We start from the raw sequence: 72,089 nt of genomic DNA, 5'->3' as shown, positions 1-72,089 counted from the left end.
TATAATTTCAGCAGATCTATCCATTGATATCAGAGAGCAGACAGTCCTGTCTTATTCCTGATTTTAAGAGTCATGCTTTTAGTTTCTGCCCTTTGAGTATGATGTTGGCTGTGAGTTTGCCATAGATGATCTTTATTATTTTGAGGCACAGTCCCATTATTCCAACCTTGCTGGAGCTTTATCATAAATGGGTGCTCTATTGTATATATTTTTCTACATCTATTGATATAATCACGTAATTTTTATCCTTGATTTTATTTATGTGAGGTATCACATGTACTAATTTGTGAATTTTGCATTCCTGGAATAAATCCCATTAGATCATGGTCTACAATCTTTTTTAATGTATTGCTAGGTTCAGTTTGCTAATATTTTGTTGGGAATTTTAGCACTAACATCATTGGGGATATTGGTTAATCTATATATTTTTTCATTGTAGTGTCTTTACTTGGTTTTTGAATTAGGATAATGCTGGCCTCATTCAAGCTTGGAAGTCTTCTCTTGAGTTTTTTGGAATAGTTTGAAAGGGTAAATGATAGTTCTTCCTTGAATGTTTGATAAAATTTGCCTGTAAAGACATCTGGTTCACAACTTTTGTTTCCTGAGAGTTTTTTAATTACTGCTTTGATTTAATTTGTTGTAATTGATCGTTCAGGTGTCTGATTCTTTCTGGAAGATTGTATGCTTTTAAGAACTTACTCATTTCTCCCAGGTTGTCCAATTTGTTGGCATATAGTTTCCATGGTGTTTTCTTACAACCCTTTGTATTTCTGGGGCATCAATTACTTCTCTTCTTTCTGATTTTATTTATTTGGGTCCTCTCTCTTTTTTTCCCTGATGTATCTGGTTAAAGCTTCATCAATTTTGTTTATTTTTTCAAAGAATTGGTTCTTACTTTCATTAATCTTTTGTATTGTTTTAGACCCTGTGCTATTTATTTATGCTCTAAACTTCATTATTTCCCTTTTCTACTTACTCTGGTCTAAACAGTAATTTGTTTGTTTGTTTTTCTTTCCCTAGTTCTTTTAGGAGTAGGGTTAGATTTTCTTTTGCGATTTTCTCCCTGCTTGAGGTGGGCCTCTAATGCTTTGAACTTCCCTGTTGAAACCATTTGCACAGTGTCCCATAGATTTGGGGTTGTTGTGTGTTTATTTTCATTTTTTTCAGGGAGCTTATGATTTCTTCCTGGATCTCATTATTAGCCCATTTATTTTTTAGTTTATTATTTAGCCTCCATGTGTTTGACTTTTAAAATTTTTTATAATATAGTTGATTTCTAATTTCATACCACTATGGTCAGAGAAGATAATTGATATGATTTGAATCTTCTTGAATTTATTAAGATTTTGCATCCTAATATGTGGTCAATCTTTGAGAATAGTCCATGTGCACTTGAGGAGAATGTACATTTTGCTGCTTTGGAGTAAAACGTCTGCAATTATCAATTAAATCCATTCTATCCAGTGTGTTTTTTAAAGTCACTGTTTCCTTGTTGCTTTTTTACCTGGAAAAATCTCTCCATTGATATCAGTGGACTGTTAAAATCCCCTACTATGACTTTATTACTATTGATCTTTCCATTAATGTTTGTCAAGATTTTTTATATATTTAATTGTTCTTATATTGGGTGCATATATATTTTCAAGTATATATCCAATTGCTGGATCAATCCATTAGTATTATGTAGTAATTTTCCTTCTCTCTTGTTATGGCCTTTGTTTTGAAATCTATTTTGTCTAAGTATTGCTACCACAACTTTTTCTTGTTGTTGTTTCCATTTGTATGAAACATTTTCCCTTTTTTTTTTACTTTTGGTCTCTGTAGGTCTTTTGTTCTGAGGTGGGTCAATTCAGCTACCCTATGTCTTTTGCTTTGATAATTTAATCTATTTACATTTATGGTTATTATTAATAGGCACTTGTTAATCGCCACTTTATTTTTTATACCTATGCTCTTTTTTCTCTCGATTTCCTTTTTTTTTTGTCTCCTTCTTAAAGCAGGACTTCTCTTATTGTTGTTGTTCAACTAAAGTTGTTCCCATTTTCCTCCACCATGCTCCCTGCCCCTTTTCTTGCAATACTGAATTGGTGGTAATGAATGTGGCCAGCAGAGTCCTCCTGTTGCAGCTGACAACAAGAATGAATGCACAGGCAACAATCCTGTGTAGAAAAAAGGAATGGCACAGCTATTCTCTCAAGGGGAGAGTGCCTATGGATGCCTCACCCACTCTCTCAAGGGGAAAGTGTGTTGTCCTTGCCTAGACAGGCTTTTATTGTTTTCCTGGGATCTTACATCAGAGAAAGATTTATTATCTATTACATAGAATATTATTGTCTACATTTTAGGTACAATCAATGAAATGAAAATAACATGCAGAGGGGAATGGTAATGAGCTGATTAGCTCTGTCCTTGGGAAAATTCAGACAGGCTTTGGAAATTAACTCGAAGATAGACAATACATATTTATTGTTGACCAGGGTGATGAAGTTTTAGCAAGAGCAAGCCATAAAAGTCTGTATGCATTTTCTAGGCCTGATTCCCATGGGAAAACTAGGTTTCAAGGTCTGACTCCTGCCCATTACTTCGCTTCTGGAGGTTTTCTGCACAGAGCTGAGTCACATTTGCCAGACTAAAACAAACCAGTTCCCTACAAATGAACTTCTTTATTTTTTAAATCTGGGAATCTCTTTATTTTGCCTTCAGTTTTGAATGCTAACCTCACTAGATAGAGTAGTCTTGTTTGTAGGTCCTTGCTTTTCATCATTTTGAATATTTCATGCCAATCTCTTCTGGTCTAAAATGTTTCTGTTGAGAAATCGACTGACAGCCTCATGGGATCTCATTTGCAGGTAACTAATTGCTTTTCTCTTACTGCTTTTAAGATTCTCTCACTGTTTTTAACCTTTGTCATTTTTGAAGATTTTATTTATTTATTTTTAAAGAGAAGGGAAAGGTGGGAAAAAGAGAAAGAGAAACATCAATGTGTGGTTGCTTCTCACGTGCTCCCTATTGGGACCTGGACTGCAGCCCAGGCATGTGCCCTCACTGGGAATCAAACCAGTGACCCTTTAGTTCTCAAGCCTGCACTCAATCCATGGAGCTAGACCAGCCAGGGCTTACCTTTGTCATTTTAATTATGATGTTTTTTGGTGTGATTATCTTTTGGTTCATTTTGATTGAGACTCTCTGTGCTTCCTGAATTTGTGTGACTTTTTCTTCACCAGTTTCTGGAAGCTTTCAGTCAATATTTCTTCAAACAAGTTTTCTATCCCTTGTTCATTCTCTTCTTCTGGTATCCATATGATGCAGATGTTGAAATGATTGATGTTGCTCCAGAGGTCCCTTAGACTTTCTTACTTTTTAAAAATTTCCTCTTTTGCTGATGCTCTGCTTGGGTGCTTGTGTTATCCTGGCCTTTAAATTGCTATTTGATTCTCTGCTTCATCTAACCTGCTGTTGATTGCTTCTAGTGTATTCTTCATTTTGGGTATTGTATTTTCATCTCTGACTGGATCTTATGTATAATTTCTATGTTTTTTAAACACTTACAATCTCTTTGTTTAAATTCTTACTGAGATCATTAATTTTTCTTCCCTAAGGTCCTTGAGCATCCTTATAACCATTGTTTTAAACTCTGCATTTGTATCTAGGTTGCTTCTATTTCATTTAATTCTTTTTCTGTTGATTTCTCTTATTATTTCATTTGGGACTTTTTGTATTTCCCTATTTTTTTTCTCTTTGTATTAGGTAGATCTCCTATGTAGGTGTCTTGTGGAGCTCAGTGGCACAGTCTTTCAGATCATCTCAGTTCAGTGCTCTACAAACGTTTCTCCACTACAACAGGAGGTGCACCCTCCTGTTGTGGTTGTGTCTTGAATGCTGTTGGCCCTTTCATGGGTAGAGTTAACATTTCAGGCTGGCTGACTATACATGTAAACCTTGATCATCCTGTATAAGTCACTTTTCAGGGGCTTTCCCCTGAGGTAGAGTTGTTCCCAGCAGGGTCTGGTGCCTTTTGGAGTCCTCCTTTGGATGTTCCACTTTTGTTGCTAGTTGAGTCGAGATCTTGTGTTCCCTGAAACCCACCACAAGTTGTGCTGGTTCAGATTTCACTTGAGTGGAGTTCAGGTACAAGCCAATGTGTATAACTGGCCTGAGCTACCTGTCCGGAGATACCACATTATTCACTCTTTGTGGCTGTGTCTACTGGCCTGAAAATTCATGGGAGGGGCCAATCTGTGTTCAAGGGTTGGCCTTCCCCAGCTTAGAGATGGAGGCAGTTCTATAAGTGTTTGAAGCTCCCCGAGGTCTGCTTCCACCTGAGAGCTACTCCACCTCCCCCAGAGATTGCCTGGTCTTCCTTGAGGGCCTTCTGAAAAAAGACTAGAAAGTGAATCCAGGCCAGCCAAAATGCACAGACCCTTCCACAAGTCATATGTTCAATACAGCAGGGTGACTGGGGTCAGGAGGATGGGGCTAGTCAGTTTCCGACTTGGGGGCTGCTCAATCAGGTACTCAATGAGGGGAGAGTAGCCCCTAATCCAGAGACATCCCCCTCAGTCTCTGCCAGAATCTCCAACTCTATCTCCTTCAGGAGGAGCATGCTGCAAATTCAGGTTAGGCAAAACCAACTGTCATCTCTGTTATAGCAAGCTCATGACATAAGCCAGAGCCTTCGGGGTTCAGGAGGACAGATCAAAGAGTCTCACATTGGATGCCAAACACTTTGTTCTAGTCTCAGACAATAGCTTTCAAAGAAGACATACTCTGAATTCCCCAGCTCTGATCAGCACACTCTTTGTCCCCCAGAACTGAGCTCAGTGGGGCTGGGTCATCAGGACTTAGAAGGGCTGATTCAAACAGTTTTCCATTGTGGATATTGCCAGCAAGCCTGTATGAAAGGATTGGGTACTTCTTCCCCTTCCTGAGATAGCATGGGCTAAGCTCACAGGAGAAATGGGGCTGGCTGTCCTGTGATGTAACCATAAAACCCAATACCTGCCTGTCTCACTCCTGGACAAAATCCTCCATAGAAGATACTTTGAAAGTCTCAGCTCTGTGCTAGACTTTCTACAGAATCTCTCTACATGATTGAACTCAGCAGGGTGGGACCACAGAGTGGCAGGACAGGCCCAGTGATTCAACAGCTTGGGGATGCTGGCTGTGCATTCAGGATGGGAAAGAATAGTCCCTTTTAAGTTACAGTTCAATCTCTGTCTCTGCCAAGAACCTCTCCAGAAAAAGAGACCACCAAAAGTCCTGCTGGATGCAGGGCTTGAGCACAACAGAGTAATGTCACCAGAAGCTGGAGGACTGGGGAGCAGTGTATCCCTAGGCTGATGCTTTATTTTATTTTATTATTTTCCTCATTCATGGATGTTTTTTCATTGCTTTGAGAGAGAGAGAGAGAGAGAGAGAGAGAGAGAGAGAGAAAGGAAGAGACAAAACCATTGATGTGAGAAACATCAATAGGTTGCCTCCCACACATGCCTGGACTGGGTATTGCACCTGCCACCCAGGTATGTACCCTGACCAGGAGTTGAACTTGCAATTCTTCAGTTACAAGATGATGCTCAAACCAGCTGAGCCACACTGGCCAGGGCCCTAGGCTGATGCTTTATATACTTTATAAATAGCAGTTCTCAACCCTGGGAAGATGGTATCTGGGTCTCTAGCAGACTTCCTTTTCTCCCTGATGAAGCAAATCCTCACTGATTCTCACTGCCAGATGTTACATGGGCTCCTATTCCCATTTCTGTTGCTCTGTATTAGGGATCCCTGAATGCGGTTGAGGTACTTCTTAGAGTGGGGAGTTTTGCAACCAAGATATCCCTCTGGCTTCTCAGCTACCACATGTGGGTATGAGAATCAGAACTTTCTGTGTCTCTGCACTTCTTACCAGTCTCAATGTGGCTGCTTCTGTGAATCCTTGCTGATAAAATTTCAGTTCAGCTAGCTTTTAGTTGGTCATTCAGGTCGATTGCTCTATAATTTAGCTGTAAATACAATTTGGTACTGGGAGTAAGTGAGCATAGCTTTTACCTACTTCGAACACATCTTGGAATCCCTAGCTTATTGTTTTTCAGTCTATTACCTTGGATATAACTTTATATTTAAGAATGTGCTCTTTCACATAGATTCCTCCTTGTAAAATAGATGAATAAATGTATTAATATAAATGCATTATGTATCACAACAGTTTGCAATAGGTCAGATGACTCAATAAAAAATGAAATTCTTTTTTTAACCTTTATTAGAAAGTCCTCCAAAACACCTGTCTTTTATCTTTTGCATATATTTTTCACTCTTTCTTAGCATCCATCTCCCTCTTAATTCTTTTTTGTGCCTCTTCCTGTGCAGACTAATTTTGCTTGGGTTGTTTATGTGTGACTGTACAAGAAATTAAAATCCTTTCATATCCCATACTCATGGCTTAAGTCAGCTAAATTTGACAGCTTTCAAATAACTTTTAAACTATTTTTACTCAAGTTCTACTAGAATAAAGAAAGGTTTCAAATATGAGTTAAAGTAGTCTTTCTTTTATTGAGCACCACTTATGTATCTAATTTCATTCAGGTGCTTTAGACAAAGTGATAAATACATCATTTTTTAGCTATTTTAGAATTAGAATGAAGGATTTGGACTATATATAACCATGGAAATTATGCAAATGTTGTTGTTCTTGATTATATGCATCTATAGGTGTAGAAAGACATATAAATTCAGTGCATATATTCTTGAGAAAGAAGTATAAAAAATGGATCACAGGTTCTAATTTGGTAATAATAAATGCATCACCAGTATATGAAAAATAAATGTAAAATCAAAGAACTGGAAGGATCTTGAATTTCTCAAAACATACAACATAAAAAATTAAAGGTGTTAATCTGTTATAAAAACTTAATGTAAAAAGATAGGAACTTGGGGATCCTGTTGTAATTTTATATATTTTTGTGTTTATTTACAGTGTAATAACCTACTTGGAAAACTAATGACAATACATTTTAATAATTTTGAAGTTTTTACTTAATAATATTATTCTTTGATATATTTAACAGAATAATTTAAAAGAAAATAATGTTTGTGAATAAAAATGTTGCATATTTGTCTCTAATAAAACATAATTTGGTAATGTTATAAATTATTTTCCAATGTAGCAAAATGGTAAAGTTATTTTTATACCTCCTTTCTTAAATTATATTACTAATCACTTCTGCAAAGGTCAAAACCTTATCATATTCTATTCCTCTATAATCATAGACACTCAAATTAAATGATTATCTATAACTTCTCTCAGTTGTGAACGTTAGCAGTTCCCATTCCCATTTACATCTGAGTTTCTTCCTATGAAAAATGCAATAAAATATTCTCTTTACAGATTATAATGAGTAGAGATTTTAATTGAATACAATATTTAGAAGAATTAGCAGGGCAAGTATTAAATGGTTTCATACTGCAAAGCCCCAGCAGTGTGAACTCTGAACCAAAGGATATTTTGAAGTTTCATTTTAATCAGTATGTTTAGTTATTATGATGTCTAAAATACAAAAAAAAGAAGTAATGAAATTCAATTTTACTTACTCACTCAAAAGCAAAATTCATTCTAACTCAGGACATTGGTTGAATCTGAGAATAGATGGTGTATAATGGGATGAACACCAATTCCTTTTGCATTTTATGCTTTGTGATTTTTCTTCTAAAGATTACACACAAGGAAAGCTGATTCTACTCTCTGCTAATAAGCTGCTTCAACAAAACCTCTACATAAAATGCAGTTTAAAGTCTCTATAGTATTTGCAGCAATTTAGCAAGATTGAAACAATTATATTTTTAATAGGATTTGAAAATAATAGTTCTGGTGCTTACAGCAATGTTTCACAATCAGCTTTTGTGTACCAAATGACTTTGATATTTGAGGCAGGAGATATGAAACAAATTTACCTTTGTAAAAACTTTACATTACTTAAGTGTACCTAAGTGACAAACTTAAGTACCTTAAGTGACAAACTGTCAGATGAAAAAGAGTGATTCACTTTTGTGAACAAAAATTTAGCTCTGCTTTCATGATATCTGTGGAGCTTATTAGAAAATCACAATGATTGTTAAGTAGAGTAGAAAACTGATGTGGATGCATTAAGTGCTTGATTTTTGTTGTGTTATTTAGCCTGTGGATTTATGTGTGTAGAATTTGCTGCTATCTGGTAGGTAATACACTTCACTCTTTTTCTAAATAATTCACCAAAGCATGACAACCCTTTATAGTCTTTGAGATCATTTTACTACATAATTAAAACTATAATGTGCATCAAATTTGTACAGATTTTATTAATGTTTAAACATAGTGATGATAATTCACATATTTAGAAGTCTAGTAATGTAAAGGATACAATGATACTCACACTAGGATATTATGCTAAATAAAATATAGAATAGAAATAACCCAACTCTGTATTTGACTCATAAAAGTACTCAATAAGCATTACTGTCTTTATCTTTGTCTTGGGCATTGTACAGCTACAACCACTTAAAGAAAAAGGAAACAAGACATGAAATAAAGATATGACATAATGAAAATTATGATCTCAGATTTTATTTCATCCACTTTCATAGCTTTTCACAATAAGAATACATTTTAATTATTATGTTAATGTACAGAATTCCTAAGATATGAATGAATATATTTTGCTGTGCTTGTTCTGTTAATTAAGCATTATCCCATCTTTTATTTTTTCTGGACAAACTGTGTAAATCAGAAGTTTGCTTTGTTTTCTTAAATGTTTGATAAGAATCTCTGATTAAGCTGCAAGGCTTTATATTTGTATTTTAGGGGGTGTGTTTGTATGTAGGCATTGTGCTTGAAATCCTAATTAAAAGTTTTTAATGCACAATGAACTATTCCTAATTTAGCTTAAGTAAGCTATATGTTTCTAGATATTTCTTCAGTGTAATTCATATAAATTTCAGACTGGAATTGCCATCCCCCAATCTGTGAGTTGGGAAGTATTTACATCATAAATTCTTTAAAGATGATTATTAAATTAGTTCATATAAATATAGTAAAGATTCAAAAAATATTGGCTCCAATAGGATAATGAAGATGATAGACTTTTAAACCCTTTTATTAAACAAAACTACATGGGATTTCATTTATCACTGAGCAAGGTAAAAATATTACATTGAAGACAAATGTACTGAAAAACAAAGAAAATTAGCAGTCATTGACTGTATATTTTATGTCAATCACTTTACAAACTATCTCATGTCATTCTTTTAAGATTCTTGAAAAATATCTACTTTTGAAAAGTGGAGACTTTTTTGAAATCCCATTACTAGTAACTGTTCAGCCCCTATGGGAACCACATCTGCTGGTTTATAAGTCCACTGTTCTTTCTACTCCCTGGGTGTAATTTCCACATCTCTACATCATCCAAATATTGTACTTGATTTAAAAGACTAGACAATTAATGGTAAGTGATCAATAAGAATAGTATACTAAAGCCATATTGCATAAAAAGTGAATATCTTTTTCCCCCACTGAAGAATCAAGTCAGAAGCCAATGCAGGCTGGATCTAGAGAAGTTCAGTAACCAGGGATATATTTAAATGAGCACGAATGAGTAGATTGTTTTGTCTGAATGGTATGCATTACATTATGTACTATGTCTCAGTTATTGGTTCCCAGACCTAGAGTGTGGTTTCTGATTTCTCTTTTTTTCTTTCTTCCCCTCTTCTTTCCTTCCTTCCTTCTTTTCTTCCTTCCTTCCTTCTTTCCTCCCTTCCTTCCCCCTTCCTCTTTCTTCTCTCTCTCTCTCTCACACACACACACACACACACACACGCACAGATAGAGTTTAAAGAGGAAAAAGCAATAGTTTGAATATTAGAAGACCTGAGTGCTGGTCTCTACCTCCCATATTTGATTGGATTAATCTGAACATGTCATTTCTTCATTTTGAGCCATTAGATCTTCAATTGTTAATTTAGGGAGTTGACCAAAATGACTTTTAATACCCCTTTAAATTCACCATTTTGTTTGACCTGATGATGTTAAATCTTTCTGTATTATTATTTTTGTCATTGACTCATAATATGCCAATTAACAGATTGCTTTGATGACCAAAGAAGAAAAAATATATATAAATATGGGAAAACAATATATTATGATAAACACAATGGAATATAAGCTCTCTTCCTTGTATTTGGAAGTCAGAGGTCATGTTCTCCAAAGTAACAGGGGCACAGAATAGAACACAGAAAAAAGCTCATAGAAACAAAATAGGAACAGCAAAAAACATTACCTTTGCTCTTATGATCTCTCCATTAAGAGGGGGTTTCAGCAACATTTCAAACCTGTCAACTCAGTTTGGATATTTAGTAGTCATTGTTTGAAACATCATTACATTTAAGTATAATAGAAATGTAATTTTAAGTGTTTAAAGTGCTTTAATGTGTAACTGTATAAGAAACTGAAGAGTGGTCTAATGATGAAATTTTAGTGAAAATAATTAAACTTCATTTCTGGGAAAAATGTCTGTACTAAAGCCTCTTTATTCTCTTTATTGATAGAATGAAACAATATCATAAGTGGAATGTTAAGAATAAATATTAATTAAAAGAAATGCCTGTTCCTTTTTTTGTTACTGAAAACAAAGGAGATAAGTTGTGTCAGACTGACCACATTAAAAGGTATAAAAATCAGTTACTTCTCTCCAAGTTCAGTGAGCTTAAAAACCATAATTTTTAATATTTTAGGGGTATATCTCTTTTCTATTTTTATCTATTTATTTAAGGATGTGTGATATGAAAGAAATTATGTATCAATTACCCACTGATTTATTTATCTTCTAGCTTCTGTATTTTGAATAGTTTCTATTATATCATTGAAAGCTCATCAGAAAAATTTCTATTTTGTTACATTTTTATAATAACTAATTATTTCACCTAGATTCTTATAACTATGTTTTATTTTTCTGTATTTGTCTTCTTTTTTATTAATCAACATTTTCATTAAAATGAGAGAGTTTACATAAACTACTGTAAATCAAATATTTAACCAGAATATTTGCATTTTATTGAGACTAAATTTTCAAATGTTATCAATATCATTTAAGTAATCAAACACTAAATAAAACATTCCATAGTATCATTTTAATGGTAAAATAAAAGCAATCTTAATTTAAGAGTAAGAAAAGCTGTATTGTATAATAGCATTCTAGAAGGTTTAACCTATTGGCTTTGCTAGTGGAGCATCTTGGGTGTCATATCAGACAGAACTAATGGATGAGAATCTCTGAGGTTAAGGTCTTTATATTTCCATCATTTTTAAACATCCAAGAGAAATTTTATGTATTCATAGGTTTTAGAACTCGTATTTTACATAAAAATTATAAAATTTAAATATAGTAAATCAATATTAATTAAAAGTAATATTAATTACATAAGAGATGTAATGGTATATATTACATTATATATTTTATATATGAGATCATTTTTCTGGAGCATCCAATAAAATAAATTGAGACCCTTTTAAAAATTGTTAGGCAAGGCAATTTTATTTATTTATTTTTAAGGTCTTACCCATTTATTTTTAGAGAGAGGGGAAGGGAGTGAGGAAGAGAGGGAGAGAAACATTAATGTGGTTGCCTCTCACATGCCCCCTACTGGTACCTGGCCTGCAACTCAAGTATGTGCCCTCACTGGGAATCAAACCAGTGACGCTTTAGTTCTCAGGCCTGCACTCAATCCACAGAGCTAGACCAGACAGGACTAACCCTTGTCATTTTACTTACGTTGTTTCTTGGTGTGATTATCTTTTGCTTCATCTTGATTGAAACTCTCTGTGCTTCCTAAGTTTGTGTGACTTTTTCCTTCACCAGTTTAGGGAAGGTTTAAGTCAATATTTCTTCAAACAAGTTCTCTATCCACATGTCCCATATTGGGGACCTGGGTTGCAACCTCGGGGATGTACCCTGTCTGGGAATCAGACTGGCAACCCTTTGGTTCACTGAGCAACACCAGACAGGGAGGGCAATTTTAAATGCAGGTATTTTTAAAAAGTATATTTTTAAGAAAGTCAATTTTTAATTAGTCTAGTAATTTTTAACTAAGTCAATCTTTAAGCCCTGGCTGGTGTAGCTCAGTGGGTTGAGTGCAGGCCTGTGAACCACATGATCCCGGTTCAATTCCTAGTCAGGGCACATGCCTGAGTTGTAGGCCAGTTCCCAGCAGGGGACACACGAGAGGCAACCATACATTGATATTTCTCTCTTTCTCTCCTTTTCCCTTCCCCTCTAAAAATAAATAAATAAAATCTTTAAAAAAAAAAAAGAAAGTCAATCTTTATATAATCTGGTAAAATCACTTAATATTCTGGAAGATACTTCCATTAAAGCAAGATTACTTTATTAAAACAAAAATATAAAGTAGAAACATAATATATGCACGGAAAGTGTAAGAACACAATTATTTTAAAGACATTTTTTAAGTCTTTCAAAAATGGAATGGAATATACTTAAATCACATTACAACAAACATTTCTAAATACACATTAGATAAAAAAGATATTATTAAGACAATATTGATAAATCTCACTACATTCATTTTAAAAATATGTAAAGGGGAAGGATTGACAGGAACAAGTATAAAGGACACATGGACAACAACTACGAGGGGTGGCAATGGGAAGGAGGTGGGGATCACTGGGGGGGGGATGGCCTGGGATGGGAATAAAAGACAGAAAATTGTACTTGAACAATAATTAAATAAAAACCAAAATAAAACAACCAAAATCGTCATAGATAAATTTTAAAATGAAAAAGAAACAGCATGTTCAGAAATGAACCATTTCTGACAGATGATGGAAATTTCATAAAGCACTGTTAAAATGACTAATCAGAAGACAAAACCACAACTGGAATTACTAACAAAGCCTATAATAAGTAATTTACTAAAATAAATGCAAATGGCAAATGGACACAGGCATAAATATTTAAATTCACTAGCAATCAAAAATGGAATTTTAGCAAGAATACAAATCAGTTGTTTTATTCACTGATTTTGAAAAAAAATTTAAAACTCTAATTCACCAGGTGGAAGGTGAGAAGAAACGAACACTTTCAATCACTGCTGAGAGGCATATTAATTGCTAGAAACTTATTTTACTTCAATTTAGAAATATTTATCAGAAGCTCTGAAAATGTTCCTGTAATTTTACTTTGCAGTTCTACTCAGGGAAATGTACCCTGAGGTACTAATCATAAATATGTGTAAAAATTTGGTATAATGACAAGTGGCATATAAGGTTTTTAAAAATTAGAATGAAAATCCTAAATACCTACCAGGAATAGAAAGACTAAATGATACATGAGTGTATCAAAAACAAATATTTATAAAAACATACATAAATACAAGAAAACAATATATGAGTCAACAGTAAAGACCCAAAGATTTTGAATAATTCAATTATCTAATTCTGTGAACAACTAATAAATTTATTTTTGCAGCTTGTGTTATCAAGAAAGTAGATTATTTGAATGAATACTTTTGAATGTTCTAAAAACTGATTTACATTGGATCATAGTAATATATTTCAGAATAAGAAATAATAATACCTGCAGATGTTTACCATGGACTTAATTACTCCCCATACCAATTATTATTATCTCTGCTTATAAATGATATCCATTATTATTTAAAAGAGTCCAAAAGGGTCCAAAACTTGGTACATTTTCTCCTGAATATAAGTATAACTATAAGACAAGAAGTATCAACCACACTGACAGAATAATTTATCTAAACAGAGAAATAAAACATATTGTTTAGAAGCACATACACAATAACTACAGAATTCTGTGACGTTCTAGCCAACAAAAGATGCCTGAATAAATTCAAAGAAATTAATATTATAAGAATATGTTCTAAGTTTATAATAAAATACCTTACATTTATTTAATAATTTTTCATATTCTCTATTTTGATATATTTGGAATACAAAAATTAGGCTACTAAATCATACTTAAAATAATTAAGAATAATAATTAAGAATAAAAAATTAAGAATAATTAAATCATACTTAAGAATAATTAAGAATAATTAAGTAAAATAATCAGACATGAAGAAAAATTATATATGTACATATACAAACTTTATATATAAAATATGTAAGAAAAAATAATATTCAGAGAGAAAATGAAATACATTCACTAAGAAATGTGGGGCAGGTGGTTGTGGGGGGAGTGAAAATGGAGACAACTACACTTGAACAACAATAAAAAAAGAAATGTGAAGGATTAATTGCCAACATGGAGATTTACATCTATAACAGGAAAGTAAATTTAAGCAGATTAAAAGAAATAAAAAGTAATGATATAAGAAAAAAGCAAAATAGAAAATTTTAATTAAGAGATATTTCTTGGAAATTTTAGTAACTCTAGCAGAAGAAATTAATAAAACAAAACAAAAAAAGGAAAAAATAAGAAAGATTATACTATTAAAAAGAATACTACTGATAAAGGAATATTATAATGAGTAAGATATATAGTGCAAATTTTAAGATTTGAATACAATTATTATATTTCTATAAAACTACATAAATTTCCAAATATTTTTAAAATTTAAATTGAAAACTTATATTGGCTCTTAAGTTCTAAAAATATTTTAGTAATAAAAATATCCCTCTAATGTTTCAGACATTGATGATTCTATAGATGAGGTACTTTTAACTTGTTCTGAAAAGTATACACCATAATACAACCATGTGCATTAATCAAGATTAATGTAACCCTAATTTCAAAATCAGGGAAAAATATAAAAAAGAAAATTAACTTTCATTCATTGCTGGTATAACTGAAAAATGATATAGACACTTTAAAAGATAGTTTGGCGGTGCCTTACAAAAGTAAACACACTATTACCATATCATCCAACCATTGCACTCCTTGGGATATACCCAGATGAGTTGAAAACTTATGTCTGCACACAGCTGTTTACAGCAGCTTTATTCTAAATAACCAAAGCTTAGAAATACCAATATATTCTTCTTTAGATGAATGAATAAATTAACTGATACATCCAGACAATGGAATGTTATTCAGTGCTAGAAAGTGCTATAAAGCCAGGAGAAGACACAAGGAACCTTAAATGCATGCATATTACTAAGTGGAAGAAGCCAGTCTAAAAAGGTTACATTCTATATAGTTCCAACTACATTACAGTCTGGAAAAGGCAAAATTATGGAGACATGAAAAAGATCAGTGGTTGCCAGAGGTTAGGGTAAGAGGTGAGAATGAATAGGTGGAGCACACAGTTAAACTGCTTTGTATGATACTATAATGGTAGATACATGTCACTATATGTTTGTCCTAACCCACAGAAGGTATGATAATACCAAGGGTGAACAGTAATGTAAAGTATAGACTGGATAATAACAATGTATTAATGCAGGTTCATCATTTATTACAAATGAACCAGCCTGATGGGGGAATGCTGATAGCCAGAGAGGTTGTGCACGTGTGCATGTAGGTTATATGAAAAATCTGTGTACCTTTCTCTCAAGTTTGCTATGAACCTAAAACTGTTATAAAACAAAATTTATCCTAAAAAAATAAAAGTTTTCCAAAATGTAAATATTTCCAAAATGTAAATATCTTATTTTATGAAATAAATATTTATTTCTTATGTGTGGAGAAATGTTCTGGGCTCTGATATAAAGCACTGCATAAAAATTGGTCAAATTCTGGTCAACCTGAACCTTAAAATCTAATAAAAGGAAACAGATAATAAACCACCATAAAATATGCATCTGTTGGAATTAAAATTTGATAGAGAAAAAGATATCACAGAAAACATATCAAGGTAACAGTAATTTTTCCATTTAATTATGGATTAATTAGACGATGAAATTGACACTATTTATTAGTGCCATTAATCCTCACTTTAGCGAATAGGCAGGGGTGAAAGTAAATGATGAGTGTCATTTGCAGCTTTAGGAAATTAGTGTGATTTAACCCACTAATTTGTCCCCTGGTCTTGTGTATTTTTCCAGAAGATGTGACCATCCAGATCAGTTCACAATATTCCCTTTACTAACTGAAGCACACATTCCCCAGTTGCTGTCAGTGTTGTCTAATAACAGCTGACAAATTTCTTCTTTTCCAGAAAATTTCTCTTGGATAAATGTGAACTGCCTACTCTAAGGTAACATTTAGAAAATGTTGTTCTGCATACAGGTCTTTTACCTCCTTGGTCAGATTTATTCCCAGATATTTTATTTTTGTTTTTGCAATATTGAATGAGATTTTTTCCCTTGATTTCTACTTCTGCTGATTCATTGTTAGTATACAAAAATGCCTTTGACTTCTGGATATTGACTTTGTAAACTGCTGTTTTGCCAAATTCATTTATTAGTTTGAGCAGTTTTTTGGTAGTCTATAGGATTTTTCATGTACACTATCATGTCATCTGCAAACAATGACAGTTTTGTTTCCTCCTTTCCAACTTGAATGCCTTTTATTTCTTTTTCTTGCCTGATCACTGAGGTTAAACTTCCAATACTATATTAAATAGAATTAGTGAAAGTGGACAACCTTGTCTTGTTCCTGATCTTAGTGGAAAAGATTTTAGTTTTTGCCCATTGAGTATGATGTTGGCTGTAGGTCTCTCATATATGGCCTTTATTATATTGAGGAATGCTCCCTCTATTCCCACTTTGCTGAGTACCTTTATCATAAATGGGTGTTGTACCTTATCAAAAGCTTTTTCCGCATCTACTGATATGACCATGTGGTTTTTGTCTTTGTTTTTGTTTATGTGATGTATTACATTTACTGATTTGCAGATATTGAACCATCCTTGCATCCCTGGGATGAATCCCACTTGGTCGTGGTGTATGATCTTTTTGATGTATTGTTGGATACGATTTGCCAATATTTTGTTGAGGATTTTAGCATCTATGTTCATCAGTGATATTGGCCTGAAGTTTTTTCTTTGTTGTGTCTCTATCTGGTTTTGGAATTAGGATGATGCTGGCTTCATAAAAAGAGTTTGGGAGTTTCCCACCACCGGTGAGAATGGCTATCATAAACAAAGCAATAAACAACAAATGTTGGAGAGGGTGTGGGGAAAAGGGGACTCTGGTCTACCATTGGTAAGATTGCAGACTGGTACAGTATGGAAAACAGTATGGAATTTTCTCAGAAAACTAAAATTGGACCTGCCTTTTGACCCAGCAATTCCACTACTGGGATTGTATCCTAAGAACCCTAAAACACCAATCCCAAAGAACCTATGCACCCCAATGTTCATAGCAGCACAATTTACAATAGCCAAGAGTTGGAAGCAACCTAGGTGCCCATCAGTAAATGAATGGATCAAAAAACTATGGTACATATACACAGTGGAATTCTATGCTGCAGAAAGAAGGAGCTCCTACCTTTTGCAACAGCATGGATGGAACTGGAAAGTATTATGCTAAGTGAAATAAGCCAGGTGTTGAAGGACAAATACCATATGATTTCACCTTTAACAGGAAGCTAAACAATAAAACAAACAAGCAAGCAAAATATAACCAAAGACACTGAAATAGAGAACAGGCTGACAGTGACCAGATGGGAGAGGGGAGGAAATTTCAGGGGAAATAGGGGAGGGATTTAGAGGAACCTATATAAAGGATACATGGTCAACAAATGAGAAGGGTGGAAATGGGAGGGACGGGGAAGCACAGGGGGTGGGATGGGATGGGAGTAATAAACAGAAAACTGTACTTGGAAAATAATTAAATAATTTTTTAAAAAAGAAAATGTTGTTCTAAGGGAAAGATTTTACTTAAATAAATGAATAACTGAGGTGGGTTTGAAAAATCAGATGCCCTCCTCCCAAGATGAGATTAATCTGCAAAATAATTTGTACTATAGGATTTCCTAGTTTGAACTGGGTACTACAGTGTTCTGTCTCAATTTGGGACAAGTACCAGCCTAGCTTCAGAGCTTCTCTTAAGACTGGCTGAGGGGCTAGTGGTAATCGTAATGTGGATCTCCTTTTCCCTCTCTGCCCAAATCTGAATCTTTCACTTTTTTAGAAGTGTGTTCAAGTATAAGCAATAAATGTTCTGCAACCTTCCATCTCAAAGTCTGTTTTCAGGAAACCGAAATACTCTGGAACCAAACTGAAGTTGATCATTATTAAGCTTTTTCCATATCTTTGTTTAGCATTTCCCACGCATTATGATTTCCTTCACTCCCTTCTGAAAGCAATCCTCAATAAGCAATTCAGACATGCCAGTCTCAAGCTGTAATTCTAGGAAACCAACATAAAAGAGATGATATTTGATTCATGTCCTAAACAAACAAAAACAATCCAGAGAGTCAAGCACAGAATGAATGACACATAAACCAGGTGAAAGAACTTGTGTTCAAAGAACAACTGGATGGACAGTGTGACTAGAGCAGAGTCTGTGAGGTGGGAAGTGAGAGAGTACAACAAGCGCCCTTGAAGGACTTTGGAAAGACTTAGCCAAACAATAATGGCAAAACATCAAAAGAACTGCAAGTATGGAGTTTGCTGGTATGTTTCATATTTTTAAAGAGGTATCCTGATTATACCTACATAGCTAGACTATAGAAGGGCAAAGGTACAACACCCTTGTCTGTGTGTATGTAAATTCATTACTGATAGAACTATTCCCTGAATGCAAAAATTGTTGGTCACCATCAGAAAATCTATAAATCCAATTCACAATTTCAATAAATCTAAGAAGAAACAATACTATGCCTATCTCATCAGATTAAAAACATGGCAAATTTCATATACTATTTATGATAATAATTTTAGCTAACAAATATTAAAAGATGATTTATCAAATTTCATTTGCATTAAATCTTCAAGATATGTAACATAAATATAAAGGGCTGTAAATCACGATATTTTAGTGCATTTGGTAATCAAATACTCCCAAATCTCAGGGGTTTAACACAACAAAATTGTGTTTCTTGTTCACATCCCATACTACTGTGAGTTAGATCAATTTCCTTAGGTGTTACTCTTCATGCTGAGATCCTACCAGAGACACTGCTTCCTCCCACTTTTTGACTCCTGGATCCCAAGGGATTTCTCAGAGGTTTTCTCCCAGATTCTCTACATAGAGACACTTATTGGGATAGAGACAGTAAAAGATTCAAAGAAACATTTTATAGTTAGTTCAGGAAATGATAAATATAGCTTGTAATAATTTTATTTTGGCCACAACAGTAGTATAGGTTGGAAAATATAATCTATAATTTCCATGCATACCTAGGAAAGAGGAATAGATTGATGAGTATCTGTTAAATTTCTTCTGGGAATGATGAAACTATAAACATAGTTCGTTTTTTTTAAAAACAGAAAGTACTGTTGCCCTTAACATTATAATAGAGGTTTGGGCCAAAGTGGTAAGAAAATGAACAAAAATATATAAAGATAGGAGGCAAGAAATAAACATTTATTTTTCCCCAATTAGAATAAAAGCAATAGAATATATTGATAAAATTAGTGACTATTAAGAGAGTACCAGATGGGTGATGGCACAAACTTATTGTGGTGATCACCTTGTAAGGTTTATAAATGACTAATCATTTATTGTACACCTGAAACTAACATAATATTGTATATCAACTACTATAAACAATAAACATAAAAAAGAATTCTATACATTTGCAGTTGTAGTATTTACTTCTTAGAATCAGTAATACTTTTTAAATAACATGTGATTAACTGGAAAATTATGTAGATATGTGATTCCATATATAATAATAACTAAACATGTGAACTATCTTGGAACTAACAAGAAACATACAAGATCGCTGTGGCTAAAACGCCCAATACTATATTAAATAGAAGTGGTGTTAGTGAACAACCTGTCTTGTTCCTGATCTTAGTGGAAAAGATTTTAGTTTTTGACCACTGAGTATGTTAGCTGTAGGTCTCTCATATATGGCCTTTATTATATTGAGGAATGCTCCCTCTATTCCCACTTTGCTGAGTGTTTTTTTTATCATAAATGGGTGTTGTACCTTATCAAAAACTTTTTCTGCATCTATTGATATGATCATGTGATTTTTGTCTTTGCTTTTGTTTATGTGCTGTATTACATTTAGTGATTTGTGACTATTGAACTATCCTTGCATCCCTGGGATGAATCCCACTTGGTCGTGGTGTATGATCTTTTTAATATACTGTTGGATGTGATTTGCCAATATTTTGTTGAGGATTCTAGCGTCTAGGTTCATCAGCAATATTGGCCTGACGTTTTCTTTCTTTGTTGTGTCTCTATCTGGTTATGGAATTAGGATGATGCTGGCTTCTTAAAAAGAGTTTGAGAGTTTTCCAGCATCTTAGATTTTGGGGAATAGTCTGTGAAGAATAGGGGTTAGCTCTTCCTTAAATGCTTTGTAGAATTCTTCTGTGAAACCATCTGGTCCAGGGCTTTTGTGTAACAGGGGTTTTTTTTTTTATTACTGCTTCAATTTCATGTGCTGTTATTGGTCTGTTCAGGCTTTCTACTTCTTCTTCATTGAGTTTTGGAAGATTATATTTTTCTAGAAATTTGTCCATTTCACCTAGATTTTAAAATTTCTAGGCATACAGTTCTTCCTAGTTCACTGTTGGTGGGATTGCAGACTGGTACAACCATTATGAAAAACAGTATGAAATTTTCTAAGAAAACTAAAAATGAATATACCTTTTGACCCAGCAATTCCATTGCTAGGATTATATCCTAAGAACCTTGAAACACCAATCCAAAAGAACCTATGCACCCCAATGTTTATTGCAGCACAATTTACAATAGCCAAGTGTTGGAAGCAACCTAAGTGCCCATCAGTAAATAAGAAGGGTGGAAATGGGAAAATGGGAGGGAGTGTGGAGCATGGGGCGGGGTTGGGTTGGGAGTAATAGACAGAAAACTGTACTTGAAAAAAATTAAATTAATTTTAAAAAACTATGGTACATTTACACAATGGAATTCTATAGAGCAGAAAGAAAGATGGAGCTCCTACTCTTTGCAACATCAAGGATGGTACTGGAAAGCATTATGCTGAGTGAAATAAGCCAGACAGTGAAAGACATATACCATATGATCTTACCTTTAACAGGAACCTAAACAACAAAACAAACAAGCAAGCAAAATATAAGCAAAGACACTGAAATAGAGAACAGGCAGACAGGGACCAGAGGGGAGAGGGGAGGGTATTTCAGGGGAAAGGGGGAACAGTTTACATGAACTAGTATAAAGGACACATGGACAAAAACTAAGGGGGGTGGAAATGGGAGGGAGGTGGGCAGCACTGGGGAGTGGGCTGGGAAGGAAATAAAAGAAAACTGCACTTGAACAATAATTAAATTTTAACATATTTAAAAAAGAAACATGCAAGAGTTTAAGATGGACCTCGTTTACCCCGGAGACTTTCCCACCAACCCAGTCTGCTTTTTAAGTAGGCCCACTCCAAATGTGGCCGGTTTTTCGATCCTGTCCAAAAAAGGAAATACTCAAAAGTCAACATGCTTAAAATGCAAAAGCTACAGAGGAGCTAACTCACCACCTGTGGAGGCCATGAAAAAGCCTCCAGCTCAAAGGGCTCAAAAGGAGTGGAAACCTTGAATCAGAAGATAAAAGATGTGTATCACCTCCAAAGCCTAAGACAATATGAATTTTTCTTTCTAAAGAAAAAGGAGGAGGAGAAGATGGCGATGGAGTGGGACAAAGGATTTCGCTTCCCTCCTCGCTCCAGAGAAAAACCGGGCTGATCTGCGGAGGAGTGCAGTGGATAGCCAACAGGGACCCAGCATATAGGTAGGCAAGACTCCAGAAAGTGTAGCGGACACTGAATGACCAGAGGTTGAGGAGAGGAGACGGCCACAGATCAACAAGGTACAAGGGAATAGTGCAGAGAGGCGGCAGGCCCTCCACCAGGCCGCCTAGGTCTCCAGCAACAACAACCCTGGGAGAGAACTAGTCACCAGCATCCTCCCTATCCAGCATGGCACAGATTGGAAAACACCAGGAGAGATCAGTTTGCCTGTACTGGCAGAGAGAGGACTGGGCACTGGGAAGCAAACCAGAGAGCTCTGATAACTTGTGGAGTCAGGCTGTGGTTGCCAGCTTGGAAGAATTGAGAGTCGCCCGCGCATTCCCTATAGCATGGGGCCTGAGCCAAGTCTGCCACAGACTCTGGGAGCCTTGGGCTGCCAGCAAGGCCCCTGGAAGAGAGCCTGTCATCAGCTACCTCGCTACCCAGACGGGTGCAGACTGAAAAACGCCAGGAGTCAGGCCATGATTGCCCGCTTGGGAGAATTGTGAATTGCCGTTTGTGTTCTGCCACAGCACTGGGAAAGCTCCATGCCCCAGCCTGCGAGACCAGGAAAGCCTGGCTGGGAACTCACACTCTCACGCTAGGCAAGGGCTGGGAAGCCTGGGAAAAAATCTGCTCTCTGTGAGGAGCTGGAAAGCAGCGCCAGTCTGGAACTTGGGAGGGCACTGGGGAGACCAGTTGAGTTCACGGAGAAGCGAGAAAGGCCACACTAATAGCCCCTCAGGCTGCTGCAGCTAGTAGACCAAAAGAAAAGGTTTGACCAGCTAGAAACCAACAAGAGGAGTAGGTGGAAGTGGAGAACACCAAGATGCCTGCAGGAGACTGCACCACTGAATTTCACAGGTATCCTACCACAGAAGTTCATACCATAAACCCAGGGAAGCAGAACTGATCAATTCAAGAAGCTGAGGCCAAAAAGAAGAGCATCACAAACAATGGGAAGACAAAGAAACAATCCCCATATGAAAGAAAAGGAGGAAGTCTCAGAAAGAATGTTAGATGAAATAGAGGCAAGTCAACTATCAGATATTGAATTCAAAGCACTGTTAAAAGGAAATTCAAAGAGCTTACAACAACAAGCTACCAGAAACTACAGGGGAGCTACAATGAGCTCTCTGCAAAATATATCAACATGAAAAAGGAAATAGAAACCATCAGCAAAGGCCAAGAGGAAATGAGGAATACAATTTCTGAACTGAAAAACACTGTAGAAGGTATGAAGAGTAAGATCAATGAGGCGGAAGACCACATAAGCGAGCTAGAGGACAGGGTAGAAAGAATCTCCCAGACGGAGCAAGTAATGGAAAAGAGAATCAGAAAGAATGAGGAGAGTTTAAGAGAAATGCAAGACAATATGAAATGTAATAATATCCGAATAATAGGAATACCAGAAGGAAAAGAAGAACAAGGGATAGAAAACCTACTTGAAAGAGTGATAACGGAAAATTTTTCTACGTTGATGAGAGATGAAGTAACATGAATCCAGGAATCACAGAGACTCCCAATCAGAGAGAGGCCTACTGCAAGACACACCATCATTAAAATGGCAAAACTCCAAGACAAAGAGAGAATCCTAAAGGCAGCAAGGGAGAAAAAGGAAGTAACATACAAGAGAGTCCCAATAAGGTTGGCTACTGACTTCTCAATGGAGACATTCCAAGGAAGAAGACAATGGCAAGAAATATTCCAAGTAATGAGAAACAGAGGCCTACAACCAAGGCTACTTTACCCAGCAAGGCTCTCAATCAAGATAGAAGGCCAAATGAAGAGCTTCCAAGACAAAAGAAGTCTAAAAGAATAGGCCTCCACCAAACCAGCTCCACAAGAATTACTAAAAGGGCTGCTTTAAGGAAAGGAAGGAAAAGAGAGAGACAGAGAGGAACACAGGTACATAAATGGCAATTAATAAGCACCTTTCAATAATAACCTTAAATGTAAATGGATTAAACGCACCAATTAAAAGACATAGAGTAGCTGAATGGATAAGAAAGCATGACTCACACATATCCTGCCTACAGGAGACCCACCTCAGGTCAAAAGACCATCACAAACTAAAAGTAAAAGGATGGAAACAAATTTTCTAAGCAAATGGACAAAAAAAAGTCGGGGTAGCAATTCTCGTATCAGACAAAATAGACTTCAAAAAAAGGGCTATAAAGAGGGATCCCGAAGGTTAGTTTATAATACTCAAGGGAAGAATCCACCAAGAAGACATTAACATCATAAATATATATGTACCCAACATAGGAGCACCCAAATACATAGGAAAAATCCTAGAAGACTTCAAGAAAGATATTGACAGCAACACAATTATAGTAGGGGATTTTAACACCCCACTGTCAAAAATGGACAGATCTTCCAAACAAAATATCAACAAAGATATTGCAGCATTAAACGACACCCTAGATGAAATGGACTTAATTGATATATATAGAGCTCTCCATCTCAAAGAAGTTAAATACACATTCTTTTCAAATGCACATGGAACATTTTCAAAGACAGACCACATGATAGGACACAAAACGAGTCTCAACAAATTCAGGAAAATAGAACTAATACCAAGCATTTTCTCTGATCACAAGGGACTGAAACTGGAAACCAACCCCACAGGAAAAAACCCAAAACACCCAAAATCATGGAGACTGAATGGTATGCTATTAAACAAGAAATGGGTCAAGATTGAAATTAGGGGAGAAATCAAAAAGTTTCTGGAAACAAATGAACATGATCTCACAACAACCCAAAACTTATGGGGCATGGTGAAGGCAGCCCTGAGAGGGAAGTTCATAGCAATACAGGCTTACCTAAAAAAGATAGGAACATTTCAGACAAACAACCTAACCCAATGCCTGCAAGAACTCAAGGAACAACAACAAAGACAGCCCAGAGCAAGTAGAAAGAAGGAAATAACCAAGATCAGAGCAGAATTAAATGATATAGAAAGTAAAAGCACAATTCTAAGGATCAGTGAATCCAGGAGTTGTTTTTTTGAAAAGATAAACAAAATAGACAAACCTTTAAGTAGGCTCATCAAGAAAAGAAGAGAGAGGACCCAAATAAACACAATCAGAAATGAAAGAGGAGAGAATACAACTGATAACACAGAAATAGAAGGGATTGTAAGAAATTACTATGAAGAACTGTATGCCAAGAACTTTGAAAACCTAGGTGAAGTGGATAAATTTCTAGAAAAATATAATCTTCCAAAACTCAATGCAAAAGAAGCAGAAAACCTGAACAGGCCAATAACAGTAGATGAAATTGAAGCAGTAATCAAAAAACTCCCATCACACAAAAGCCCTGGACCAGGAGAATTCTACAAAGCTTTTAAGGAAGAGCTAACCCCTATTCTTCACAGATTATTCCAAAAAATCCAAAAGGAGGGAAAACTCCCCGACTCTTTTTATGAAGCCAGCATCATCCTAATTCCAAAACCAGATAGAGACACAACAAAGAAAGAAAACATCAGGCGAATATCACTGGTGAACATAGATGCTAAAACCCTCCATAAAATATTGGCAAATGGCATCCAACAATATATCAAAAAGATCATTCACCACGACCAAGTGGGATTCATCCCAGGATTGCAAGGATGGTTCAATATTCGTAAATCAGTAAATGTAATACATCACATAAAGAAAAGCAAAGACAAAAATCACATGATCATAACAATAGACGCAGAAAAGGCTTTTGATAAGGTACAACACCCATTTATGATAAAGGCACTCAGCAAAGTGGGAATAGAGGGAGCATTCCTCAATATAATAAAGGAGGGAACATCATACATACTCAACATCATACTCAGTGGGCAAAAACTAAAATCTTTTCCACTAAGATCAGGAACAAGACAATGTTGTCCACTTTCACTACTTCTATTTAATATAGTATTGGAAGTTTTAGCCTCAGCGATTAGGCAAGAAAAGGAAATAAAAGGCATTCAAATTGGAAAGCAGGAAACAAAACTGTCATTGTTTGCAGATTACATGATAGTGTACATGGAAAATCCTATAGACTCTACCAAAAAACGGCTCAAACTAATAAATGAATTTGGCAAAACACTGGGATATAAAGTCAATATCCAGAAATGAAAGTCATTTTTGTATACCAACAATGAAACAGCAGAAGCAGAAATCAAGAAAAAATCCCATTCAATATAGCAAAAACAAAAATAAAATATCTGGGAATAAACCTAACCAAGGAGGTAAAAGACCTGTATGCAGAAAACTGCACAACAATGAAGAAAGAAATCAAGGAAGACACAAACAAATGGAAACATATACCGTGTTCATGGATTGGAAGAATTAACATCCTCAAAATGTCCATACTACCCAAAGCAATTTACAGATTAAATGCAATACCTATTAAAGTACCAATGATATATTTCACAGACATAGAACAAACACTTCAAAATTTATATGGAACCATAAAAGACCCTGAATAGAAGCCGCAATTTTGAGAAAGAAGAACAAAGCAGGAGGGGTCACAATACCTGATATCAAACTGTATTACAAGGCCACTGTAATCAAAACAGCCTGGTACTAGCACAAAAACAGGCACATAGACCAATGGAATAGAACAGAGAGCCCAGAAATAAACCCAAATCTCTATAGTCAATTAATATTTGACAAAGGGGGCAGTAACATAAAATGGGGTAAAGATAGCCTCTTCAACAAATGGTGTTCGGAGAACTAGACAGCTACATGCAAAAAAAATGAAAGTCAAGTACCAACTTACATCATACACCAAAAGAAATTCAAGGTGGGTAAAAGACTTAAATATAAGCCATGTAACAATTAAAGCCCTAGAGGAGAGCATTGGCAGAAAAATCTCAAATATTCCAAGCAGCAATATTTTTACCGATACGTCTCCTAGAGCAAGGGACATAAAGGACAGAATAAAGAAATGGGATCTCATCAAAATTAAAAGCATCTTCATTGCTAAGGAAAATGGTATCAAGATAAAAAGAGAAGCAACAGCTTGGGAAAACATATTTGCCAATAATACCCCAGACAGGTTTAATCTCCAAAATATACAAAGAACACACTCTACTCCACTCAAAGATGACGAGCAACCCAATTAAAAAATGCACAAAAGACTTGAACAGACACTTCTCTAAGGAGGACATACAGAGGATCCAGAGACACATGGAAAGATGCTCAATATCACTAGCTATCAGAGAGATGCAAATTAAAACCACAATGAGATACCACTTTACACCAGTCAGAATGGCTACCATAAACAAAGAAACAAACAAGAAGTGCTGGAGAGGTTGTGGGGAAACGGGGACCCTAGTTCACTGTTGGTGGGATTGCAGGCAATAGTTGGTACAAGCACTATGGAAAAAGAGTATGGAATTTTCTAAGAAATCTAAAAATGAATGTGCCCTTTGACCCAGCAATTCCACTGTTAGGAGTATATCCTAAGAACCCTGAAGCACCAATCCAAAAGAAACTATGCATCCCGGTGTTCATAGCAGCACAATTTATGATAGCCAAGAGTTGGAAGCAACCTAGATGCCCGTCAGTAAATGACTGGATCAAAAAGCTATGGTACATTTACACAATGGAATTCTATGGAAAGGAAGAAGGAGCTCCTACCCTTTGCAATATCATGGATGGAACTGGAAAGCATTATGCTGAGTGAAATAAGCCAGGCGGTGAAAGACAAATACCATATGATATCACCATTAACAGGAATCTAAACAACAAGACAAACAAGCAAGCTAAATATGACCAATGACACTCAAATACGGAGCAGGCTTACAAGGTCCAGAGGGGAGAGAATCACAGGGGAAAAGGGGATGGACTCACATGAAGAAGTATAAAGGACACATGGACAATAACTAAGATGGGGTTGGAAATGGGAGGGAGGTGGGTTGCATGGGGGGGGGCAGGGCTCGGAATATAAGACAGAAAACTGTACTTGAACAAGAATTAAATAAGATACATACAAGATACAGTATATGTAAACAAACCTGAAACTGTTTAAAAGAGTTTAAAAATCTATACATATGTTAAAATAATTGTATGTCAACACTATAAATGGCATACTTAATAGTCTGAGTATATTATCTTATATAATGTGGTATAACAGTGTAAAATGCCAATTTTGCTCTAAACAGTTTATTCATTTTTTGCAACTAAAATTAGCTTTTTTGGTCACTAATTGTATGAGGAGGACACCCCCAAAATGGGAATTATCTTCTGGATGATGGGCCACTTGTAGTGCCCCCCATTAGCTGAGTGTCCCAGAAACCTATCTGGGTTAGTGTACCAGCTGGCATTGTTGTGAGAGGCTGCCCTTAGCTTCAGTGAATTTTTTTGGAAAATTCAACGTATTTGCTCATTTCTTGGTGGGTGATTTATGGATGCACCTGCTCACACTGTGTTGTGTTCAGCATTTTTTTACAAAAAGAAATGGCAAGAGCACCATTCTCCATCTTCCTTATTCACCAGATCTTGTTCTAAGAGACTCATTTTATTTACTGGGATGATAAAAGTCTCAAAGAGGAATGTTTTGATGATGTGGAAAAGGTGAAACAAAAAATGACAGAAGCACTGAAAGTCATTAAAATTAATGAGTTTAAAAACTGAGTGGTGGAAAAATGTCTCAATAGGTTTATTGCATCAAATGGAGAGAACTTTGAAGGTGACTAAAGTTTTAAAATGTAAGAACAACAAACACATTTTTAATAAGTAAATTGCACTTTGGGGGGCCCTCATATATGAATGTTTATGTATACACATAAGCATTCATATGGAGGATTAGAGGCCTGTGAGTAAATAAATTTTGGAAAAAATGAAGGAAATAATGTGGGATAAGTCTAGGATATATTAAGACATAGTATCAAGCCTTAATAGTTAAACTCCAGATGAATAATGCAATAATGGAAACCTTCACCCAAGGAAAAGGAGGAAATCTCAGAAAAAGTTTAATATGTGTTGGAAAATGATATAGAAGTATGTAATATCACAAATTAAATGATGAAGTGCTACTTGAAAGGTAGTTGTCAATAAATTAACTCACGTGAATATAAACTGAATTCTAGCTATACCACATACAAAGATGGATTAAAAATCAAAACATAAAATCTGTATATATAAATTGAATATAACACTTGTAATATACTGTTTTTATTACTTCATAGTGGGAAAATTCTTTTTATTTTTTCCATTTCCTTTTTTACTGTTGTTTAAACATAGTTGTTTTCATTTTCACCCCACCCACCCTCACCCCCACCTCCCACCCTCAAACTTACCCCCTTAGCTTTGTCCATGTTTCTTGATGAACTGGAAAGCATTATGCTAAGTGAAATAAACCAGGCAGTACAAAAGAAATACCATATGATCTTAATACCATAAGTGGAACCTAATCAGCAAGACAAACAAGCAAGCAAAATACAAGCAGAGACATTGAAATAAGGAACAGACAGCAACCAGAGAGGAGGGAAGAGAGGAATAATAGGGGAAAATCTTTTTAAAGAAAATCTCCTTTTAAATATCTTATTGCATCAAAATTAGCTATTGCTGTTCAAGCAAGGGCAATGTTGACACAGTTAATTAGGAATAGAAGAAAAATATTTAGAATATAAAAAATAGAAAAACACTAAGAAAAATTCAAACAAACAAAACAGGAAAAACCAACAAGAAACAGCCCAAAAGGGAGGAAACTCTTGTCTCTAAGCATTTGAAGAGATATATACACTTATAGCAAAAAAAAAAAGCAAATTAAAATAAGAATGGAATATCATTTTAGAACAACTTAACTAGCAAAATTGTAAAGATCTAATAATGCTATGTTACTCCTACTAGGCAAAACTCTACAGGTTAATGTGGAACAATCCTCACAGGACTGTTCAGACAACCCCATGCTCAGGAGTCCCTAGGCTCATCCTCACTTCTGGACAACTGGCTACAAATCCAAAAGTCTCACAGACTCCTTCAGATTCAGTAGTTTATTAGAACAGGTTACAGAATCTGGAAAACTTCTATACTTACAAATACAGTTTTATTATGGAAAAATATTATAAATCAGAACTAGCCAAAGGGAGAGAGGAGCAGCCTTAGGTCTGGGAGTTTTCCAAACATGAAGCTTCCAATGTCTTCAGAGACATACTACCTTTTAGCACATTGACATGTGCCAATATGCAGATTACTCCCAACCAGGGAACCTCACCCAAACTCTAGAGTCCATAGTTTTTATTGAGGTTTCATTACATAGACACATGTAATTCAATCATTGGCCATGTGTCTGAATGCAACCTCCAGCCCCCCTTTCTCTCCTGGAGTTTGGGCTGATACCACACGGCTAAAAATTTGAACTTTCTAATCAAGTGTATGGTTTTTCTGGCATGGCCAGTCCTCACACTCAGTCCTCTTGTTGGCATAAGTCAGATGTGATCTCAGGTGCTCCCCATGAATAACAGACATTCTTATCACCAGAGGAAAATTAAAAAACTTGGAAGTTAGCTCCCAGGAATGCAGAACAAAGGCCAGACAAATTCTTTATTGTGAAAAACTTTGTCAGGGACATGGGCAAACAGGAAATCTTATAAACTGATGATGGGAATGCAGACTGAGACCCCATTTAAGAAGCAAATCTAAAGTACTTTAGCTAACTGGATATAAGCAAAAAACTTATTTACAAATATTACTCTTGGATATATATTCCATGGAAATTCTCAGACAGCTTTACAAGGCAATATGTGTTCAGTGTTTCCCAGTAGTGTTGTTTCAGGTGACTGGATTTGGAGACAACCTTAGAGTCCATGTGAAGCAATAGATTGATAATGTGCATGCAGCAGTTGTGGCAATGACTTTGACGCATACTAAGCAACACCAATTTATATTTAAAACATAGGGTAGTGTGAAAAAAAGAAAGAACCAAAATAACATCTACAGTAATTGTATATTTTAAAAAGACACTGGCAACAACAATAACAACACTTCACATTTGATAAAAAGTAGCTTAAAATTAAAGAATGTATGCTAAACACATAGCACCCCCTATATTTAGGGGTGTGTGACAAATCATGTGGAAATGGATATAAAAAAGAGATTATAAACCAACCAAGAGTAGCTATTGATAAGCCAATGATACTCAGATGAACTCAGAAATGTAATTAGCATTCTTGATTTTATGGTTAAAAAGGGAAGGGTGGACATTCTTGTTTCTGTTTTTTTTTTTTAGGCTAAAATGTTGCTTTAATAAAATTTAAAGTATGACTATGTATGTGAAAAAAGTCAGTTTATTATTTAACAAATTTAGAATGTCTATATGGCCAGACATTCCACCACTCATTGAAGATAAATTAGACAGCTCATTTTCAGCCGTTGCTGACCCTGGGTTCTTTGTGTACACAGACATGTGCACTAACTTTTACAATACAATGAGACACCCTGCAAGAAATCAAAGTAAGGAGGTATATAAATGTAGTGTATTCTATTTCCAAACCACACATGATTTCATTACATACACTCTGTATTTCCATAGTCATAATACTAAATTGCACATTTTGTTGGATGCCCCCCTTTTTTTATTGCTTGAGGATAAGCACCTGGTCTATTTGCTTGCTGTAATATCATGAGTGTGTTACACAAAAATGTTGGGTATAGTCAGTGCTCCATAAATATTTATAAAATTAGTAAACACACAAATGTGTCCTGGTTAAAATTTCAGAACTATAATCCTGCCTTTTTAAGAATATTTTTTCATTTTCATGAATTTGAACAGAAGAGCAATGGTTGATGGTACAGGAAAATGCTGATTTTTCCAATTTTCAGTAAACTAGTAATGGCTATGAACTTACAAGTAATTTTTTTGTTTTTATCACTCCAGTGTGTTAATGCTGTTATTCATTATTGACAAATTACCATAGCAGGACATGATATTATTCCATAATTTATGTTATTTTCTTTGAATGTCTTGGAATCAGGCATGGAATTAGTTACTGAGGATCAAGAGATGGGTTAACTATACATTCTGTTCTTGTCCTGGCTGGTGTGGCTCAGTTGGTTGGAGTGTCCCATAAATCATAAGGTTGCAGGTTCAATTCTGGGTCAAGGTACATGACAGGGTTGTGGGTTCAGTTCATTCTTTGGACATGTATGAGGCAAATGATCTCTGTTTCTCTCTCATCTATGTCTCTTTTGTCTCTCTCTCTCTCTCTCTCTCCCTTCCCCTGTCCCTTTCTCTCTCTCTGTCTCTCTCTCTCTCTGAAATCAATAAGCATTTTCTCAAGTAAGGATTATATATATATATATATATATATATATATATATATATATATATATGTGTGTGTGTGTGTGTGTGTGTGTGTGTGTGTTATGTACATATATACTCACACACATACACACACATATAGGTGTGTATATATGTGTATGTGTACATATATATACATTCTGCTCTTAAGGAGCTCACAATCTACCTGCTGTGGCATATATATGAATTCAGTGTTCAGGTATGCAGAAAATGGAGCAAGAACATAGATAGTGAAGAACATTTGCAATGAAGCTGAAGAAGGCAAGGGAAACCCACAGGGAAGATAATATTTAAGCTAGATCTTTGAAGGAAAACAGGAGTTCAACAACTGGATAATTAGAAAAAAGCATCTAGAAAGTTTAAATGACATTTTTGGAGGATAAAATTAAGGAAAAGAACAGTGCTCCTTAGAAGCTGGGAGGAATCAGGTGTTCTTGTGGGACAGACTCAGGATTAGTCTACATAGGCAATCCGGGCTTCAGTTATGAAGAGCAGAGTTTATTCAGAGAGCAATGGGAAGTGATTAGTAACCTTAAAGTTCTTTCATTTTTTTTTTGTAGTTGTAGTTTTCTGACTCACTAAGTTTCTGGTTCAAGGAAAAGCATCATTCAAAACTGAATGTGAAAGAGGATCAGAGATCATACACTAACTATAATATTTTCAATGACATATTAGCACTTGGATTTGTCTTATAAATCTAATTAATTCCGGAACAGTATTTTGAGGTTCATATTCTTGTGTGGGATGCTGAATCAGAAACATAACTAAACTATTAATATCTCAACTTGACAAATTCATATTTACCCAGATGTATCCTGCTGAAGATATTAAAATTCTCTATGGAGAGTAGAAATTTTTTGCACATATATATAGTAGGGTAAATTAAATATAGAAGAGTTCACACTCACCATAAATGGTATGTAAATCAAAATATTAAATTAAATATTTCACTGGCAATGATGAAGTGTTATACATTTGCTTTCTTTTGATGTATAAGAAATTGATTTGCTAAATTTCAAATTTACAAGGTAATTGATACTCATTTTGCATAATTTCTGAAAGGTGCTTAAGGTACATGACAAAAATTAACCATGATTCTAACTCAAAAAATAATTTTTTTCTTACTTGTATATTTTACATGTGAGCTATGAGAATGCAAGAGTTATGGGAAAGGAGTACGAGCATTTTAAAAGCAGTAACTGTCCTAATAATAATTGCTTATTTTAATTAATTTGCTTACTCTGTTAATAGTCATATTATAGGCAACATGGATAAAGGATGCCAGCATTTTGGGGTATGATGTTATATTACAAAAATATATGATAACTATCAGGTGTACAGTATCTGTCCCTGTAAATCTCAAGAAATTTTCATGAGTAAGATGCTCACTGTGCAATCATTTCTACAGAACAACTAACTTGGAGACATTGGTGGAGGATCTCTTTGCTTTTCTAACAGCCAGTGGCATAAAATTTGGGTGTAAATAAGGCATTCACTTACTTTCATTAAGGGAATTGGGACTCATTAATTTTACTCTGTTTTTCCCAAGGTTTTCAAGAAATTAGTAAAAAAGTATGCAGTAAATGTGGAGACATATGCACTACTGTTAATGAAGGGTTTCAGACATTAAAAAATAGATTCTAAATTCAGGAAGTGAGTGTAAGTGGTAACCCATTACAATAAATAATGCAGTACAAGACCTACAGGACCATGTTGAAAGCAAATTAATAGCTTTCCCTGTGGATCTGGATTTATAGAAACAAACACAGACAAATTGGAAGCAGCAGGGGCTGATAATCACGGGAAACTCTGGGGTGTTGAACTGAGGGTAACATGAATAACTTGAATAGTACCACCTCAACAAAAAGCCAATTTGCCCTGGCATACACAATAATTATTCTTTTAGCACAAATAGAAAGCTAAGTAAACCTTGAAAATGGCTACAACTAACTCCTAAAGGCTTAAAGAGAAAGGAGTATTTCCTCAGCTAACTCAGGTATGATTAGTGAGGCAATGAGCCCCTTGTTATGTACCTCCCTCTGTGTCCTTCATAGCCATACAGATTAACTACAGACTAGTCAATTAAAACTACAGTAAACAGCAGATTTTCCATTTTCCATTTAAAAACACCAAACATGTGATGCAGTTCAGAAGTAAAAGGAGGAATCTTATGGGAATTCAAAGGAAATATGCCCATATAAAATTGTTTTAGTCTAAGAAACAATAAGACAAGAAAAAACCTGCTTCCTATTTTTATTAAGTTTGAAGAATACTTCGCATTTTTAAGGTAAAAATGACAAAATCAGCAAAGAAAAGTCTTTGCTGATGAAAATGTGATTAAAATTTTAAACTTTAAAATTATAAACAGAGAGAAACTAAAAGCATAGAGCAGTTCCTTAGCTCATTTTCTCATGTCTTCACTTCCTTCAGGTGTCAGCTCCAAGATCACTTCACCTGTGTGACCTTCTTGAACTTTCTTTCATACACCTGGAGACCCATCTTATACTGTTCTGTGTTTTCTTCTTACTACTTGCAGTTATGTCCAACCTGCAGCTTGAAGTCCATGTGCATTCCAGAATGGCTATGAATGTGGCCCAAGACAAATCATACATTTAATTAAAGTACTATGAGACTTGTTCTGATTATGTGTCACAGTGTATTTAATGTGTGGCCCAAGAGAGCTCTTCTTCCAGTGTGGCCCAGAGACATCAAGAATTGGACAGTCCTGCATGCGAACTATATTCACTTGTTTACTTGTGTATAGCTTGTTGTCGCCAAAGGAAGACAGGGCCCCTTCTGGTTTATCACTTGTTCTTTCACTTCCTTATCAGAACCATCTATCTCACAATGCAGCTGCTCAAATACTGTCTGTAAGATGAAGAAACGAGAGCTAGCGAGACAGGACCTCTGACCACAGTGGCAGTCCTAACTAAAAACATTGCATTAGCAAAGATGTTAACCTGTCCTTTCAGGAATAAAATAACTGCTTGTTTTAAGAAGTTTATTTAAGGAAGACTGCACTATAAACAGTGCTTATTTCTAATAAGCTAGTTCTTTAAAAATTTAATTCACTAATTCATTATTTATACATTTAGAAATTATTTTATTAGGTACAAATTCAGAATTTTATAATTTTAATGGGTATTGATTTTTTATTATGAAATATCTCTTTTTACCTCCCTATTTATCTCTGTTAGTGATTTGCTGCATTATACGCCAGGCACTATTTTTATGCAAAATGTTTTTCATTATTCTACTTTACATCTCTTAAGTAGATACATATATGCATATTATAAGCATTCTGGCAGTGTTTTGTCCTACAGTTTTAATTATGTAAAAATAATATATAATTTGTTATAATATATTAAGCTGAAAATTTCTTAATTGAAATGTTTAGTCTATTTATGGATACATCATCTTCTTTATATTTGTGATGATTGCTGGGGGAGGAGGGTATAAATCTATCTATATTTAATGTTTTCAAAGTATGTTTGGTTTAAAATCTGTTATAATTTGTTCTATATTTCCCTGACATGTTTTATGTTTCTTTTTGTCTTCTCTTGACTTTTATTGATCAAGTAGGTATAATTACTTCCATTTATCACTTCTATTGGCTTGCTAATTTACTGATTATATTTTTACATTCTATTCTGCATCAAATTTTATGGCAGTTAAGGATAAATAGCCACAGTATAATGGACCAAAATTTTTTCTTTCTTTTTTTAAAAGTAATTAATTTATTTGTTTTTGTTTAGTTATAGTTGTCCCTTCTTTTTTCCCATTGTTCTCCGCTACCCTGTCCCCGACTCCAACAGTCAATCCCCCCATTGTCCATGCACGTGAATCCTCTATTCCTTTGTTGCCCTTTCCCCTATTATCCCCTCCCTCCTGCCCAGTCATTCCAGGTTTGTTCTTTATTTATTTATTTTTATTTTTAAAAGGATTTTATTTGCTTTTAGAGAGAAGCGAAGAGAGAGAGAAAGAGAGGGAGAGAAACATCAATGTGTGGTTGCTTCTCATGTGGCCCCCACTGGGGGCCCACTACCCAGGGCCATACCCTGGCCCACTACCTAGGTATGTGCCCTGACCAAGAATTGAACTAGCAATACTTTGATTCAAAGGCAGGCACTCATTCTGATGAGTTAAACCAGCCAGGGCCTTTTTTTATTTTTAAAGTATATTTTATTGATTATGTTATTACAGTTTTTCCAATTTTTCCCACTTCATCCCCACCCCACCCTGCACCTCCAAACCCTCCAACATCCCCTACCTTGGTTCATGTCCATGGGTTGTACATATAAGTTCTTTGAGTTCTCTGTTTCCTATACCATTTTTTACCTCTCCCCATGTGTTTAAGGCCTACCAATTATGTTTCTTCTTCCCCATACATCTTCCCCCATTTCTTTCTTCCATCTTCTCACTGAAATTTTCAAGTTTCTGATTCTATTTTGCTCATTTGTTTATTTTTGTTGATTATGTTCCACTTATAAGTAAGATCATATGGCATTTGACTTTTGCCACTTGGCTATTTTACTTTGCATAATGTTCTCCAGATCCATCCATGCTGCCACAAAGGACAGGAGCTCCTTTTTTCTTTCTATTGTGTTGTATAAATGTAACACAGTTCTGTTATCCAATCATTTATTGGTGGGTACTTGGACTGTCTCTAGCACTTGGCTGTTGTAAATAATGTTGCTGTGAACATTGGGGTGCATAGGTTCTTTTGAAATAGTGATACAGTATATTTAGGGTATAATCTCAGTGGTGGGATCACTGGTTCAAAAGGCAGTTCCATCTTTAGGTTTTTGAGGAAATTCCATACTGTTTTTCACAGTGATGGAATGGGTCTGCATTCCCACTGACACTATACTAGGGTTCTTTTTTCTCCACAACCTCTCTAGCACCTGTTTGTTGATTTGGTTAGGATGGCCATTCTGACCGGTGTGAAGTGGCACCTCATTGTGGTTTTAGTTTGCATGTCTCTAATGGCTAGTGATGCTGAGCATCCTTTCATATGTGTCTAGGACCTCAGTATGTCCTCCTTGGAGAAGTGTCTGTTCATGTCCTTTGCCCCTTTTTTAATTGGGTTGTTGGTTTTCCTGGAGTGGAGCCATGTGTGTGTGTGAGTTCTTTATGTATTTTAGAGATCAAACCCTTGTCTGAGGTATAATTTCCAAATACATTTTCCCACACAGTTGGTTCCCTTTTCACTTTGTTGATGTTTTCTTTAGCCATGCAGAAGCTTTTTTATTTTGATGAAGTTCCATTTGCTTATTCTTTTCTTTATGTCCCTTGCTTTAGGGGACATATTGTTGAAAATACTGCTGCATGGAATCTGAGATTTTCCTGCCTATGTTCTCCTCCAGGACTTTTATGGTGTTGTGACTCATATTTAAGTCTTTTAAACATCTTGAGTTAATTTTTGTATACAGTGTAACTTGGTGGTCGAATTTTATTTTTTTCCATAAGCTGTCCAGATGTCCCAACACCATTTGTTGAAGGGGCTATTTCTACTCCATTTATGCTTCTGCCCACTTTGTTGAATATTAATTGATTATAGACAGGTTTATTTCTGGTCTCTCTATTCTGTTCCATTGGTCTATGTATCTGTTTTTATGCCAGTCTCAGACTGTTTTGGTTACTGTGGCCTTGTTATACAGTTTGATATCAGGTATTGTGATCCCTCCTACTTTGTTCTTCTTTCTCAAAATTGCTGAGGCTATTTGGAGTACTTTATGGTTCCATATAAATTTTTGAAATGTTTGTTCTATATCTGTGAAATGTATCTTTTGTATTTTAATAAGGATTGTGTTGAATCTATAAATTGCTTTGGGTAGTGTGGATATTTGGTAGTGTTAATTCTTCCATTCCATGAACACAGTATATGCTTCCATTTATTTGTATCTTTCTTAATTTCTTTCTTTAGGGTTGTGTAGTTTTCTGAATATAATGCTTTTACCTCCTTGGTTAGGTTTATTCCTAGATACATTATTTTTCTTGTTGCAATATCAAATGGAATTTTTTCCTGAATTCTGTTTCTGATATTTCATTGTTGATATACAAAAATACCTCTGATTTCTGAATATTAACTTTGTATCCTGCTGTTTTGCCAAATTTACTATTAGGTCCAGTAGTTTTTTGGTGGTGTCTATAAGATTTTCTATGTACACTCTCATTTCATTTGTAATCATTGACAGCTTTACTTCCTGTTTTTCAATTTGGAAGACTTTTATTTCTTTTTCTTATCTGATCACTGTGGCTAGAACATCCAACACTATGTTCAATAGAAATGGTGAAAGCAGACAGCTTTGTGTTGTGCCTGATCTTAGTGGGAAAGCTTTTAGCTTTTGCCCATTGAGTATGATACTGGCTGTAGGTTTCTCGTACATGGCTTTTATTATGTTGAGGTATACTCCCTCAATTCTCACTCTGCTGAGTGTTTTTTATTGTAAATGGGTGCTGTAATTTATCAAATGTTTTTTCAACCTTTATTGAAATAATCATGTGATTTTTGTATTTTGTATTGGTTATGAGGTATATTATATTTATTGATTTGCATATATTACATCATCCTTGCATCCCTTAAATTAATCCCTCTTGTTCATGGTGTATGATCTTTTTTAGTGTATCGCTGAACCCAATTTGCCAATATTTTTAAGAGAATTTTAACATCTATGTTCATCAGCAATATTGGCCTATAGTTTCTTTCTTATGTCTTTATGTGGTTTTGGAATTAGCATAATACTGGCCTCATAAAAAGAGTTTGGGGATTTTCTCTCTTCATTGATTTTTTTGGAATAGTTTGAGAAAAATCAGGGTTAGCTCTTCTCTAAATGATTGGTCAAGTTCTGCTGTGAATCCATCCATGCTTGGGCTTTTGTGTATAGGGAGTTTTTTTATTACTGCGTCAATTTCACCAGATGACATTGGTCTATTTAGACTTTCTGCTTCTTCTTGAATCTGTTTTGGAAGATTATGGTTCTAGAATTTTTTTCATTTTGCCCAGGTTTTTTAACTTCTTGGCACATAGTTTTTCATAGTAATTTCTTATGATCCATTGTATTTTTGTGGTATTGTTTGTAATTTCTCCTCTTTCATTTCTTATTTTATCATTTGGGTTCTCTATCTTTTTTTCTTGATGAGTCTGTCTAAAGATTTGTCAATTTTGTTTATCTCTTCAAAGAACCATCTCCTGAATTTACTGATCCCTTAATGGTTCTCTTAGTCTTTATGTCATTTAATTCTGCTCTGATCTAGATTATTTCCTTCCTTCTATTCTCTCTGGTCTTTGCTTGTTGTTGTTCCCCTAATTCTTGTAGATGTAGGTTAGGGTTAGGTCATTTATTTGAAATGTTCATATCTCTTTAGGTAGTATTGCATTGGATGAACTTCCCTCTAGGGCTGCCTTCATTGTGTCCCATGAGTTTTGGGTTGTTGTGAATTTATTTTCATTTGTTTTCAGAAACTTTTTTGATTTCTTCCTTGATCTTATTGTTTACTTATTCGTTGTTTAATAACATGTAATTCAGTCTCCATGTATTTTAGTGCTTTTGAGTTTTTTCTTTGAGGTTGGTTTCTAATTTGAAGCCATTGTGATTTGAGAAAGTGCTTGATATAATTTCAATTTTCTTGAATTTTTTGAGGCTTGTTTTATGGTCATATGATCTATCTTTGAAAATGTTCCATGTGCATTTGAAAAGAATGTATATTTTGCTTCTTTGGTGTGGAAGGTTCTGTATATATCAGTTAAGCCCATCTGACCTAGAGTGCCACTCAGTGCTCCAGTGTCCTGGTTGATTCTTCATTTGGAAGATCTGCCCATTGTTGATGGTGGGGAGTTAAAATCCCCTACTATGCAAGTGTTGCTCTCTCTATCTTTCTTGAAATCCTCCAAGATTTTCCTTATATATTTGGGCGCTCCTATGTTTGGTGCATATATGCTTACAATGTTTATAGCTTCCTGTTGGATTCTTCCCTTTAGAATTATGAAATGGCTTTCTTTGTCTCTTTTTATGACCTTTGTTTTGAAATCTATTTTGTCTAATATAACTATTGCTACCCCAGCTTTTTTTTCCTGTCCATTTGCTTGGAATATTTTTTTTAGCCCTTCATTTTCAGTCTGTGTAGGCCTTTTGTTCTGTGGCCTCTTATATATATGCATATGTATATATGCATGACCAGCATATATGTAGGTCATGTTTCCTTATCCATTGAGCTACTCTGTGTCTTTGATTGGAGCATTTAATCCATTTACATTTAAAGTTACTATTGATAGGTATGTCTTCATCGCCATTTTTCCTTTTATATCTGTGTTCTCTCTTCCTCACTCTACACCTTCATCTTCTTAAAGCAGTCCCTTTAGCATATCTTGCAATACTGGTTTGGTGATGTATTCTTTTAACCGTCTCTTGTCTGGGAAACTCCTTATTTTACCTTCCATTTTAAATTATAGCCATGTTAGCCCTGGCTGGTGTAGCTCAGTGCATTGAGCGTGGGCCTGTGAACCAAAGGATTGTGGTTTGATTCCCAGTCAGGGCACATGCCTGGATTGCAGACCAGTTCCCAGCAGGGGATGCATGAGAAGCAACCATATGTTATTTCTCTCCCTTTCTCCTTCCCTTCCCCTCTAAAGATAAATAAACACAATCTAAAAATAATAATAATAAATAAATTACAGCCATGCTGAGTAGAGTAGTTTTGGTTGTAGGCCTTTGCTTTACATTACCTGTAATATTTCTTACCACTCCCTTCTAGTTTATAGTGTTTCTGTTGAGAAATTACCTGCTAACCTTATTGGAGCTCCCTTGTATGTTACTATATATTTCTCTGTTGCTTCTCTTATGATCTCTCTTTGTCTTTAGTGTCATTTTAATTATGATGTGATTTGGAGTAGGCCTCTTTGGGTTCCTCTTGATTGGGAACCTCTGTGCTCCCTGAACTTGCATGGCTTTCCCCCTCTTCAAGTTAGGAAAGATTTCTGTCATTATTTTTTTCAAATAGGCTTTCTATCCCTTGCTCCTTTTCTTCTCTTTTTAGTATTCCTATGGTTCAAATGTTGTACCGTTCATGTTGTCCCCCTTAAGCTATCCTCACACTTTCTGAGTCTTTTTTCATGTTGTTACTCTACCTGGGTATTTTTTTTCTACCTTGTCTTCCAGCTCACTGTTGCAGTTCTCCACTTCATTACAAGCCACCAAAATTCCTTCTAGTGTCTTCTTTATTTCAGATATTGTATTCTTCATTTCTTCCTGGTTTGGTTTATAGTTTCTTTTTCTTTTTCATATTGTTGTAGTTCCCACTCATTTCCTTGTAGTTGTCACTGAGTCCCTTGAGCATCCTGGTAACCATTTTTTTGAATTCTATGTCTGATAAATTGCCTGTCTCAATTTCATTTAGCTCTTTTGCTGGGGAATCTTCCATTCCATTTGATTGGGGGTTCTTTCTTTGTCTCTCCACTTTAGGTGATGCTTTTATTTCTGTCCACATCTCAGGATGCTCTGCTTTGCCTGTCTGTATTTGTGGATTGGACTTCTGTGGTAGGAGTTCTGTGGGACCCAGCAGTGCCATTTCTTTGATCCCCCTTGTCTGGATGCTCTACAGTTGCACTTTCTTTCACTTGTGTGTGCTCTCTTGCTGTATTTGGGCTTTACCTAGTGATGGGTTCTTTGAGGGTGGGTTCTCCCCTCCAGCAGACTCACTGGTAGTCACAACTCCCACCTTGTCTTGTATGCCTACTGTTGTTTCTGAAGAAAAGTCACAACATATATCTTCTATGCAGTGCTTTTACAAAGAGTTGGTGTTCTTGCAGCTTTAGTGACTTATAAATGAAGTCTCTCCCAAGTAACCTCTATATTGAAGAATGATATCTAGAAATTTGGCATCCTTGTTGATCAGTTAATATGCCTTCTCAAAGGTGACTGAGGCCCCAGTTCAGGTGGCAATGCTCCTTGGTTAACTTTTTTCTGCATAATTATTCATGAAGTTCCTTGATCTTTAAGATGAAAAATTGGCAAGGGGGGAGGAAGAAATTGAGTTTAATCATAGACTCAAGTAGCTGAGTTGCAGGATCAGCTTTTTGTCTTTCATTCTAATACCCTCTTTGCAGAGGTGGGTACAACAAGTATCTCACATTTTTTATTTATTTATCTTCTCCTCTTTCTGGGCTTTCTTAGATCCATCTTTGGGGCTGCAGCTTTCCCTGGGGGTGCCTTGAGCCCAGGTGAAGTAGGAGTGGGGTGTAGGAGAAAGTCTCTGACTTGGATGGTGATCCTCCCCATCCACCAAGCTGCTGTCTACACCCAGCTTCGGAGAAGTGATTCTGATTTGCTAATTCTTCTTGCATGGTACCTCTCCCCGATTTATTAGGAGTTATATATTTTTATCTTATCTATTTTCCCCCTCTAACCATACTATTTAGAATGTCAAGTGTGACATCCTTTTCCCTCTGGATCTTAAGAACTCTCATGGATATTTACTCTTCCATGAGTAAATGCATATTTACTCTTCCATGAGAAATTGCTATGTGTTCATTCTGCCATCACTGACTTTGGTATATGGAGGAATAATGTGTCATGCTTGACTCATCTGCCATTGTTTCTAGAAATGTGGTCTTCCCACCCAAATCCAAAAGTTCTCTTTTTCCCCTAATCCAGAGTTATATTTACCTAGGAGTCTCTTCTGGGGGGGGGGGGGGGACGGGAAACCTGCCTCAATCTTTGATAAAATCCCTAGGAGTGTGATATCAAGGACCTGTGCTAAAATTTTGACAAGGAGACTTAGAGTCACCTTGTCAGCCCGTTTATGTCTTATTAATAATAAAGGCCATATTTTTGCCTCAGTTTTTATTTCTCTGTTTTATATCTCAAATTGTTTGTCATCCAGATTGAGAAGATTAGAAATAAGAATTCTGAAAAACAGACACCTTGGTACAGACTGTACTTAATAATGGTGTGGGATTAACTATGAAAATGAGGTGGGATGGGGGAGGGGGGCAAAGGGAGAAAAATTGGGGCAACTGTAGTAGCAAAAACAATAAAAAACTGTACTTATGTGATCTTATATGAACTATTTTGTACAGATCTCAGAATAGCAAAGAATACAGAATAAGTGGATATTATTTCAAGATTTTGAAGTTAGGTAACAGTGACTCTTTAACAAATCCTCAGCTCCTCATGTACTTGAGTTTCATTGAAGGTGGTGTCAATTCTCCACGTTGTTGTTGCATTTTGTTAGATTCAGGCATTATTTATAAGGAACAAAAGGTGTTTATCCTGTCAAACAAAGGTGATTAATATAGTAAAAACCTCTTGGGTTATTTTTCCCAGCCTGTGTTTACTACTAAGTAGGTGGTTCATTTCAGTCATATTACTGCTGTGTAATCCTCTATGTAGACTATATTTAGCCTTCATATCCCAATAACTTTGAATATTGAAAAAACTGAGCAACTATTAGGTTTTGAGAGCTGAGTTAAATTAGTCAAAACTCTAAAGGGAAAATTCTCAAAATCCAAATATTAGGAATCCTTATTCCAATATCACTTTAAGCCTCTTTTTTCCTTTCTTGTATTATAACACTCTTTCTAATACACTTCTTTCCCTCTTTTATTCCTAGACTAACTCAATAAATAATCCTGTGCCATTTTCCTGCTAATTTGGAAAGTATGCTGTACCAACAACAGTGTAAAATATATAATACTGACACAAGGGAAACTTATGAACATTGTCTATACATCTTTAAAACATCTGAACTTACATTATTTTTGTATCCAAAATTCAAACACAAAGAATTGTGAATTCTCTCCCTATGTGCATGTATGTATGTATGTAATATCTATTATTTACCTATCAGCTACTGAAAGAAAAAAAGGTACATATTCAATGATCCTTGGCTATTTATCTTGAAATTCAATACATTTTTAATGAGTTAAATTATAATAATTTCCACTCTGTGGTTATACAAATATGTACTTTTCTTTTACTGTATAAATGTATATGTACATAAGTATGTCAGTGAAGATTTTTATGTGTTGTATATGTGTACATATTATAACATATGTGTATATATATATATGAAATAACAATGAATGAGGGAATGTTACATGAGGAACAGATTCTGTATATTAGTTATGTGCATGTGTGTGTGCAACAAGTAACCACTTACATTCAAGTAAAATGCAGACAGTGCCATTAGATGCTGAAATTATTTAAATAATGGGAGTTACTTTTCTAGATCCTAAATATATATTTACAGATACTGAAAATAGATGAAGACAACCAATTAACAGCACTTTGATAGCTTTAATGATAGAAACAGATGTTCACATTTAAGGCATCAAATTTGAGTGGATCTCATTTAACTGCTGCTGCCTGTGAGCAATGGTCCTCTTTTTCATAGGAGAGATTGTAATGCAGATTACTGTAATTGTCTGAAAGTATCTCCAGGGCTGACAATACTTCTTTTTCTTCTTCTACTCTTTCTTTGATAGTTAAATGGGGACAGCATTTAACAAGCACAATTATGTCCTTTTTTGTTTATTATGCTGCATTTAAGCATAATTGCTTGAAGAAAGCCTACACAGGCCTTTTCAAGCTCAAGTTCTTAATTTCCACCAAAACCAAAGAAATATAATCCACATATTATGTTTCCTTTAATATTTCACAAGTTAAAATGATACTAGTAATAAACCAATTAAACAAGGTTAGGATTAAAGTTGAAAAAAAGCAGAATCTAGTAATTTGACCTAAAAATTCTGACTCAACTAATTTTACTTTTTTTAATAGAAAAATCAAAGATTCATTCTATAACACTTTACTTTTCGGTTAAATATTATTTTAAATAAATAATAATCTAGTTAAATCTAATATTATACAGTTAACTTTTCAGTGTGTCAGAGGAGCTCTCATTAAAGTACCCAAATATTTCTTTCCATTTATGAATTCATGTTTCTAATCAGTAATCAATTAAGGCTTTTAAAATTTAAGAAATATATTACTGGACAGTTTTATTTAGTTTTGTAGATAATTCTGATATTTTCAGAATTGAAAGTTTTATGAATTTTTGTACTCAAAATGTAAAAGCCTAAATAAGGTGTTCTTAATTGGACTATAGCTATTCAGAAAACATTTTAAAATCTCCCCACATAGTGAAATTATTTCCCTGCACCAGTTCAAGAAATTCCCTAGTATATACTAAATATTTTGTCAAAGTATTCAAATGAAGAAAGTATGTTCAGGATCATTACTAGGAAAATTGTAAAAGGAGCAACTATGATAGATTTTTTTGTTTGTTTGTTTCTCATGACAATGAAATTGTGCCTGAAAAATAGAACTAAGTGGGTAATTATGGCTGAAATTGGGCAATTACATTTTAAATTAGCCAAATGCAGGTATAATTATTATTTTAATAAGAATAATTTTTCAAGGTAATTTGCAAATGGGAGCCTGCATTTGGTGGAGATGTAGTGACTCCAGCTATTTAACACATGGGAATATGATGTAATATTAAATATAATGTGATATCAAATATAATGTGACACACATACACAGATAGAGAGGAAATCTTATACAGTAGTAAAGTGAAGATCAATAGCTAACATAATATTATTATATTTTCTATGAAAATGTCCAAGAAAACTGTCAAACAGGGAAAAATATTCTAACACTTAAAGTTTGAACTATTACTATATATAAGAATTCAAGCTATCTCTGAAACCAACAATACCAATCACAAATTATTTTTAAAACTCACATAAAAATACCGATTTACCTTCTTTTAACTTCTTAACACTTCTAAGCCATCATTATCTGTCACTCAGTTTGATGAAATAACTACCTAATTAGTCTTTCTTTGTATTTTCCCCAAACATTAACCAACATGATCTTTTTGAACTATACACCAGAGCAGATCACTCCCATGCTTAATGCTTTCCAAGGGTATTTTACCACACTTAGAAAAAAGAAAATTCAAGGATATTTCTATGACTTAATCAGTCCTCAAAATAAACACATTTCCTACCACACTGTAATACTAATTCTCTACTTGATATATTTCTTCTAGTCAGACCAGACTTGCTCTTTCTCAATCATAAGAATTTTTTTCCCCAGGGTCTGGTCAGTCACCATCTATCTATTTATAGATAACCTAGTGACTCTCCTTTCTTACTTAAATGATACCTCCCCAGACAATACCTTCTGATGCTTTTATAATATTTCTATAATACTTTGTGTCTTTTATAAATAAATAGTTCCTTAGTTTTTATTTATAAGATCTAACAGAATCTATAGTGTCTGTTTCTATTTCTATACCTTAGTAAATAAAGAATGAGGATGGATGTTTCACTGAACTTTTTCATTGCTGTATCTCTATTTCCTATAACCATGTCCATCACATGGAAAATTTTGAACAAATAATTATTGAAGAATAAATAAATAAATGAATTAAATGTGACTCAGTTTGGACTCTTTTAAAGTCCTGAAGTTAGGGAAGGGAAAGATGCACTTTTCTGCCGAACAGAACTGCAATGTTCAAAGAAGTCGTCTGAAGTACAGTTAAAGAACCCTTTTCAAAGTAGCAGAGTTTGTCAGAAAAAAAAACAAAGTCAATCAGTAGATCAAGTGGTAAAAACAGATTTTATTCCAGAACTACTGCAATTGGAAGTAATAGGCTTCAGTGTAGAACTGGGCTCGATTCCAAATACAGTATGAACAGGGGTTTACAGCTAAGGAGAAGGGTGGGGATCAGTAGATAAAAAATTACTAGAAGGAAACATCATGTATAAGGAGAGATTCTGACTAAACCAGTTTCACAAGACTATTGCTGAAGGTAGGCTAGGAAGTTCAGATACCAAGAGTTGGGTTTGAGGAATGTGATCAAATGTCAGTGGTGGGAATTCTTGCTAAACTGACTTAGCATAAGTTTTGAGCACTCTTTATTCCTTCCAAAGTAAATAAAGGCTCATGGCCACTCTGCAGCATTTGAATAGTTTTATAATAAACACATGTTAATTTTACAACAGTAGTAAGTTAATGTTTTTCCCCCTTTTTAAGTATATTTTATTGACTATGCTATTACAGTTGTCCCATTTTTTTCTCCTCTTCACCACCCTTCAATTTGCACCCCTCTCCCTCCAGCATTCCCCCCTCTTACTCCATGTCCTTGGGTCATAGGAATTTTCATTACATTGAAGTAATAAGTATTTAAAACTTTTAAAATTGTATATTCTAAAACAATATCTTTAAAAGTGTTGACTACATTTTTAAGCTAGTATATGCTTTTAAATTAAAAAAAATCTGACTAACATTTGGAACTGATTGGAAATCAGGCAGTATGCAATTTGGAAGTAATATCCTACTGTATTAAATTCTGATCCTTTTTAATTAGATGCTTCTAAATAAGCTCAATTGTACACTGTCAAAAAGGTCAGTATCTGTTATGTAAGAGCAATATGTAATGTGGCATGAGAAAGCCAAAGGCCAACTTGGCCAAAATTTTTTCCAAGTCAAAACCTTAAATTTGCAACATTAGAATCCCTCTGAAAACTTAAACATATTTTCCCCCAGATGAAGTGGCTTCTGGCACAGTATAAATCAACGATGTGATTTAAATTATGTTATCTAGATAACACTCACGAACATTATCTAACAAAAATGTAAGGCCTATTCGGAGAATGTATATTTTTTCAGCCTTTCAAGACTTCCAAAGAGGTTCTCTTTATTGGATTGTCTCTAGTGATGCCTGAGGATACTGTGATTCATATATTTGCATTATGCAATGGTCCCTAGCTAGACAACACACACTACCTATCTTTTGTCAAGAATTCTAGTTCACCCTGGCTGGTGCACCTCAGTAGATTGAGCACAAGCCTGCAAACCAAAAGGTTGCAGGTTTGATTCTCAGTCAAAGAACATGTCTGGGTTGTGGGCCAAGTCCTTGGTGGGGGTGCTCATGAGAGGCAACCACACATTGATGTTTCTCTCCCTCTCTTTCTCCTTCCCTTCCCCTCTCTCTAAAAAATAAGTAAATAAAATCTTTTTTTAAAAAAAGAATTCTAGTTCACCAGATAGACTACAATATACCACACCAGAGTTGACAATTGAAAATTACTTTAAAAATTCAAGTGTTTTTAAAATAACATACATGAGCATTGGCACTTTATTTCTTTTTTGTGTGTGTGAGGAGAGTTACATTTCTATGAGGCTTAGAACATTTATAAATCTGTGTACCTACCACTGAAATTATGAAAAACTTTGCCATCACACAAAATATCCCTCTGAGAACCCTATGAAGTAACAATTTTTTCTAATCTCTAACCTCTGGCAATCAGTGATCTGTTTTTTATCACTGTATTATTATTCAAAAATGTCATGCAAATGAAATCAGATATTATATAATCTCTTTTACTTAACAAAGTGCACTTGAAATTTACCCATGTTGAGCATATCAATACTTCATTTCTTTTTATTGCTTAATAGTATTCTATTCTGTGGCTGTACAAAGTTTATTTATCCATTAAACTATCGAAAAACATTTGAGTGGTTTACAGTTTTTGACAATTATGATTTTATATGAGATATTAAGCAAACTTGAGGACTATTTCTTGGAAAATAATAGTGGGTAAGATTAATAATACATGGAATTTATGAAAAGCAGGTGAGAATACAGGGTTTTTTGAGGGAATTATATTTACAATGTCTAAGAAATCAAGAACCTTGTCTTTCAAGCTTCTTATTGATGAGCATGAGGAATAAAAGTAATTTAAAAAAGCCAAAAAGACTGTTTGCAGATGACATGATAGTGTACATGGAAAACCCTATAGCCTCTACCAAAAAACTGCTGGAACTAATAAATGAATTTGGCAAAACAGTGGGATACAAAGTCAATATCCAGAAGTCAAAGGCATTTTTGTATACCAACAATGAAGCAGCAGAAGCAGAAATCAAGAAAAAAATCCCATTCGATATAGCAAAAACAAAAATAAAATATCTGGGAATAAACCTAACCAAGGAGGTAAAAGACCTGTATGCACAAAACTACACAACACTGAAGAAAGAAATCAAGGAAGACACAAATAAATGGAAACATATACCGTGTTCATGGATTGGAAGAATTAACATCATCAAAATGTCCATACTACCCAAAGCAATTTACAGATTCAATGCAATACCTATTAAAGTACCAATGGCATATTTCACAGACATAGAACAAACACTTCAAAAATTTATATGGAACCAGAAAAGACCCCGAATAGCTGCTGCAATTTTGAGAAAGAAGAACAAAGTAGGAGGGATCACAATACCTGATATCAAACTGTATTACAAGGCCACTGTAATCAAAACAGCCTGGTACTGGCACAAAAACAGGCACATAGACCAATGGAATAGAACAGAGAGCCCAGAAATAAACCCAACTCTCTACAGTCAATTAATATTCGACAAAGGGGGCAATAACATAAAATGGAGTAAAGACAGCCTTTTCAACAAATGGTGTTGGGAGAACTGGACAGCTACATGCAAAAAAATGAAACTTGAGCACCAACTTACACCATACACCAAAATAAATTCAAGGTGGATAAAAGACTTAAATATAAGCCGTGAAACCATTAAAGCCCTAGAGGAGAGCATTGGCAAGAAAATCTCAGATATTCCACGCAGCAATATTTTTACTGATACGTCCCCTAGAGCAAGGGATATAAAGGAAAGAATAAACAAATGGGATCTCATCAAAATTAAAAGCTTCTGCATGGCTAAGGAAAACAGTATCAAGATAAAAAGAGAAGCAACTGTTTGGGAAAACATATTTGCCAATGATACCTCAGACAAAGGTTTAATCTCCAAAATATACAAAGAACTCACTCGACTCCACTCAAAGAAGACAAGCAACCCGATTAAAAAATGGGCAGAGGACTTGAACAGACATTTCTCCAAGGAGGACATACAGAGGATCCAGAGACACATGAAAAGATGCTCGATATCGCTAGCTATCAGAGAGATGCAAATTAAAACCACAATGAGATACCACTTAACACCAGTCAGAATGGCTATCATAAACAAAGAAACAAACAACAAGTGCTGGAGAGGTTGTGGGGAAACGGGGACCCTAGTTCACTGTTGGTGGGATTGCAGACTGGTACAACCACTATGGAAAACAGTATGGAATTTTCTAAGAAAACTAAAAATGAATGTGCCTTTTGACCCAGCAATTCCACTCTTAGGAGTATATCCTAAGAATCCTGAAACACCAATCCAAAAGAACCTATGCACCCCAATGTTCATAGCAGCACAATTCACGATAGCCAAGAGTTGGAAGCAACCTAGATGCCCATCGGTCAATGACTGGATCACAAAACTATGGTACATTTACACAATGGAATTCTATGCCCCAGAAAGGAAGACGGAACTACTACCCTTTGCAACATCATAGATGGAACTGGAAAGCATTATGCTGAGCGAAATAAGCCAGGCGGTGAAAGACAAATATCATATGATCTCACCGTTAACAGGATTCTAAACAAACCAAACAAGTAAGCAAAATACGACCAGTGACACTCAAATATGGAACAGGCTGTCAGGGTCCAGAGGGGAGAGGGGAGAGAATCATAGGGGAAAAGGGAATGGACTCACATGAAGAAGTATAAAGGACACATGGACAATAACTAAGGGTGGGGGGTGGAAAGGGGAGGGAGGCGGGGAGCATGGGGTGGGGGGCGGGCAGGGTTGGGAATATAAGACAGAAACCTGTACATGAACAAGAATTAAATAAAAATTATATTAAAAAATAAAAAAATAAAAAATAAAAATAAAAAAAATAAAAAAGCCAAAAAGGACTAATGGCAGTGTCAAAGGAAGGCATACTTAGAAATGGTACTTTAGATGTGGCAGAGAAAGGTAACAGACAAGGACAAGTTTCCCAGAAGTTGGAATCTGGAATCTTAAAGGAGTAACAGACAAGACAGAAAGATTAGAGGACTAAAAATCAATTTATCCCTCCTCATTTCTGTTCAGCAGTCAATCACTGATATTGATCTGTTTCCTATTTTTCTTGCATCAAAATCAAAGATTTATAATAGGTTATTTGTCTACATTCTACTACTGTGTATTATATTAGGAGGGTATATTAAGCAAAGGATATGTTTTTTAAATTACATTTTACTGATTATGCTATTGCAGCTTTTCCAATTTCCCCCTTTGCCCTCCTCCACCCAGCACCCCCAACTCCCTCAGGCAAACCCCACATCATTGTTTATGTCCTTGGGTCACGGGTATAAGTTTCTTGGCTACTCCATTTCCTATATTGTACTTTATACCCCTATGGCTGTTCTGTAACTACCTATTTGCATTTCTTAATCCCCTCACCTCCTTACCCATTCTCCCACACCCCCATCCCATCTGGCAACCATCAAAACACCCTTAGTATCCATGATTGAGTCTCGGTTCTTCTTGTTCTGTTAGTTTTTTATATTCAGTTGTTGATAGATATATATTTATTGGCATTTTATTGTTCATAGTTTTGATCTTCTTTTTCTTAAATAAGTCCCTTTAAAATTTCATATATAATGAAATTTTGGTGATGACAAACTCCTTTACTTCTTTCTTATCTAGGAAGCTTTTTATCTGCCCTTCGATTCTAAATAATATCTCTGCTAGGTAGAGTAATCTTGGCTGTAGGTCCTTGCTTTTCATGAAACTAAATATTTCTTGCCAATTCCTTCTAGCCTGCAAAATTTATTTTGAGAAATCAGCTGAAAGTATTATGAGAACTCCCCTGTAGGTAATTAACTGCTTCTCTTTTGATGTTATTAAGATTCTCTTTTTATCTTTAACCTTTGGCATTTTAATGATGATATGTCTTGGAGTGGGCCTCTTTACATCCATCTTGTTTGAGACTGTGCTTCCTAGACTGTGCTTGCCTATTTCCTTACAAATATTAGGGAAGTTTTCTTTCATTTCTTTTTCAAACAGATTTCCAATGCCTTGGTCTTTCTCTTCTACTAGCACCCCTACTATGACAGTGTTGGAACATTTGCAGTTGTCTCAGATGTTGCTTACACTATCCTCGATTTGTTTGGATTCTCTTTCCTTCTTGTTCTGATTCTTTGGGGTTTTTTTCTTGCATTCCAAATTATTGATATGATTCTCAGTTTTACTCACTCTAAAACTGTTTCCCTGTAAACTGTCATTTAAATTAATGTATGCTTCATTTTTGACTGGATCTTTTTTATGCTGTTAAGGTCCTCACTAAGTTTCTTGAGCATCCTTAGAACCAGTAGTTTTTTTTAAAATATTTTATTTATTTATCTTTAGAGGGGAAGGGAAGGAGAGAGGAAGGAAACATCAATGTATGGTTGCTTCTCGTGCATCCCCTGCAGAGAACTGGCCCCTGCCGGAAACTGGCCTGCAACCCAAGCATGTGCCCTGACTGGGAATCGAACTGCTATAGTCTGGTTCACAGGCCCGTGCTCAATCCACTGAGCTACACCAGCCAGGGCAGAACCAGTGTTTTGAAATCTGCATCCAATAGATTGTTTATCTACACTTTGTTTAGTTCTTTTTCTGGAGTTTTGATAAGTTCTTTTAACCGGGCCATGTTTCCTTGTCTCTGCATTTTGACAGCCTCCCTGTGTTTGTTTCTATGTATCAGGTAGACCTGCTATAACTCCTTGTCTTGGTAGTGTAGCCTAATATAGTAGGTGTCCTGTACCATCTTGTGGAACAGCCTCCTCTCTCATCCTAGCTGGGTACTTGAGTTACACCCATTGTGTGGGCTGAGTAGATCCTGCTCTTATAGTTGTGCCTTGAGCCCTGAGGGATTTTCCCAGACCAGTCAGCTGCAAGGACTGGCTGTGATCACCCACCACCAACCTCCACCCTCCATGGAGTATCAGCTGTATGGGGCAAAGTGGCAGTGCTCTGATGTGGTCTGTAGCTGTCCACTGGGTATACAAGCTCTGGGGTTTCCCAGATGGTACAAGCTAAGGTCAACCCCCACCTGTGTTCTTCCTGGGGGCCACCCTGCATGAGCTATTAAGCAATCTGAGATAGCTGCAACTTGTGCTGGGCTTGGAGATTCCCAGATGAAACCAAGCTGCGCATCTAGGCTAGCTTCTGCTAGTGCTGGGCCTGGGGCAACTTAGCAAGAGGCACTGGGGCTGGAGATTCAATGAGGCCAGCTGTGGCTTATTTAAGAAGATTTAGGAAGTTGTGAAGCATAAGCCAAGACCAGCCATTTATATGAAAAAGTCATAGTTCACAGCTTGGGTGGGACCATAAGTTGGCTGGAACCAAGTTTTATGGGATCTACAGGGCAGGGAAAACAGTGTTAGCCAGGTTAATGGAATCTCATACATGACATTTGCCTGCCAGCTCTGTGAGTCTATGGAAGAGAGTTCAGAAAATCGACAATGGCCTCTGCCTGCCTTTCTATCTGGGAGAAAGCTGTCCCCAAGTTCTTGCCTCGATTCCAAACTTCAGTTCCTCCCTGTGTGCTACTGGTGCCTTTCAGGCTGTAACCCCATGCTGGAACGCAGAGGAAGTGAATCTAAGTGTATCTGTGAGTTCTTTAAGAGGAACTGCTTGGGAATCCAGAAATTGCTTCCACAAACTCAATCCTTGCTGGTTTTTGCAGCCAGAAGTTGTGGGGACTTATCTTTCTGCACCGGAACCTTGGGCTGGAGGGCCTGGTTTGGTTCTGGGACTCTTCACTACCTCAGTATCCCTCCCAAATTTTTATCCACCACATATGGATGTGGCACCATCTCATTCTGTGTCTCTGCCCTTCCTACCAGTCTATATGGATGCAGTTTCCTTAATTTCATAGTTGTCAGGTTTTCATTCAACTTGACCTCTGATGATTCTGAGTGATAATTGTTGTATAGTTCAGTTGTAATTTTTATGTCATTGTGCAAGGAGGTGAGCCATGTTTACCTATCTCATCATCTTGACCAAAAGTCACAGTGTCATTTTAATTCAAAGCTCAAAAAGCCATAAAGACTTTTTCATGTCGAATGCAAAATAATGTGTTTTACTTAGAAAACTAGGATCTGAGCTGGATTCAGTTAGTAATGAAACTTTTGATTATCTTCTTTGTAAAGAGAGTACGTTCAAAATGTAGGGGGGAAACTGGCATTTGGTGCACAGAGATGAGACTATAGTCAAAAAGTTATTATCAAACTGTATTTTATTTTACTTATTTTTATTCAGTACATAGAAGACTATAATTTCAAAATTTTGTGGAGCATAAATGAAGCTATTTGACTGGATTCAAGCAAATGGAACAAAGTTGTTATTTATGAGTATTAATTCTGAACTTGCTCCTTCATATTTTCCATAATATTCTTCATAATTTGCCCTGGCTAGTCTGGCTTAGTTGGTTGGTCATCATCCCTCACCAGTTGAATTCATGGTCAGGGCACAAGCCCAGGTTGCAGTCCCTAGTTGGAGCTTGTACCAGAGGCAACCAATTGATGTTTCTCTCTCACATCTATGTTTCTCTTTTTTTCTTTCTCCCTCCCTTATCCTCTCTCATGATTGACTAGCTAGACAAAAAAAAAAAAAAAAAAAAAAAAATCCAGTGGAAGTCTCTGAGACTGTGGGAGACAGTAAAACCTCTGTATCAGTGATTCCAAATTAAGTAATTTTACATCCTTCTCCATACCTAGGAAACATCAGACAGTGTTCATGGAAATTTTTTTTGTCAAAACTGTGATGGTACTACTGAACTGTAGTGGGTAGAAATGAGTGATATTCATAAACACAGCGCAGTATCAGAACAGCTGCACACAATAAAGAATTATCTAACTCAAAATGTCAATAGGACCAAGATTGAGGAACCCTCATTTAGATAGAGGGCATCTTAGTTCTTGCATAGCTATATATATGAGACAGAGTTTCAAGACCACCATCATCAGAGGATAAATGTGAGACACAAACCTCTATTGTGTTAATATACTGAGAATTGGAAATTGCTTTTGAAATATTTTCTAATCTAGAAAAAAGATTAAATATTCTAAATGCTTACTAATAACAACCTCATAGGACTGATGATAAGATTAAGTTATTTTATTTGTAAACTATTTAGAGAAATAACTGGTACAAGGTAGGCTCTCAAAATTTACTATTAAAAAGAGAAATTGTTGTTCTTTGCTGATTTTGTTCATCATCTAATGTAAGTATTATTTTACAATTTCATTTTGCAGAGTAGAAAGTTAAGACTCAGGTAGGTTAACTAACTTGACTATAATCACTGAGGTAATAAATGATAAATCTGAGATATGAACCTGGATAACCTGGGTCTCAAGTCCATGTCTTCAATACTATGGTATGACTGCTTCTTATTTGGAAGAAATATGAAGTCCCATGGATGTGGAACATTTCACTTAAATTAGGATTTTTTCTCTCCATGTATTAACTGATTGTAGAATCAGCTGCTTTTGGAAGCTCAACATTAATTAGAAGGTTATCATACAAAAACTCAGGTGGTTGTAGAAAGTTTCTATAATATATATAGGCTTTATATGGAGTGGTGGTGAGCAATCAGAGTAAACATAAAATTAGAAATTAAAATCTTATATTTTTTAAGTAAAGTAGGTAACTATGCTGAATATAGTTCACCTGCTAAGTCTGCTCAGATACTAGGCTACTGGGTCACTGAATGATTGGTTGAATTTATAGCAAACTCCCCTTTAACTTAAAACCTGAGAAAAATATTCTGACAGATTTGATCTTGAGAGTGAAAAAAGAAAAAGAGTATATATTCAATGGGTTTGGAATAAAACATCCCTAACATAAATCTCTACTCAATAAAATATGAAAATAGAAATCACTGAAGAAATATTATATAAAGATAGCATAATTTTTATGTGTGACTAATCAGGTGGAAAGTGGTAACATACCTATATGTTAAGGTTCTCCAATCACCCACTCAATCCTTTTGGTCAGGATATGAAGAACTGCTTCAGGATGTGTCAATCATAGCTCAAAGTAATGAGTTCAGGGAATTGATACCTGATGCAAAAATACCCAGTTAGAGCTTTGAAGATTGTAAGAAATGAACATCACTTTTACAGTATGGTTGCTAATTAAGAATCTTTTCACTATAGATATAAAGGAAGCCATCTTACCAATTACATGGAGAAATTCTGCATTCATTCATTCATTTAATAAATACTTTTTTAAGTGACAATTACATGCCAGGCATTCTTCTAGTTCCAGGAGATACCACAATAGATAACACAGATGAATTCATGCACTTGAAAAGTTACCTTTTTTAGTAAAGGAGACAGACATTATATAAGTACATAATGTGAAGTCAGCTTAATGTAAATGTTATTTTTTCAACTAAAATAAAGATGTGGAATAGAATATAAATTGAAGGAAGCAGGCTTGGATAAGGAAAGCTTTCCTGGAAGAAGGGGCATCTGGGCAAATACACACGCACATATACGTGTGTGTGTATGTGTGTGTGTGTGTGTGTGTGTGTGTGTGTATATATATATATATATATAAACAAATAAAGTAGCAAGCAAGGAAAACATCTGGGGGAAGGCAGATGGAATAATGACAGTGAATACTTAGCATTAAATCATTGATATTTATGTAGTATTTTATTAAAATGATGAAAGCAGATTAAATAAGAATATTTCTGGGAAATTCAAGATGCTGGAAGAGTGAGTAGAAATCACACTAACCTCTTCAGAGGATCAATCTGGAATTACAGCTGAATTGTGAAGAAATTACCCAGAACAAACAACTGAACAATAGCGAGAGAGGAGTTATAACCATGGAAAACATAAGAATAACAGCTTCAGTATAACATGAGTGGTAGGTAGTGCAGTGGAAATAAGAGAGGGCTGGCTGGGCACCTACAGGTGGCAGCTGAAGTACCAGAGGAATATTTAAGCAGCCAGTTACATCCTCCTGAGAAGTGTGGATTCCTAAGCTGGAATCCCCAGCCTAGAGCACCAGAGCATTGAAAGTACACAGATAACATCCAGCTTTGAAAAGTGGCATGGTTGCTCTTTGTTAAACATCTAGAGCCACAGACACAAACAGTGGTTTAAAGGGCCAATGCATAAATTTTCATTTGCAGTCGCTTACCCTGGGCTTCAGGAAATTAGGGAGGTAGGCAAAGTAGACTCAAGATGCTTGAGGAAATATTGGGGATGGAGGCTTTGGGGAGAGAACTGAGAGAGTAGTTGCTGGGATCCCAGTGCTGAGTCATCCCTCACACTGCAGCAGCCATATTGTTCAGGCATTCCACTCCCCTATGAGTGGCAGCAGCTGGAAAGGAAAAAATAACCCTGACCCCAGGAGGGATTCTGTCCTGCCCTGTTGAGCTTAGGCCTGACTACTGAGTTCAAAGTGACAAGATTAACTATTGAAGCAGACAGCCACAAACAGCAGATCCCTGGTAGTCTCAAACAGGCTGCCTAAGGTCAGACAGGGTCATCATCTGACATCATCAGAGGCAGATCCAGAAAGAAAAACAGTGGTAAATATGAGAGGCTGTTGAGACAAAATCCACCATAGTGTTCTCCATGACTTGCGATAGTTTCTTTCTTGCATAACTTTTTAACATTCATTTCTTATTCTTCAAGTTTGTGCATATTGTCACTAAATTGTATACTATATTTTATTTCAATTCACATATTTCCCCTCCCTTCTCTTACCCCATTTTACCTCCTTCTTTCCTCTCATTATTTTTGTTTTAAACTCTGTTTTCTTTCTTACTACACTTTCTTATTTTCATTCCCCACTCTTACTATTACTCTTCCAACAAGCCTCTGAAAATCAATTATCTTGTCAATGGCCAGCTCACACTCTTTTCTCCATTCTTAAACTACCCATGTGCTCTATCAGCCTTAGCAATCTTTTCTCATCTTTTCTCTCAGGGTTGTACATAGGGTAGTTGTTGTTGCATTTTTTCAATTTTATCTCTAGATCTTCACTAATTCTATATTTCAAATCTCAAATTTTATGGCTTTGTTTTCCTACTCTATTTTTTTTTTGTCTCAAAATTTTCCCTGTCTTGGCATGATTTTTATTCCTCACTCTTAGTATTCCTTCTTCCTGTATCATCTCAAAATTACTTCTCTTTCCTCTAGACAACTCTTAAGATTTTCTTTTTCTCCTCTTATTCCCATCCCACCTATATTAATTTTAGCTCATTTGGACTTGATAATGCTGTGGTAGATCTTCCTCTCCAATTTGCTTCCTATTTTTATTATTTATTTGTTTTTGTTCCTTTTTCTTTCTCTCTCTCTCACATTTTATTTTATTCTATTTTATTTTTTGTTTAAATCTAGTACTACATGCTTTTCCCCTTTTACTCCATTCCACCCTCTTCATTCCCTTTTTTGTTTATGATGTAAATTATACTTCCTCTTTTCACATAGCTCTGATTCCCTACTTTTATTAGTACTCTACCCTCTCAAAATTATTTTTCTTTTACTAGGTCATCTCATATTTGCTCTCCTTTATGATAATAGTTTTTGAATTTACACCCTAATTAATACTGGTTCATTTGCTGTTGATAGTGCGACTCAGGGCAGGAGTTATTTTTGCATGTGTGGATTTGTTTCCTGGGCTATGTTGTATTATTCTTGTAGCATCTGCACAAACATGCAACATGCGGTTGGTGGGGTGACCCTCAGTTAACCAGTTAGAAGGAATGACCCATAAAAAAACAACCCAACAACAATAAAAACCAAGCTACATCCAGAGAGCCAAAATAAATGGCATAAAGGGCTTCCCAAGAGCATCAAACTCAGGAGATCAAGAAGACTACAGCACTGAATCAGACATGCCTCCTACCATAGAAGTTCACACCACAAAGACAGGGAGTCTAAATAGATCAATTTAAGAAGCAGAAGCAAACAAGAAAAGTCTTTAAAAAATGGGATGACAAAGAAATAATCCCCAATCAAAAAGAAAGGAAGAATCTTAGAAAGAATGCTAAATGAAATAGAGAGATGTAAACTACCAAACATTGAGGTCAAATAATGCTTATAAGGAAGCTCACTGAGCTCAGTGAGAATTACCAGAAACTACAGGGAAGCTACATGGAACTTACTGTGAACTACACCAACATGAGAAAGGACATAGAAACTATCAACAAGAGCTAAAGGAAATGAATAATACAATTTATGAATTGTAGAACACAGTAGAAGAAATCAAAAGCAGGCTAGATGAAGCAGAGGATCAAATTAATGAGCTGTAACACAGAGTAAAAAAAAGTCCCAGAAAGAGTAAGAAAGGAAAAAAGACTCAAAAAGACTGAGAGGGGTTAAAGGAACTGTAGGACAACATGAAATGTAACAATATCTGTATAATAGGGAAACGAGAAGGAGAAGAAGAGGATCAAGAGATAGAAAATCTGTTCGAAAAAGTAATGATGGAAAAGATCCCTATTTTGATGAGAGAAAAGTCACACAAGTCCAGAAAGCACAGAGGACCCCCACCAAGAGGAACCCAAAGAAGCCCACTTCAAGACACATCATAATTAAAATAGCAAAATTCAAAGAGATAGAGAAAGTCCTAAAGGCAACAAGGGAAAAACACAAAGTAACATACAAGGGGTCTCCAATAAGATTAGCAGATGACTGCTCAACAGAAACACTATAAGCCTGAAGGTAGCAATACTTATATCTAACATAATATACTTCAAAACCAAGACTGTAAAAAAGAGACATAGAAGGATACTTCATAATACTCTGAGGAAGATCCATCATGAAGACATAAACATTGTAAACATATATGCACCTAACATAGGAGTACCCAAATATATAAGGAAAATCTTGGAGGACTTCAAGAAAGATATAGACAGCAACACATTTACAGTGGAAGATTTTAACAGTCCACTGTCAGCAATGGGTAGATCTTTCAAACAAAAATAGCAAAAAGGATTTTGTGGAACTGAATGATTGACTAGATCGAATGGACTTAACTGATGTATATAAAACCTTTCATCCCAAAGAGGTAAAATACACATTCTTTTCAAGTGCACATGGAATATTTTCAAAAGTAGATCACATGATAGGACAAAAACAAGCTTCAACAAATTCAAGAAAATTAAAATCATATCAAGCATTTTCTTAGACCACATGGGCTGAAATTAGAAAACAAACTCAAGGAAAAACTCAAATGCATTCAAATTTATGTAGACTGAATAGTATGCTATTAAGCAATGAATGAATTAATAGTGAGATCAAAGAAGAAATCAAAAAGTTTCTGGAAACAAATAAAAATGAAAACAAGATCACCCAAAATCTATGAGGTATAACAAAGACAGTAGTGAGAGAGAAGTTCATAGCAATACAGGCCTACCAAAAAAGAGATAGAAACATTTCAGATGAACAACCTGAACCTACAGTTATGAGAACTGGAGGGACAACATCAAACAAAGCCCAAAGTTTGAACAATAATTAAATAAATTTTAAAAAAAATTATTTCCCTCACATAGAAAAGAAAAATAATTCTTTTTAGAGAGTTATAGCTCTCTATTTTATTTTTTATAAAAAAATTAATTTCACTTTTAGAGAAGTAAACCAATTTTCAAAAATTCTCTGTAAAACTGAAAGCAAACTATTTCTGCACAGACATAAAGTTCAAGAAAAAATAGCTATACTTTGGTTTGAATATAACATTGCAATTTTAAACTTCTTTTTTTTATTTAATTCTTGTTCAAGTACAGTTTTCTGTCTTGTATTCCCAGCCCCGCCACCCCCAAGTGCTCCCCATCTCCCTCCCATTTCCACCCCCCACCTTAGTTATTGTCCATGTGTCCTTTATGCTTGTTCATGTGAGTCCTTCCCCTTTTCCCCTGTGATTCTCTCCCCTCTTCCCTCTGGACCCTGTCAGCATGTTCTGTATTTCAGTGTCTTTGGTCATATTTTTCTTGCTTGTTTGTTTTGTTGTTTAGATTCCTGTTAATGGTGATACTATATGGTATTTGTCTTTTACCACTTGGTTTATTTTGCTCAACATAATGCTTTCCAGTTCCATCCATGATGCTGCAAAGGGTAGGAGCTCCTTCTTCCTTTCTGCAGCATAAATGAGCCTTGGCTGGTGTAGCTCAGTGGATTGAGCGTGGGCCTACAAACCACACGATCATGATTCGATTCCTAGTCAGGGCACATACCTGGGTTGCAGGCCAGTTCCCAGCAGGGGACCCATGAAAAGCAACCATACAATGACATTTCTCTTTCCCTCTCTCCTTCCCTTCCCCTCTAAAAAGAAATAAATAAAATCTTTAAAAAATGAACTTCTTTTAAATGACAAAATAAAGTAATCTTTTAATAAAAAAAAAAAAGCCCAAAGTGGGTAGAAAGAAGGAAACAATCATGATTAGAGCAGAATTCAGAATAGAGACTAAAAGAACAATTCAAAGGATCAATAAATCCAGGAGCTAGTTCTTTGAAAAGATAAAGAAAATTGACAAGCCTTTATCCAGAATCATCAAGAAAAAAAGAGAGAGGATCCAAATAAATAAAATGAAATAAAGACAGGAGAAATTAAAACTGATATCACAGAAATACAAAGGATTGTAAAATATTCCTACAAATTACTATGTGCCAAGAAATTTGAGAACATGGGCAAAATGGACAAATTTCTAGAAAAATAAAGTTTTGCAAAACTGAATCAAAAACAAACAGAACACCTGAACAGAAGTATAACCGCTGATGAGATTGAAGCAGTAATAAAAAATCTCCTGGCACACCAAAGCCCTGGACTGGATAGTTTTACATGAGAATTGTACAAAATATTTAAGGAAGAGCTAACCCCTATCATAATCAGACTATTCAAAAAAATCCAAAAACAGGGATGACTCCAAACTCTTCCCATGAGCAGTAGCATCCTAACCTCAAAATCAGATAAAGACATATGAAAAAGAAAACAACAAGCCTACATTTGTGATGAACATAGAGGCTAAAATCCTCAACAAATTATTAGCAAACTGCGTACAGCAATACATTTAAAAAACCATACATTATGACCAAGTGTGATTCATCCCAAGAATGCAAGGATGGTACAATATTCACAAGCAAAAAACATAATATATCACATATATCTTGTGATCATTCCAACAGATACAGAAAAAGCATTTGACACAGTACAGCACACAGTTATGATAAAAACACTCAGCAAAGTGGGAGTAGAGAGAGCCTACCTCAACATAATAAAGGCCATATAAAAGTAACCTACAGCCAACATCATACTCAACAGGCAAAACCTAAAAGTTTTCCCACTAAAATTACCAACAAGACAATGGTGTCCCCTTTCAGCATTTCTATTCAACATGCTATTGGAAGTTCCAGCCACAGTGATCAGACAACAAAAAAAAGCCATCCATAATAGAAAAGAAAAAGTAAAACTGTCATTATTTGCAGATAACATGATAGTGGACATAAAAAACCCTATAAACTCCACCAAAAACCTACTTGACCTAATAAATAAATTTGGCAAAGCACAAAAATACAAATTCAATATTCAGAAATTAAAGGCATTTCTGTACACCAACAATAAAATATCAGAAATGGAGATCAATAAAAATTGCCATTTGCTACAGCAACAAGAAAAATAAAGTTCCTAAGAATAAACCAGCCAAGGAGGTAAAAGACGTGTACTCAGAAATCTACACAACACTGAAGAAAAAAATTAAGGAACACACAAACAAATGGAAACAGTGCCATGGTCATGGATTGGAAGAATGAACACCATCAAAATATTCATACTACCTAAAGCAATTTATATATTCAAGGCCATCCCTATTAAAATACTAATAACATATTTCACAGTTATAGAACAAACACTTCAAAAATTTATATGAAATAATAAACAACCTCTAATAGCCACAGCAATTTTGAGAAAGAAGAACAAAGTAGGTGGGATCACAATACCTGACATCAAACTATGTTATAAGGCAACTGTAATCCAAACAGTCTGACACTGGCATAAGAATAGACACATAGATCAATGGAACAGAATAGAGAGCCCAGAAACAAACCCATGTCTCTATAGACAATTAATATACAACAAGGGGGCAGAAGCATAAAAGATAATAAAAATAGCCTCTTTCTCAAATGGTTTTGGGAGATCTGGAGACCTACGTGCAAAAATAATGGAACTCGACCACTCACCTACACCATATACAAAAATATAATCAAGATGGATAATAGACTTAAATATAATCACAACATCATAAAAGTCTTAGAGGAGAACATATGCAGAAAAATTTCACATAGTCCATGCAGCAATATTTTCATTGATATGTCCTCTAGAGCACGGGAGATAAAAGAGAGAATTAAAAATGGGACTTAACAAAGTAAAAACTTCTATATGGCTAAAGAAAACATTAACAAAATGAAAAGGGAACCAACTGTATGGGAAATCATATTTTCCAATGATACCTCAAAAAAAGGGTTTGATCTCCAAAAATATACAAAGAACTCTTATAACTCAACACCAAGAAGACAAACAATCTAATTTAAAAAATGAGCAAAGGACTTGAACAGACACTTTCTCAATAAGGACATACAGAGACATATGAAAGGATGCTCATCATCACTAGCCATCAGAGAGATGAAAATTAAAACCACAATGAGATACCATTTCTTACTGCTCGGAAAAGCAACATAAACAAATCAACAAATAACAAGTGCCAATGAGGATATGGGGAAAGGGGAACCCTAGTGCACTGTTGGTGGGAATGTAGACTGGTTCAGCCATTGTGGAAAATAGTATGGAGTTTTCTCAGAAAACTAAAAATAGATCTGCTTTTTGACCCAGCAATACCACTGTTGGGATTATACCCTAAGATCCCTGAAATACCAATCCAAAAGAACCTATGCACCCCAATGTTCATAGCAGCACAATTTTCAATAGCCAAGTGCTGGAAGCAATCTAAGTGACCATCAGTAAATGAGTGGATCAAAAAACTATGGTACATTTACACAGCAGAGAGACTAGAAGGAGCTACACAGCTGGAATTCTACACAGCAGAGAGAAAGAAGGAGCTCCTACACTTGGTGACAGCATGGTTGAAACTGGAGAGCATCATGCTAAGTGAAATAAGCCAGGTAGTGAAAGACAAATACCATATGATCTCACTTTGACTATAACATAGTCAACAGAAGAAAAAAGCAAACAAAATATAACCAAACACTTTGGAATTAAGAACAATTTAACAAAAGCCAGAGGGGAGGGCAGAAGGGACAGTGAGGAGAAGGGTTTTCAGGAACTACTATAAAGGACACATGGACAAAACCAAGAAGGAGGGTGGAAGCAAGGGAGGGAGGTGGGTTTTGCTGGGGTGGGAAGGAGTGGTGGGGGGAAAATGCAGACAACTGTAATTGAACAACAATAAAGTAATTTTTAAAAAGTAGGTTAACAGTTGTGAAAGTGCAAAGCAATTACTCTTGTATTATTTATTAATTATGTATTATTTCTATAGGAACAACTGTAAACCTACTTTTGTCCACTCCTGTTGGTACTAATGGAAATGTAAAATGGCCCATTAAATTTGTAAAACAATCTGGCAGTTTCTCTAATGATTAAACATGAAGTTACCATATGACACAGGAATTTCACTCCTACATATATGTCGAAGAGAACTGAAAATACATGTTCACATGGAAATAGTAGCTTAATTTACAATAGTGAAAAGGTAGAAACAATCTGAATATCCATCATGGGACAAATGGAATATTATGTGGTTATAAAAAGAGATGAACTACTGACACATCTTACAACATTAGTGAATCTTAAAATCAGTATGCTAAGTGAAAAAATACAGAGACATAAGACCACATATTATACGATGCTACTCATTTGGAAGTCTAGAATAGAGAATTCTATAGATACATTAAGTAGATTAATAATGGATTAGGGCTAGGTGGAGACATCTGGAGGTTAGGATGTGATAGTTAAGGGATATGAAGTTTTTTCCTGATATGTACTTGAAAAATAATTAAATAAAATTTTTAAAAAGTTTAAAAAATAAAATAAATAAAATAAAATATAAATACTAACTCGAAAAAAAAAGAAAATGTTTTAAAACTGACTGAGGTAGTTTTTACATGCCTGTGAATATACTAAAATCATTGAAATGTTCAATGGGTTAATTGTACATTATGTAAATTATATTTTAATATCTGTTAAAATGATGTACATATAAACATAAAATAACCAGGTAAAGAAGAGGACCATTAACAATAGCAACAAAGAGCATTAAACACTTAACAACAAATATAAGATAATATGTAAAATTTATATAACAATTTTTTTAATTCTAAAGGTTATAAAAGTAGGCTCTTTTTTTCTAATTTTTTATTTTATTTTTTTAAGAATTTCTTATTTTATTTTATTTTATTTATTTATTTATCTTAGAGGGGAAGGAGAGAGGGAGAGAAACATCAATGTATGGTTGCCTTTTGTGCGTCCCCTGATGGTAGTTAGCCTGCAAGGAACCAGCCTGCAACCCAGGCATGTGCCCTGACTGGGAATCGAACCGCGATCCTCTGGTTCGCAGGCCCGTGCTCAATCCACTGAGCTACACCAGCCAGGGCTATAAAAGTAGGCTTTAACACATGAAAAAGCATTAATTTTAGTTAGCTAAATACTTTTTACAAAGTGTCTGAAAAAAATTATTATTTCATCACGAAAAGTGGGGCGAATACAAATAAAAATTACTATGTGAGAAATAAGTTAAAATACATCATCAATCATAGTAACATCCAGAGAAACAGATTTAGTGGAACACACAGATAGTTTATGAAAGCAATGATTATTATGCTCTTGAGAATAAAAATGTTAATTTCATGATAAGTAATGTGCAGAAAGAGGGAAATTTAAATTAGTAAAGTTTTCTGTTTTCTGTTTTGTAGATGACAGATCCTGACTGCCACTGTATATTCAGAAGGTATAAACACAAATTTCCAGGTCCTAGAATTAAAGTGAATATTACCAGAATACTAGAAATGTTTATAATATACTAATATTATATCACAAATATTTATTTTCAATTTATATGAAATTTGTGTGAATGTGGTTATGTGTAAAAAATAATTTAGAGCAAAATTTTACACAGAAAAGTTGATTGACCCCACAAAAACATGATAATATTATAATGTCTAATATTTATTCAGGGCTATCACAACAGGTAACTCAAACTAGCCCACAAAAGCACTTAGCTAGTAGGATCTTCACTTTTCTCCAGGCTTGAAACTTTCTTCCAAGATCAGTGTCCAGGCAGAGTATATAAGGAATGGTGGAGACATAAACATTTTGACTTACTGACTTTTGACCTTATTTACATTTTCGCGGACTAATGATATTACAGGAAATTGAAGCATTCTGTACAATCTAAGAGTTTCTTGAATTTGCATCTCTTTTATTTACAAACTCAGGACCACAATTATGTTTTCTCACTTGTGGTTTTCATCAGTTTGCATATTGTGTGTTTTACATCTGAATTTTTTGAAATAGTCAAGAACTCAATAACATTAATATATACTGCATTTTTGGACCATATGATGCAACTAGGTTTTAGAGGAGGAAAATAGAAAAAAATTTTTGAAGCAAAAGCTGTGGTAAAATATTTAATAAGATAAATAATATTTCACTAATGTAAATGTAAACAGAACTCAACAGCAGCATTAACAACCATTATTTCTCCCAAGTTTGGGTGAAAAAAAGTGTGTCTTATAGTCAAAAAATATGGTATGTACTATCTAATCCTCATACCTCATTCAAGATTTGTCTAATAATTCATGTATAGAAATAATTCACTTATAATTCAAAATAACTCATTTTATTTAGTTTATATGTTTTTTGTTTTTTGTTTTTTTTTAGTTCTCTTTAGTCTGAAACAATTCCTCTCCCTTGCTTTAAGTTTCCAGACCTTACCACTTTTGGAGATTACAAGTCAGTTGTTTTTCAGATTGTTCCTCAACTTTACTTTCTAATTATGTGTTAATACAAGATTCAATGTATATATCTTCACCCAAAATTCCATGTGTGTTGTGCTCTTCTCATTATATTTTATCAGGTAATAGAAAATTTAAGTTTGCCCAATTATTGACGATTTCCACTTAGTCATTTGGTGTCTAATACAATTTTCCACTATAAAAGTTATGTTTTTCTACCTTGTAAGTAATAGTAATATTATTGGGAGATACTGTCAACTATATTAATATTCTATTTTTCATCAAACTTGTAATGTATTTATTTATTTACCTACATATAAATAAACTCATGGATTTCTAGTTTATTAAATAAGTTATATAATCCATTGCTATCATGATTATGATAAACATATTGCTCATGAATTGTCTAACAGGAGGTTATTTGATTGGCTTCTGTGTTCTTTTAGAATAACTCATTTGTTGTGTACATTCTTATTTCCTGGCATAAAAGCTATTCTATGCACATCTATAGAATTCCTTTCCTTGCTTTGGAATCTGCCTTGATTCCTTTCAGTGATGAGTGGTATTTAGAAGCCAAGCTCTGGGTGTATATGTGCTCACTGCTATTGCAGTGTCACTGATTTCAGGCCCTCAAAGAGACACTTTATCTATATTTATTTCTCTCTGTACATGTGAAAAACTTAGGACACAATTTAGTTTTATTTTCACATTTCTAAATTTTCCTTTTTGTATTCTTAATTTGTTTTTGTAAGAGTTGAGAAATGAAGCCATTATTCTTATAACATTTGTCAAATTCTCCAATATGTAGCCATTCTTTTATATTCCTTTTTGGTCTCTGATTTTCCATATTGGGTCACTTCCTAACATGGGTAGCCTCATCACTAGTTGTGCTATAATATCCCACAACTGGGATAATATCCCACAACCAGCCCTTTGTGCTATAATATCTCACAACTGGGATAATATTCCACAACCAGCCCTCTCTGTGAACATATTCTTTATTTCCTTGGACTCACACATCATTCTTGCTGGTACCAAGTGTAGAAGCACTCCTCAAACTAACCACTCTGATTCCTCATTCCAGTCTGCCTGTCAATGGCATGCTTCTTACTGTGATCCACCTCTGACAGCCTGTCTGTGCCATCGTTCTTACCCAATCTCAGTTACAGAAACCCACCTTTATCTCTCCCACCTAATGTATGTAGGACTGAATTATTCAGGAGATAAAAATGGAAGAACTCTTACTTGGTTATTTTGATTGAAAATTTTATTGAGATAGTTGTAGATTTACATGAAGATAAAAGAATAGCTATGTGGAAATCCCTGTTTACTTTTTTCAGTTACCCTATTTGTAACATATTGCAAAAGTATATTACAAAATCACTGACATTGATGTAATTAATCTTATTCCATTTTCTAGTTTTACATTATTTATTAGTTGTGAAGTTCTATGGGTGTATTTAGCTTTATACAATTTTATTGCTTGTGTAGGTTTGTTTGTTTACCATACAACTATCTGAGTCAAGATACCATACAATTCCATTGCCACAAGGACCTTTGGTGTTAACCCTTTTGTAAATCCACCCAACATCCTACTGCCCACTCCCTACTTCATTTCCAGCCCAGGGAAATGGCTACTCTTTTTTTATTTCTAAAATTTTGGCACTTCAAATATTATTGGGAATTTCAGGGGAAATAGGGGAGGGATTTAGAGGAACATATATAAAGGATACATGGACAACAACTGAGAAGGGTGGAAATGGGAGGGAGCAGGGAGCAAGGGGGTGGGATGGGATGGGAGTAATAGACAGAAAACTGTACTTGAAAAATAATTAAATAAATTTAAAAATATTATTTATTCTGACAACTGAGAGGAAATTGTATTACTGCTGCACAGGACAGGGAATTAAATATCTGAAACTGTAGCAATTCTCTGGTGAATCTTTTAGCATTTCTATGTTTAATAGAAATTTTTAATTAAAAATTGTAGCAATAGTCAAAATCAGAATTGTTTAAAATTCAGAACCTTTATATTTCTTGCTCTAGGGGACATATCAGTAAAAATGTTGCTGCGTGAAATATCTGATATTTTCCTGCCAATGTTGAAGGACAAATACCATATGATCTCACCTTTAATAGGAAGCTAAACAACAAAACAAACAAGCAAGCAAAATATAACCAAAGACACTGAAATAGAGAACAGGCCGACAGTGATCAGTTGGGAGAGGGGAGGGAATTTCAGGGGAAATAGGGGAGGGATTTAGAGGAACATATATAAAGGATACATGGACAACAATTGAGAAGGGTGGAAATGGGAGGGAGGGGGGAGCACGGGATGGGATGGGAGTAATAGACAGAAAACTGTACTTGAAAAATAATTAAATAAAAAATTGGAAAAATAAAATTCAGAACCTTTAGGAAAAAACATTTAAATTTCCAGCCATAGAAAGAACCTCGTGATGGTAAAGGAATGCCCTGGCATTAGAAGATGAAAGTTGTCAACATAGCTATGGCCTCAGTTCATTCTGGTTTCCAGTTTCTGATTTTTTCCTCCATAATTTCAGAACCAGCTTCATTATAACACAAATACCAGCCCTCTCCTTTTCAAAGGTTCTCCATTCAGTGAGTGGCTGTCCCCCACAGTCTGAGGCCCAGCCAGACGGTGTCAGAGGCCTTGTCAGAGGTTTGCGTTTTAGCCCTATAGGGACTCTTCCATGACCTCTTGAAGCAACGGGGTCATCCGAGGTACATCTCTGCTTGGACACAAAGGTCCCATTTTAGGGAGAAAGACTTCTAGACTTCTAGGTTTTAGTAAGCCTAACCTCTTCTGTAGCCCCTACACATGTTAGCAACTTTCGGCGGTTTACCTCTCTATTGCATCGAAAGTTTTATGTATTTGATTTTCTTTCCTTTGAAATTCTACAAGTGTATATAATATTGTTCCTCATATTAAATGCTAAGCTAATATGAATGATTTTACTTCCATTTTCTTGCTAAATTCTGACTGACACATAATGCAAATATTCTCTAACTGCTTATACCCTACTTTGCTGACCAGAGACATTTTAGCAATGAAGTTAAAATATTTCGAATATGAAATAGGTTACAATATCAGATATTCTCCCTGTTCACATGGCTTCTTACAAAATGCAATTTGGACTTACATGACCCTATGTTCACCTTGTAACAGATTATTACTATATTTTGATACAAATACATGAGATTTCCTTTTTCTTTTTGTTAAATACCATTAAATTCAGTTAACCTTAAAATATCCTATATAGAGCTATTAAACTAAATAATAACTATATTGAAATATTCAATTTGTTTCCATATCAATGAAATTTTAAATAGTTGGGAGTATTAGGTGACTAAAAGGACATCTGTGCTATACATCATAACAATATAAAAATTTTAAATATAATATCATTCAAAATTGGATTATGAAAGGAACATGCTAACCAGTGAATCCAGCACCTGTGAAATAATTGTGTCCTCCATCTTATTTGAAATATTACATTTTTATGTGCTAAAAACTTACTATCATTACTATTTGGATCCGTTAATGAAAGTTTTATTTGTCTATTTATAGCATAGACAATTTACTAATTTAGTTTTTTAAAGGCCCATGTTTCGATAGTAACTATAATGAGGAATCTTGCAGTGATACAGAAACAAAGATTCAAGTTTAGAAACTTCCAGGAGGAAGGGTCCTGGAAATTATATTAAGTTCTTGGTTGAAATATCTCAGGACCATGGCTCAGAATCAAAAGCAAACCAGTAAATGAAGCCTAGACAAACTTTCCTAAAACCTAGCCATATAGCAGCTAGTCTCCGAGTAGATTACAGTGACTAACCTTTATCCTATCTGCCTATGGAAAGAGTGGAAAACTCTGAGATCTATAAAAAATTACAATGTAAACCTTATTTATCACTGATGGACAGTTTCTCAACTCCAAATTAATAGAAAAGAAAGAAATCATGAAAACCAGAAAAAATGTAACTGAATCCTCCAATTTATAAGGATTCTGTTTAGAAATCTTAGGGTATAATCCCAGCAGTGGGACCACTGGATCAAAACGCAGTTCCATCTTTAGATTTTTTAGGAAATTCCATACTGTTTTCCACAGTGGCAGCACCAGTCTATATTCCTGCCAAGAGTGCATCAAATTTCTCTTTTCCCCACATCCTCACCAGCACTTACTGTTTCTTGATCTGTTAATGATATCCCTTCTGATGGGTGTAAAATGGTATCTTATTGTGGTTTTAATTTACACCTCTCTGATGCCTAGTTGAGCATTCTATCATATGTCTATGTGCCCTCTTTATGTCCTCGTTGGAGAAGTGTCTGTTTAGGTCCTTTGTTCATTTTCTTAATTGGATTATTGCTCTTCCTGGTGTTGAGTTGTATGTGTTCTTTATATATTTTGGAGATCAAACCCTTGTCTGAGGTATCATTGGCAAATATGTTTTCCCATACAGTTGGTTCCCTTTTCATTTTGCTGACGTTTTCTCTACCTGTGCAGACAATTCAAAAGAACCTATGCACCCCAATGTTGGTAGCAGCATTATTTACATAGTCGAGTGCTGGAAACATCCTAAGTATCCATCAATAAATGAGTGCTACATTTACACAATGGAATACTATGCATCAGGATGAAAGAAGGAGCCCCTACTCCTCAAGATAATATGAATGGCACTGGAGAACATTATGCTAAGTGAAATAAGGCAGGGCATGAGGGACAAATACCATATGATCTCACTTATAAGTGAACAAATGAACAAAACAGAACCAGAGACATGGAAATAAGGAACAAACTGAGAGTAGCCAGAGGGGGGTTGGGGAAAGGGATAATAGGGAAAAGAAGGGTAAGTCTCTAGTCAAGGAACATGTATTAAGAACCCATAGTAATGCACAATAGGGCAGGGATTGATTGAGGAGAGAGGGGCATGGTAGGAGAGAGCAATGCATTGGTAAAAATTGGGACTCTTGTAATTGAACAATAAAAATAAGAAAAACATTTTAAAAACAAACAAAAACTTTTGCTTCTCAAAAAAATCATTTTGTTTAGAAG

The sequence above is a fragment of the Sturnira hondurensis genome, unplaced genomic scaffold, assembly GCF_014824575.4.
Source record: "Sturnira hondurensis isolate 20B ecotype Veracruz unplaced genomic scaffold, ASM1482457v3 Scaffold0010874, whole genome shotgun sequence".
Lineage (NCBI taxonomy): Eukaryota > Metazoa > Chordata > Mammalia > Chiroptera > Phyllostomidae > Sturnira > Sturnira hondurensis.
The sequence above is the reverse complement of the archived record's forward strand: the minus strand, read 5'-3'. Positions refer to the sequence as shown.